This window comes from Emydura macquarii, unplaced genomic scaffold (genome assembly GCF_026122565.2).
Source record: "Emydura macquarii macquarii isolate MOO-44397 ecotype Brisbane River unplaced genomic scaffold, CSIRO-AGI_Emac_v2 contig_480, whole genome shotgun sequence".
Lineage (NCBI taxonomy): Eukaryota > Metazoa > Chordata > Testudines > Chelidae > Emydura > Emydura macquarii.
This window is the reverse complement of record NW_027130617.1, coordinates 10549017-10603669: the sequence shown is the minus strand read 5'-3', so window position 1 is coordinate 10603669 and position 54653 is coordinate 10549017. Positions and strand designations below refer to the sequence as shown.

The 54653-nt window shown below is 38.4% G+C and overlaps 1 protein-coding gene across 2 annotated transcripts; it reads left to right on the top strand.

Moving 5' to 3' along the window:
• Window positions 1-21555: 21555 nt before the first annotated feature.
• CDC7 (cell division cycle 7) lies at window positions 21556-49921 on the top strand. 2 transcript variants are annotated; one of them, XM_067538493.1, is made up of 12 exons: window positions 21556-21659; window positions 25362-25459; window positions 31070-31153; window positions 32586-32721; window positions 33536-33629; window positions 33736-33878; window positions 36221-36467; window positions 37132-37227; window positions 38183-38361; window positions 42162-42244; window positions 45719-45868; window positions 47974-49921. In XM_067538493.1, exons 2-12 carry the CDS (start codon window positions 25369-25371, stop codon window positions 48369-48371), a joined length of 1701 nt encoding a protein of 566 aa, XP_067394594.1. In that variant the 5' UTR covers window positions 21556-21659; window positions 25362-25368; the 3' UTR covers window positions 48372-49921. The 2 variants fall into 2 exon arrangements, with proteins under 2 accessions (XP_067394594.1, XP_067394595.1); XM_067538494.1 differs by having other exon boundaries at window positions 21584-21655.
• Window positions 49922-54653: the final 4732 nt, after the last annotated feature.

Sequence of the window (54653 nt, the reverse complement as noted above, 5' to 3'; positions counted from 1 at the left end):
GGACCTCAGAGGTCATCTAGTCCAACCCCCTGCTCAAAGCAGGACTAACCTCAGCTATATCATCCCAGCCAGGGCTTTGTCAAGCCTCATCTTAAAAACCTCTAAAGATGGAGATTCCACCACCTCCCTAGGTAACCCATTCCAGTGCTTCACCACCCTCCTAGTGAAAAACTTTTTCCTAATGTTCAACCTAGACCGCCCCAACTGCAACTTGAGACTGTTGCTCCTTGTTCTGTCATCTGCCACCACCGAGAACAGCCTAGCTCCATCCTCCCTGGAACCCCCTTTCAGGTAGTTAAAGGCTGCTATCAAATCCCCCCTCATTCTTCTCTTTTGCAAACTAAACAAGCCCAGTTTCCTTAGCATCTCCTCATAAGTCTTGTGCTCCAGCCCCCTAATCATTTTTGTTGCCCTCCGCTGTACTCTCTCCAACTTGTCTACATCCTTTTTGTAGTGGGGGGCCTAAAACTGGACACAGTACTCCAAATGCGGCCTTACCAATGCCTTCATCAAATTTGATAAGTTGCCCATATCAGCATGCACAAAGTTAAGCAATTCTATTGTGCAAATCATAGAAGCAGTCATGCAAAATATTTCTTTCTGCCTTAGCCAAGCCTACATCAGTGTACATCTAATGTCTGCTTGTATTTCAGGCCTGAAAACCCTTATGAAACAAGTGTAACTGAAAACTGAAAATAGTCATTTGTTGCATCTTACATTGGCGGATGCAGCAATTTATACAGATGTTTGTTCAGATGTTAGATAGGACACTTGGGCACTATACAGATTCCTGACATGTAGACGTCTGCAAATGAATATAGAGAACTATATATTCTCTATAAAGAGCAGCAGAATAAATGGCATTAGAACTCATACATTTAAGAAATTGTCTGTCACCAAATGGACAAGTTCCAAGCAAACAGTGCATTCGTTCTGAACATGTTCTGGGAAAATTCCAGATTAAAGGACAAAGGCAGTAACTGAGGTTTAGGGACTTCTCACTATATAAAAATATCTGAGTTCAAATTCCAGCTATGTTTTTAGCACAAAATGCTGAAGATAGTTTACACATACTCAACTTATCCTCAAAGTAACACAACTGTCTTGGTGACAGCAAAGAACCTGAGATATCAATATGTTGCAAGGAAAGAGAGAAACTTCTGTCATACTAAATTTTTGATAAAAATGGAAGAAGCGGCAAGAAACACAGCTAAAGAATGTGGTACGTCGACACACTACCAAACGAAACAGAGTTGGAAACGAAGCACTTTTATAACAAGCTGACTACTGACAACCCTACAGAAAGTAGGTGACAGCATTTCAAAGTCAAGACATTCTACATACTTGTTGATCTGTTTACAACACAGATGAAAGAGCAGTTTCAAGATTTCACAGAGAAATGCTGGCTGACACCTTTGACGTTGATAAAATTATGAAAACATTTTTTGTATGAAACCATGAAGAAAAACTTTGTAATCTACATACTCAATCCAGTACAGCTATTCACTAATCAACTCTTCAACTCCTTCACTCAGTGAGCATTCACATCAGTCTGTATTGCTTAGTAAATAAGGATACTAAATAGAAGCCTTTACATAATATTTTCCAAATATATTAAGAGAAACTATGTGGTCCAGTGGACTGAGTAACCTCTGGAATTCTAATCGTGCAGCTGACCATGTAGTCTTGGCCAGATCACTTAATTCATCTGGATTAAATCCAGGCACAACAGAAGACAATGGCAAAACTCCTATTGACTTCAACGAAGCCACAATTTCACTATGCATCTCTATTTCTCTATTCACTATGTGTCTCTATTATATGTTAAATGGGCATAACATTACATTCAATATATGCACACATTTCAGGGATGTTATGGGTAATGTTTGTATAGCACTTTGAAAATGTAAATGCTGTACAAGTACTGATTATTATTATTATTATTAAATCCACTATATAAATAGTACCTCAGATTTGAAACTGCACATCCCAAATGTGAAAAGAATATACCATTTATGTAAATATATATAATATTTATGTAAATTAGGACACTATGAATAATATGCAACTGATCAGTGCCACTTCTGAATATGTGCCAAATTGAAAGACTTCTGGTCTGATATTAGAAAATGTATTCTTTGTTATACAGGGAAGTATATCCCAAATGCCTTTTGTGATCATGTTAGCAAAATGTCTTGCCTTTTTAAAATCCTTGTGACTACAGCCAATAAATGTATTCAGTCAATCTGGGTCCCAATCCAGCTCTCAAGCAAATCAATAGAAGTTGTGCTATTAACGCCAATGAGAGCAGGATCTAGTTGTTTGGCAACAAAAATAAATACCCTCTATAGAAATGTGTTTGGAAATAATAAGAAAAATAAATAAGAAAAATTGAGACACCTATTGTCTTTGTTAGATTGAAAAAAGTAGAAGAAAAATCATTGAGATAACTTTTGAAGTGTTGATAGTAGGCTTATTGTAACCCATAGATTATACTACTACAGGTTAACTGTATTATTTTAGATATATTATTTCTTCCTTGTTGTTACTTAAGTAATAAAATATTATCTTTATATTTAATGTAAAAGGGCCCAATCCTCCATCCCTCATTTACATAAGCAATCCCATTGAAGTCAGCAGGCAAAATCAGACCTGCTATGTGCAGTGACAACTAAGTTGATTTAGTCTATGGGTCCAATCATACTCCCACTATGGTCAATAGAAGTCTTTCCCTTGACTTCAGTGAGATTTGGATTAGACCCTGATTGAGAGCCAAAAAGGCCAAAGCAATGTTTTAAAGTGAAAAACATATTTTATTCATGCTCAAACAACTCAAATTTGGACTTTATTTAACTTTTAAAAAATATTCACCTTTGACATGAAACTGAGCATGAAACATTACTGCTGTAAATGAATCTTTCTGTGAATGGTATTAAAAATGTAAAATAGGAAGTTAAAAAAGTATTGTCAGCTCAACCTTGATTATACCATCACTGCAAGCACTATGTGTTACACAGAAAATGCATTTATTTATAAACATTTATATGCATCTGAATGTGTTTATTAGAATTCTTTACTAGTTATTCCAATTAATTTAAATGGTTTTCTACATGTTCATGTAAATCACTTTCTAATCCTAGAATTTCAGTGTCTAGTCCAGTGGCTCCACCTCTGCTCCTCTTGAAGTGACAACAAAATATATAACCTGTAAACATAATTGATTGATGACTGCTCTGTTGAAGGTGCTTGCTGATGGATAAACAATATTCTCTGCATTATCTCTGCTATTGAGACAGACTTTTCTGTGGATATATAAATCTCCTTCATACATTTTTTCTCTTTGTCTCCTGTCATCTATTTCCCCCTCTTGCTTTGTATTATTCTTTCCCTTCATAGAGTCACAGAGTGACCTTTAGCCTATATTCTAAGTATGTGAAGAGACTTCAGTAGCAGATGGATTTAAGACAGCAACATTTCCTTGGGCAACAGAAGTGGCAACAGCAGGAGAATCAGGGAAAACACAGGGTTTGGATAAATTTCTTCAGAGAAATCACGATGCCAAATTGTTCCACCTAGCTTCTACATGAATATGGAAAATATTTATTAATTAGTGAATGAGGTACAGCATAAAGTTCACATTACAACTTGAGCATCAATGTTGTAGATGGGGTTTTGACATTCATTTGTAAGGAATAAGGGAGTGAGCAAGAGAAATTCAGGAAATAAATGTCAAGCCATAAACCCAATGTTCATGCACTTTTATAGCACTTATTTATGCTTCTCTCAATCTGTGCATCTCATCTGGCAGCTTTGCTCTTCAGCTTGGGACCTACAATACCATTTTAAAATAAAGAACAAAAAGAGGCATGGCAATAGGTGAGATGAAGCTGTGTGACCTATCATCACAGCTGTGGCCATGCTATTCAACAAGGGTTATCAGTTCAGGGAGGAGGAGATTCCCCAGAAAAAGAGCAGAAACATCACAGGGAAGGTAGAAATTATGAACACAGTTGCATAGGCTGTCAGGGAGCGCAATCCAGAAATGGTCATGCCAGACAACTCTGCCCGCCCTTCCTGAAACAACACCCACATATATCAACACCCACGGATCCTGACTCCAAGACCCATGTTAGGTCAGAGATATTACAGATGTCAAAAGTGGAAAATATACCATTCCCCAGACTGGCTCACTACTGTTGAGTTTGGGGAGAGAATTAGTATATTAGCTAACATGTTCCACAAAGGCTTATGGGGAAGCCACAATGCTATTTGATAGAGCATTATATTAGCACTAACTTATGAAGCAGTTTTTTTGTTATCTTACTTGGAAGTTGAAGGTCTAGCAAACATTGTGCCCTCTGACTCTTCCTATCTGACAGAGAGATCAGGAAACATGCCCCGGGCAATACAGACACAAAAGTATAGAGGACTATAGAGTGGAGACATGGAAATGTAAATAATATTTTTTTCTGCATAAATAGATTTATAAAGTTAGTCAAAATTAATTTGCAGTGGTTATTTTTAGGAATATTTTTAGGAAATGGCAACACAGCTACAGCAACCAGATGGAAGCATGACATTAATTTAATGCAAATTTGTAGCCACCCACTTTTTCATTAAATAAGTAGTCACTAAGATAAACAGCTGTACAGTACATCATAGAAATACAAGGAACTTCAAGGCCTGGGCTAATTTCTTGATGATTGGTTACTCAGTTCTCTGATAATGTAGTTGTTTTATAGATAATTTTTTGTATACGTATTCAATTTGAAACGGGATTCTAGCTAATAGTTGTATTGCTGTTTTGCCAACAGGCCCAGAGACATCAGGATCCATGGTAGAAGAATTACCAAAGGAACAAGATTAAAAATAAAAGGAACCTAACATGGTAGAGGAACAGAAACATGTGCACCAGTGCAGGTTTTTATCGTGGGCCCTCTCCCACAGCATTGCAACCCTAATCCTAGCATAGAGTAGAAAGAAGGCTGGGGTAGGGGATAGGGCTGGGGATGGAGAGCTCCATCAGCTCCAGTGTCCCATGGAGTTGAGATCTGGATTGCCCAACCCTTCATCATGATGGTCAGTCAGGCCAAACATGAGCGGCATTGTGACCCAGTGCTCCAGGTTGAAAAACCACCTGCTGAAGTTTGCTTGTGTCATGATGGAGGGTCAGGTGGGCCAAATCAGAGCGCTGTGACTATGCGTGCCAGGTTGGAATGCCCAGTGCAAGTCTCTGGGCTCAGTCTTGCAGGATACAGGAGCTGCTGGAGCCACTGCTGCAGGATGAGTCACAGACACTGAAAAAAGTCACAGACAAATGAGAAAAAACACACTGACTTTTTTCATGCAGTGACAAATCTGCAGCCTTAATAATGATACATGCTTTCAAACCACCCGGACGCCTCAAAGTTCTGTGGGTCCCTGTGCACCTGCACCAGCTGCATTGGCTAGTCCTCTACAAGTGGATCCTAAAGTAGGTTCTTAAGTCCATATTTAGGCAACTCTTGGATTTTCAAAAGTGCTGAGAACCAAACACAGTCCTTATGAACTTCATTGTTTAGGTTCCTAAAGTCCATATTTAGGCATCTCTTGGATTTTCAAGTGCAGAGAACTGAACACAGTTCTTATGCACCGCATTGTGAGATGTTAAGCGTTCAGCATTTTTGAAAATCAGACAGGTGGCTAACTATGACCACAAGAACTCATCTTAGGATCCTATTTTTGCACATCTTGGCCTACCTGCCAATGAGGATAGAAACTTGAATTTCACTTTGATGACATCTTGCATTAATTTAGTGATACTGTCATCTTCCCTCACTCTGAAAAAAGCATTTTAAATGATGGAGAGGGAAAACGAAGGACAGAACAAGGCTCATCCTCCATCCCAATATAAAATCTCTTCCATTGTTTGAGGGTGAGGGCAAAGCTGGTGACACACCATGACCACCATCAACACCTACATTGAAGCATTGGTACTTCTGAAACTGGAGAAAACTGGGTATTGTATAAAACTAAAACTGATTGTTAGAGGGAGGAAGTTTAGATCTACTTTCAGTTATATCTTGTCAGATAACAGAATTTCCATCCCATAGGAAATTCAGACCATTCCAAAACTAGTTTTTTGAAATAGGAAAGTTGAAATTTCTAAATGACTTGCAGAACAGAATTATTTTTAAAAAATGGTTTTGGAAATATCAAAACATAAAATAATATAAGATATATACAAATGTTAAATATAACATTTAATATATCCTAAAGTAAAAACAAAATTAAACAAAATGAGAAAGTCTAAATGAAACATTTTTACTTTGTTGAAAGGAAATATTTTGACATTATCAAAACAAAATGAGGAAGTAAAAATATTAATTTCAAGGGTTTTTTTTTTTTTGTCAAAAATGTCATTGAAATCAACACTTTCCCAGGAAATGTACAAGTTTGACAAAAACTGCATTTTTTGACAGAAAACTCTTCCGTTAAAAATTTTTCAACCAGCCTCTCAAGTGCTGCAATTCCTTTTGTAATTTCAGTTGTATTTTTGCATTACCTACATTTTTTCTAAAGTTTTATTTTTATTAATAGATTTTTTGGCAATATTATTTGTTTCTGTCCTAAAAATGAACAATTTTTTCCATGATGATTTTGTTATATAGATGGTATAGAGCAGTGTTTCTCAATTAAATCTGGCCACGGAACCCTTTTGAACTCCATAAATAGTTGCGAAACCCCACAAACTCTTAGCAGTCTTCAAATGTCGAACTAAGCAAAGGTCAGCATTTCTCACTTAAATTACACTTACACTGGATACCCTCCACCGGAAAATCCGAGACATCTTCCCTTTCTCGGCGGCGCAGAGAACAGCTGCTCTCGGCGGCGCAGAGAGCAGCTGCTCGCGGAACCCTAACAGGGTTCCGCGGAACATCAATTGAGAAACACTGGTATAGAGCATATATTCATAGACTCATATGTAGTTGAAATTTGCCCTAGCTTGTATTTGCATACTACATTGTGAAAATTATATCAGGACTCATTATCCATATTTTTTGGAAGGCATCAGGAGAGCAAGTAAATTTATAAACCTTCACTGAAATTGGGTTATTTTTGTTCACATCCAATCTGTATCAGGTATTCATCACATCCCTAGTTATAGTTATTTTAATTAACAAAAATCATATACAACAAATAACAATATAACAAATGAGAACTAGGCCAGCAGAAAATAGATACTATGTAGGAAGAGGAAAAAAAAATAATATAATAATTACATTCAGACAGGTATTTAGTTTAAATAATCTACCAGTTTTTAGCAAAAAAGGGCAATATATTTTAATTAAATGTGTCCAATTTCTCTAGTTTAAAATGAAACTATTTCAAAGCAGGGAACCATTAATACTTCAGAGGCTGCTTTTTTGTGTTTGTGTGCAATGCTATATAGTTCTGAAACATTTGCTGGAATAGGACTTCAGGAGAGTGGAGGGGGCATAAGCAGGGTTCAGGAGCTTTCTGTGATTCTTCAGCCACTGAATTATTAGTACTTCTGAAACTGGAGAAATCTGGGTATTGTACAAAATAGCTTCAGGAAGCAGCTTCTGAACACTAAAATATAGTCCACAGGCAATTTTCTAAAAGAAACCCCCGTTCTGTGGTGCTGTCTTCTTTTTTAATATTTTAAGCCAGATGCCTTAAGTGATATATGTATTACTTTCCTTTCAATACAAAATTTCTCTCTTTGATGGACTGCTTTTGTCTCAGGGCCCCAACACTGCTGTCTGCTGGGGGCACCATAACCGCTTCACTCTGCCTGCTGGGACATCAGCGCACCTCAGTCAGGCCTGTTGGAGTTGGGAGTAAGACACAGTTTTCTTTGTATATATTTCTTTGTTCTTTTGTACAGGGGTATAAAACAGTTTTCTTATGAACTGCAATCTTTGTTCTTTTGTTGGTAGCTCTTTAGAAGTGAAAATATGGCAGACAAACTGAAAACAGACATCATGTCAGTGTTGCTCTCTGCTGTGTCTGTCTGTTCAGTGAACAGAGGGCCTGATTCTGCTTTCAGTTACACTGGTATAAATCAGGAATAACTTGAAGTCAATGCAGTTAAACCAATGTAAAATTCACGTAAACGAGAGGTGAATCAAACCCAGTGTTTCTACAAAAGGTTTAAGTGGAATACCACAGTTTTTTTTAGCTGATCATAATTGAGGAGCATAGTTTCAGGGAAGAACATATTGTAATCACCCCAGTCATTACAGTGAGCTTTAATGTTTTACAGAATGAACAATATGTTAAGGAATGTTTATTATTATAGTAATTTATTTATAAAATGGTTTGTGGGTAATTTTTCGTCTTGGTGCTATATGCCAAATGACAAGGGAAAAACAGTTAGATGTTTAAATCATAGTTTTGCACTTACAATATGCTATGATAGTAATGTGTGCACACTTTGCTTATGTGTAGAACCTGCTATACAATAATTCAGATTTTAAAAAATCATTTAATCATTGCAATGACCAATTTTAAAGAAAACAATGTGGAACCTGAAAGTTTAGGAGATACTATAAGAGACAGCTTTCAAGCAAAGTCAGTTTTGCTGCTTATTGAATCACTGGCCTGATTCTCCACTTTGTTACTTTGTATGCCATTGAAGTCAAACTATGGAAATACAGAAACATTATGTTGAAAAACACCTAGGCATTTAAAATGAGCAGTGAAAGGAAGGTAGTAAATATTCAAATACAGTCAGAGTTTATACAATCCTTTGCACAAATATATTTGTAAAATATCACAATGTTCAAATAATATTGTGTAAAATATCACATTCCATAACTTTAACTTGGAGAATAACTTTAATTTGGAGCAGGGAATGTATTTAACTGAGCTATATTGTAGAAATGAAAATAGGTAAAAAAGCAGACACCGATGATATATAAGAGAAGAAAGATTAAGGGTCAAGGAGGATTAACAGTAACAAACAATAGAATTACAATTGCCTAGAAATGGTGTAACAGAATGAAGAATCAGGCCCTGTGCCTTTAAATAAAAAATTGACAGCGATGTTATGTCAAATGGATAAAGTCAATGAGGTTGCGTTGGTATAAATAAAGAGGCAGAATTTGGTCCATACTATATAATTTATTTTATGTGTCCTACTGATTATTAACATAGCTCCATGTCTCTGCTCAACTCAAACCTATCTATCATATGCCTCCATTGTCCATAGTCTTGACTTCGTCATTGACCCTGAACTTCCTTCTCATCCCATATTCCTGTGACCATAAATCTACCTCTCACTACCTCCATAGCTTTGCCCATGTATGACACAACCTTGACTCCACCCAGCATAAGTGATATGATATTTTACACATGGACATTTGTTTAAGAGATTGTTTGAACTGTGATTGTATTTGTATGTACCTTCCTTCAATGCCACACTTACAAATTTTAAAATGCCTAGAGATTTGCTGACATTAATGTTCCTTAAAATGAACATGCAACAGCAAACTTAACTTAAAGTTAACTAATATTTTTGTTTAATCTGCAGTTAGGTATATAAAAAAGTGGCCATATTAACTTCATCTTCAAACATCCCTGCTAGCTCTCTATTTATTTCAGGATCTAGTTCAAAATGGCCCTCCTTGCTTTTAAAAACCTTCATGGATTTTCTCAATCATTCTTTGTAGTTCTAGGACCTGAGTTTCCATTGCCCTGCACCTTTTGTAGTCATTTACAAGAGTGCAGAATGAGTGTAAAATGCAACCTAGTGAGAGTGCATTTTACACTCTGCACGGGTGTAAATGATTGCACAAGGTTCAAGACAGTGGAGAATTTGGCCCCTTGGCTGTTCTGAGGCAAAGCAGTCACAGGGAAGGCATAAGCCCCACACCCTAGGGAATGCCAGTGGAAAGCAGGGGGCATGTCAGGGTAGACAGGAAATGGCTGAGGTGTTCTGTCCTGGCACTCCTGAAGTGGCCCACAGAGGCCCTTGCATCAGGGTCATAATTTAAGGTAATCCAGAAGGCTTCCCTAACTTGTGTCAGCAGCTCCAGCATTAGGAAAGTACAAGTTGTCTCCCTTCTGCCCTTTTCTTGGTGCTGAATCTGGTCCCTTGTCTCTCTGCTGCTTTGTCTAGCACCAGTCCCCTTTCTCTCTTAACACAGTTTCACTATAGTTGGGACTTGTCACAGGGTACATTCACCACTCAGGTGCCTTCTTGTGGCCACATCTGGGGATTTGCTCCATGCTGGTCCAACACCCCTTTCCCTTCTCTGTGGTTTGTCTTTCTCTGGGACTCAGAGTGCTCTTTTTCTTCATGATTTTGCCCTCTGGCCAGGTCACTGTTGTCCTCCCCTTTCAGGGTACCAAAGTTGCACTGGACAACCGTCTGTGTTCTGTGCCACTTTCCTATGGGTTGGTAGAAGAACCCAGGCCCACCCACTATTCTGGGTTCCAGTCCAGGGACCCTATATCTGGGATCTGTGGTCTGCTTCCTCTCAGATCCTGTTGCTCTTTCCTTGGACTCCTTCCTACTGCTTCTGGCTCCCCCTCCCGTGTGTGTACCAACTCAAACTCTCTCCTCACAGGGAATAACTGCAGACTACTTCCTCTGAAGCCCCTTTCTACTGCCAACTTCCTGGCTTTATACCAACCCCTTCTGTCCCTTCTCAGCTGGGCTCCATCATGCATCGACCTTTCAAACCGGAGGCTCCTCTGCAGGTCAGTCTGTCAGGTTAATTAACTTAATATAACCATTCTACTTTGTGTGGAATGAACATTCCATCACAGGGTAAGAACCTTCTTCTCTGCTGCTTCTGCCATCTGAAACTGCCTTCCTGTATCTCCCTATCTGCTTCCAAATCTCATGAGAAAATATCTTTTTTCTCCCATGTCCTTTCTTTCTTACTTTATCTTACAAAATACAGTAAATAGAGAGATGAAGGGAGGGAGGAATGGTTGTAATAGGTCACCATGTAATAAAGGTGCCATGGACTAACACTGCCCCATATGTATATCAATTTCACAGCCAAAATAACTAGTAAAAATTTAGCATCTCTGTTTAAGAAAATATATCTATTTAACACTAGATGGCCTACTATCCTCATGAACTAAATACAAACAAATAAAGTCCAAGAACCAGATTTATTCAGCTCTCAGTTACATTTGGAAATGGATTTTCACCATCAGGCAGAACAATAAGAGTACCTTCCCCATATTATTTATGAAATATAATAATTTCCTTTATCGTTGTCATTTTAAAATGAGATATCTTGGAAATATATTGGACAGAAACATTTACATTTTCACAGATAATTGCCTGATGTTTGTTGCTTTCTTGAACAGCTACAGTATTCCTAACCCCAGCCTCTATCATCTCAGTTTACTTACCAGGTTTATATTTTATATGTATAATGAGAAGCAGTTGCAAAAGAGTTCATACATTTATATAGTTTGGACCATATGCTTCCGTGGTTTGTAAACCATGGAGTGAAGAAAGCATCAGAACTTAATACAAATCCTGCCTGAAAAACCCATGTGCAAGCCAAAACTTTCTACTTGGAATGCTGCTATACCAAATCAGAGCACTAAAATGGTTTTCCACAGAGGATATGAAAGAGACCCACAAATTCCAAAAAAAGGCTTGCGGTCTGAAGAAATGTGGGAGAAATCAGGCAAAAGCCAATATAATACATGCTATCCTGAAAAAAAAAAGCAACCCATAAATGACTACAGCAAATAGATAGCAAGTTCCTGTGGCTCAGAGCAGAAATTGGCATCTCAGTCATTCCTAGAGGGACATTAAATTATGGGGATTGAGGGCTCAACGTTCACTTCACATTTATAAATGCCCTTGCCCTTTACCCTAGATGCTCTTCATGTGCCTGAGGGTATGTCTACACTGAAGCTGCTGTCAGATTGATTTATCCGGATTGATTGAGCAAACATGAAGACCTGCTCAATCGATCCGGAAATCGATCTATTAAAACCACCTCCAAAAAAAGTATAGCACTGCGTTGACGGGTACGCATTTCCCATTGGTGCAGCACAGTGGAGATGGCGCACTAAACAGAAGGTACGAAGTCGACAGGAATATAGACCACGCCTGAGTAAGAGGGCAGATGTTCTTGTCTGCCAGTGCAGGTAGTAGGGAGCAAAAGCTAGCAGAATTGGGAAGGGCAGCATGGAAGCAAGAGGTGCAGTATCTCTACTTATGCTCTCCCCTCCTTGCCAAGTCATGGCAGCCCCTTTGCAGGCATACTTTGTGATTGACCTTTGTGGGTTGGCAAAGCAAGTAATGAAGGGAGAAGTCAACTGTCCACACTAGTTACTTGGGATCAGTGTGTTTGCAGCCTGATTTCTAGTGTCTCTGCAACAGACTGAGGTTGAAAACTCTAATTCTCTTCAGGGGAGAATGGGAAGGAACAAAACAATGCCAGGTAAACCTGGAGTTGCTTGCAGGCCTAGTTTTACTACAGGCTACATAAAAAGCACTAGCAAAGTCAGCACAAACTAAAATTTCATACAGACAACTTGTTTAGACTGCTCTATATACTGTACACTGAAATGTAAGTACAATAGTTATATTCCAATTGATTTATTTTATAATTATATATTTTAAGTGAGATGAAACTTGGAGGTGTGCAACACAAATCAGACTCCTGAAAGAGGTACAGTAGGCTGAAAAGGTTGAGAGCCACTGTCTTATAGGAGCAGTGATTGAGCTCACGGGAATCTGAAGTTTTGAGCTCTATTTAATCTTTGTTTTCTAGTCCTATTGACTATTACTTCAGTTTTTTACTCCTGACATGGTATGCCATGTATGATTAAAAGTTTATATGGTGCCTTAAATATAACTTGTGCATCCCATTTTTGTAGTAGATTTCTGTGGTTTGTGGCACTTACTCACATTTTGACTATAAATGGAAGCATGGCCCTAATTTAATTTATAAAGTCACAGTGATCTAGAAACCGAATGTTCCTTATCACAGAAGGAAAGAAGTTACAAAGAAAAGCCTTCCACCTAGTATTGCATTCCTTGTGAAAGGTCCAGATACTGCCAAACCACCCCCCAAAGAACAAAAACTGCTTCTTGCCACTGAGAGCAGGGCAGGCAGGGAAGAGCCAGAAGCATGCCCCTGCATCCCTCTGCACCAGCATAAGCCTTGCAAAATCCAGGATGGATTGTGTGTCCTGAGATACAATCAACCAGGACTCCCTCCGAGGTGATATGGTTCTGCACAGGCACAACTTTGTGTGAGAACAATCTGGTATGATCTGGCACATAAATGCTTACAGTATTGTCCTATACCAATTCAAAATGATATGCTATCTTTTATACCATTAGGTAATTAGAATATTCCTTTAACTATCATTTCATACTATTACCAACATAGTGAATCCATTTTTCATTTTAATTCCTGCAAAAAGATGAGGATAGAGAAATAGAATCAAACAATTTCCTTTGCCAACCCTTCCCCCCCCCCCCCCAAAAAAAAAAAACAAAAAAAACCAAAAAACAAAAACAAAACACAAACCCAGAAAATACCCAACCACCTCCTCTATGAAAATGCACCACAACTACTAACAGGAGAAAGTCGTCCTCTGAATTTATTAAACACTTCAGATTGTGCTTTTCCAGTGTACATTATCCACTGCTTTTCATAAATGCAAAAATGTAAACAAACGTGTCCAAACTCAAGAATTATTTCTGCAAAACAAGATCATGATTAAGCAGAACTACTGGCTTAACTGAGATACCATAAAAGAGACCCGAATTCAAAAGAGTCTTTATAATTCCTGCTCTCTGAAAGAGAAGACTGAAAGTGCTTCAGCAAATATCTCCATTTTTAGGGCCAATGGATAGTTAGTACTTCCCTGAGAAAAAGCCTTACTGGTGATAGAAGAGTGCTACATGTGTGAGTGTATGAAGAACAACATTTTCAATTTTGGCTGCCTAATTAGGCATGGAAACTCATGCTGAGGTACCCAAATAAACAGTCTGATTTTCTATTGTCTTCAGCACCTCTAAATATCAAGCAATGTATTTAGTTACCTACATTTTGGTAGAGGTCCCTAATTTAGACAGAGTTTGCTAATTTTGGCCGGAGTGTTTTGGAGAGTGAATAGGAGTACCCATGAGATTAAGTATGAGGAAAATTGGCTCATTCATGAATCTGTGGAACAGAAGTACTTCTTTACCTATATACCATAATACCAGGGTCTCTTTTACACAAAGAAACCATCATACTTGTCCTAAGAGTTAAAATTTTAGTCCATTTGCAAACAGAAATGTCATGCCATATTAAATATTCTTTAGAATTTAAAAGATGGCCATTCTGTAGTATGATGCTGTCAAAAGGCATCTTAGATAAGTGTTATAGTTGCTCCATTTTATGCTTGATCATAGTTTATGAATAGGCCATATAATAGTTACTCTGAGAATATTGATAGCAGTATTCTATTTTTGTCAAAGGATTTCAGCTAATAGAACTCAAGCATAAGGTTAGAGAGAGTCTTTCCAGAAACAAGTTAGCATCACCAAACTTTTTTTTTTTTTAATTAAATTTTAGAAGTGAAAGTTAGACTAGTAAAACAAGGTTTGTTCTCCAAAAAGGAGTGTGGTGACTAGACCTACTTTAAAATTAGCATTTTAAACATTCACTAAATTCAAAACAAGTAGTTGTACAAGAAAACAGAAGTCACTGTTTTTGAAGGACTTCATAGTTCTAAACATCTGATGATGAACTTTGCATTACCTTATGCATATTCAGGACTAAATCCTGCTCTGACCAACATTAGGTGTTTGTGTTTAATTGTAGCACATTTGTGTAGCTAACACTTTCCAGAACATGCTCTGCTACAGTAATTCAGCCAGTGCAGGATTCTTCAAAATGGGTTCAGGGACATCACAGAGTGTTTTTTGCTGCTCCTCTAAGCCGATGTAGCATGTGCCCCAGCTAGTTCTTGCTGCTAACACTAGCACACAGGATAGTTCAATGCCTTCAGCAAGGCTACTCACTTATTTAAAGTTAAGCACATGCTTACATGCTTTGCTGGAGTAGGGCCAGAGTACTCAGCACTTTATAGAATCAATCCTTTATTTCACTTTAAAAATCAGAATTTGTTTTTTTATACCAATAATTTATACAAATCATAATACCTATATCCTAGAACTGAATTTCTTATTCTATGCAGACTGCTGAGAGGTTAAATAAAATTATTTCATCACATACTGTTGTGGCTGACATTTAAATGGTCATATTTTTCACAAGCATTTTGTATAACTTTGTTAATTTTTGTAGTCCATTTTCCAAAAATACCTCTACCGTTGAGAAAAGTGTAAAGAAAAGAGTATTTCATCTAGATGATCCACTATTTCCATTACAATCACAGGACATCTAATTATCTACTCAATAAATCTTCATATTTGTTATGAAGCTCATAAAAACAAGTCTGATTTATAGTTTCTCTCCCTGACCACTACCAACTGAATGGAAAAATATGTATTTATGAAGCTTTATTAATAAAATGTGAATAATTCAAACAGTTTCTGCAATGGAGAAACAGCAGTAGAATATATTCTTATTTGCATATAAATGAAATGATGCTTCAGTGTCAGAGTGGAGAATTAAATAATATGAATTTTTACAGTGCAATCCCGACAGTCTCATAAATATTAAGGTCATATGTTGCAGTTTCCTAAAATCTCATTTTAGCTTTTATTACAAAAGTACAACTGAGGCACCAAATCCTGTTCTGTGTACACGTGCAAGTATTCCCATTGATAATGAAATTACTCAAGTGAATAAGGTTACCAGATTCAGCCCTATATCAGATATTGAAGCAAGAGCTAGGTGCTATCCACAAATCTATTAGGGCAACAGAAACAGAAGTTTGGCAATGAGAAAAGCAATAGCTTTATTGGAAAAATCTGGAGAATAAATAACAAAGAAAATTGCAACTCTGTGGGCTCAAACAAATGCCTCAAGAAAAGAAAAAATATAGTTGGGGAAAAAAGGAGAAATACTTAGAGAATGTGCACAAGTGGCCAATTTTTGCTTTCAGTTACATGTATACAACCCTATTTGGTTCAAGCACAGAACACTCAGTAAACTTTCTAAGAGTGTTAGAAAATGTTGCAGCAATATTTAAAAGAAGTGTTCAAATTACTGAAGATGGATTGCTGCCTGCTGAGAAGGCTTTAATTGCACCTTCTCTACAACCTCTCAAACATCTTCCTCCCAAACATTTTCTCTCTCCCTCCATGCATAGTCATCATCACATCTGGGTATGTTTTATACAAGGGCTGATATAGTATTGCCAACTTTGGTAATTTTATCATGAGTCTTGCGACATTTAGTGTTTTTCTTACACACCCTTGAATTCCAGTGATTACTTAAAATCTCAGTTTATATTTAAATTAAAAAGTAAGTTTCTAGCCTTCATGGTTATTGGAAAAAGCATGAAAATGTGATCTGAATGTAACTTAACGGTGCAAAAATCAGAATGCAAATAAGAGCATCCCAACATCTATTATTTTTTAAAGTCTATTATTATTATTATTTTTTAAACTATTATTTTATTTTATTTTAAAGTATTTTAAAGTATTATTTTTTAAAGTAAATCTCATGATTTTGGGAGTGGGCCTGACTCATGAGTTTTGAATGCTTAGGGTAGACAGTACTGCTGATGGGTGAGGAAACATGAAGAGATTTGCCTCAACATAATCGTAAAGAGGGACAACACTTACCAAAGAACAATTTTTTTAAAAGGGAAATTAAGACCAAATGGTACTTTACTTATTACATTTGAATTTCAGGCTGATAGAAACTGAACAATGTCTCTTACCGGACAATGAAGTGCCGTGCATTTTTATAGACATAAAATCGTAATTTTGCATATACTGCCAGGGTAAGGACAGCTCACAAAAAGACAGTTCTAACTTATGGACAGGAGCTCTTGGCAGAGGGATGACAAACTCTTGTACCTGTCAGTATAAGATAAATTCATCAGTTACCTCCTGACTATAACCCTCCCTTTTCAAGGAAAATCTGTTCAGAAGATTTTAGGCCTGAATACAGTAAGGAGGGTGCACCAGTTTAACTGGTAGATTACCACTTCCCAGGCATGGTGCATTGTCAGTGTTGATTCTTTTAGCTCTGTCAGAAGCCAGGAGATGTTGTTAACTCACCTGCAGACTCTGCCATGGTGGACAAAATCACATTTAAGTAACTTCATTCTTTCCTCCTGGAAAGATCCCAGAGGTTGGTTTTGGCAATTGCTCACCTGCCTCAAGGGCTCTTTTAAGCAAGGTTCCATATGGCTCTGACTTGTCACCTTTCATGTTCATTATGTATGTGAGGCCACTGGAGCAGACAGTGGAGCAGTTTGGGCTGCAGAGCATTCAACATGCTGCCTTCTTCATCAGATCTGAACAGTGCAATTTCTTTTATTTGTAGTCCTCAAATAGATTAGATTAGATTAGATTGATAGAATGAGGGAGCTGGCTGAAGTTCAGTAGTTAAAGTAGATTGAAATAGAAGTGGAGCTCTTACTGCATCAGCTAAGGAGAAGAGGTAGCTCTGGGGGCTGTAGGGTGTGTCTACACAGCCACTAGACACCCACAGCTGGCCCATGACAGCTGACTTGGGCTCATGGGGCTCGGGCTACAGGGGTGTTTCACTGCTGTGAAAACGTCTTGGCTCGAGCTGGAGCCCAGGTGCTAGGTGAGATGTCCCAGAGCTCAGGCTCCAGACTGAGTCCAGAAGTCTACACAGCTATGAAACAGCCCTGTAGCCTGAGCCCCATGAGCTGGAGTCAGCTGGCACAGGCCAGCTGTGGCTTTTTCTTTGCTGTGTAGACATACTTTTACCTACCCAACCCTGTGTGAGGAGGGAACTTCCCTCTAGTTTTAGCACAGGAGGGAGAGCTGTGCTTCTCTCTGCTTCCCCTTTCTAACTCCTGGGTTCCATCCAGATAAGTCAGGTGTAAAGCTGGAGGCTGAGAAGATGTGCTGGGAGTGGTCTATACTATGTATATCTATCTAGCTACATGGAAGATAAAGAAATAAATTAATATAACTGACTCACTTATTAGAAGTATTGCAGAAGAGGTGCATTTTCAGGAAGTATTCAAAATGACTAGAGAGTGCTGGCTAAGTACAGAGGGAGGTCCACGCATAGGAGACAGCAAGCAAAAAGATAGACATTTGTTAGAGAAAGAGATGAAGGGGACATCAAGTCTGGCAGCCTTAGCAGAGTAAAACAAGGGGGTGTCAACATGATAAGAGACAATGTCAGAAAAGTAGAGAGATGCAGTTATCAAGGGTCTTGGAGGTGTTGTGTCATTGGCCTCTAGGGGAGCCACACTGAGATTGCTTAATTAGGGCAAAACTGCAAAGAAAGGGGCAGGCAAACCCCCACATACTGGTAGCTATTTCTAAAAATTAGATTTGCTCAGCCAGCAACCAACAGCTTCTAATCACTTTATTAGTTATCCAGAAGCCAAAACACAGTTCCCTCAAAGCCATTCAGCCCTCTGGCTTCCACCCAGACAACCAAATCAAATATGATGGAGGTTACTGAAAATCTTTGTCCATCATATGTAAAAAAAGTTTTACCAATCCCAAAGGATCAGGCACATTACCAACCAGGTCAATGAATATTTCAGATCTTACTCAAATACATGCCTATAGCCAACATTTATTAACTAAACTATAATCTATGTACCGAGTCTGTTCAAATTCTCCCATGAGAATTAGCAGGGCAAATCCAGACTTGGTGCTAGGATCTTAGATTTGCGACCCAGATCTCCCCTGTTAAAGGTTTAAGCAGTAATTATTCATTAAACAGTTAAAAGATAGTTTACTTAAACCTCAAAGAGAAATACAGACAATGATATTATTACACACAAGGTTCATCTAAATGTTAATATTCCATTTTGATCTCTGAATCAATAGAACAATAGTAATAGACAGGAAAACAGTTTATCTACATTGTTTACCTCTAACAAGATATAGGTAAACAACATCACAGAACTTCTAACAATACACACTTGCATTTCAAACACTTAGTTCTATTAACATGGGTGGGCTAATTATCTACAAGGAATGGCTCTAATTACCATTTTTTATCTGTTCCTAAAGGTTGAGTTTGGGTCATTCCAGCCTGTTAAGTCTTAACCCTTTCTGGCCCAGTGTCACAGGTGGGTACAAGAAATTTAAATTTGATGTGATGGAGAAGGAGTCAAGGGGAAGTTAGTGGCGAGATTCTAAGAGGGAGAGTGACATGGGTGAGATCAATGAGCAAGGGAGAAAATTTCAGCAGCTGAATTCAGGAGGCACCCAGAGGGATGATGTGAGTGTCAGGACCGATGGAGAGGAACAGGTTACAGTAATCAGGATGGAAGGTGATCAGGGCATGGAGGAGAGTTTTAGGTATTGGGACAGAGAGGAATGGTCAGATCTTTGAGATATGGTGGAAGAAAAAACAGTAACATTTGGATGCAACCTAGAGGGTAGATAGCATGAGCGGGAGGAATTCAAGATGACCCTCAGATTATGAGACTGAGTGATAAGGAAAAAGGTAGCCTTAATGTCAATGACAGAGAAAATGGAGAGTGGAGAGGATTTATGAGAGAAAATAAGGAGCTTAATTTTGACCATGGTAATTTAAATTGTTGGCAAGCCATCCAGAAAAGGATATCAGAGATACAGGTCATACAGGCTGAGATTCTGGATTGGACAGAGGGAGACAAGTCTGGAGTAGAGTGATTTGCAAATCATCAGATAGAGAGGATAAGGGAAGTATTGTTTTTGACAAATATTACTTTTGAAAAATAAACGTGTGTGATACTACATCCCTCAGAAACAAGTATAGGTGGATTCTCTAAATAAGCAACATGTTTCTAAATTAATGTCATATTTAATCTATTAAAATTAAAGCACTTAAACATTGGGACAAACCCTAGTTTCACTCACACTTGTTCAACACCACTAACTTCTATGGGTTACACATGGATGTTAACAAGAACAGAATTTGGCTTGTCAATTTTTCTCATGTTTTTCCTCATTTTATTAACTTTTCCTGTAATCTGCTCTTGAATACTTTCATCCTTAACGCAGATTGGATTTAATACTTTTTACTCTGTACTTCTTACATTGATATCTGTCTGTTATAATAGCCCCCAGAGGCTGCTGGCAGCTTGCGCAGGTTAAAGCAACTAGTTCAAAACTGAGGAGTGCAAAAGTGGTTTAAAGCCACTTTTACATCCTCTCACTCCCTGAACTGCAAAGAGATTACCTATGGAGAAAAATACTACTCAACAAGAATAAAGGTGGTAAAATTTGGCCCTGACCTCACCTAGTATCTTCCTTCTTAATTTCAGTAAAAGCTTAATATACTGTAATAGCCATGCTACAGGGTTCCCTTCGGAACATTGGACACTTCAATCTTTGCACAAGTTTACAAAGGATAAAGTTAACATTCTCAACATGAAATATTTAATAAACAGAATCTTATATTTCACTATCTGGGGAATAGGAGATTTATGTGAACTAAACTGCTGGAGAGCTAATTCTCAGCAAGAACAATGTTTTTTATTACAAGTACGGGAAAGAAAAAGATTATGATGGAAACATTTATTAATAAAAAAAATCTAAGGGACATGTTGCTTTCACTTAGGGCTTGTCTACATGGGGAATTATAGGGAAGTTAGTTGGAAATAGCTAGGGTAAGCACAATAGCTATTCTGTACTAAGACCCTATGTGTACACTCTTATTCTGCATCAAGAGCCCGTTTTATGATTTAGGTTAATCCACTTCCAAAGTGTGCAAAATAAAAACATCCACTCAGGGAGGTACTGTCCACACTTGATAGTCTGAGTTTCTTCCTTGTGTAAAAAAGTTCTTACAAGAGTGCAATTCCATTGACTTCAGGGGGATTACACAGTGTAAATGAGCACAGAAGTTGATCCAAAGAGAAGAGTTAAAATGAGAAACATTTTCACTTCAGCATGTTGCACTTAAGTAATAAAAAATGTCCAGTTTATTTAGTAACCCAATCAGTGCAGAAACAGTTTAACACACCCACATCATGCATTGTAACCCCAGACTAAAAACTGTGTTGAGTGTTATTACATCATGCACTGCTGGTGGTAGTTTCTACCAAGAGAGCTGCTCTGCTGAGGGTACCTCATCTCCTCCCTAAAACACAACAGCATTCCTATAGGGACTGTGCTTCTGGAATGATAAACTAGGGGAGGCTTAGGCACTACAGTCCCAAGTGCTTTAGTTACACACAAGTTGTGGTTTCTAAAGTCATCCACAACACCCCCCCCCCTCCCTCCCGTCTCTTCTCTTCCCTTCCCTTCCCTAGCGCGTTTGTTTGTAGCCTGGCTAATAGCTGGGGACTGGAAGAGAAGAGAACACTTACTTTATTCCCAATAAGCACTGAGGGCTGGCCAGGGGTGACTCGCTCTCCGCCCGTTGGCCAATGGAAGCACTGTTTTCTTGGAAGGGTTGCTATTGGTCAATCCTATCGCTTCTAACGAACGCTAGGATTGGCCGCCCTGGGACTGTCTGCAAAAGGCGGCATCGGGCAAACAAGCCGCGCTCTTGGCGCCCTGGGAGCGGCTCAGGCTGCTGCCGCCGCCGCCGTTCTGCTTGTGCGTGAGTGGAAGAGAGTCTCCCCTCCCCCCCGTGTATCCCTCCGAGGCGGTCCCCACCCCACGTACACCGGCCGGGTGGTTGGTTCTCTCGCCTCGGGGGAGCAGCTCTTCAGGGCAGCAGGGGCCAGGCTTTCCTCTGTTCGGGCCGGGGCCGGGGCCGCCCGCCCATGATCTTCCTGCGAGTCCCCGCCCGTGCCGCTGAAGGGAGGCGAGCGGGGCTGCTGTGTGTCTCCTGGGCTTTGCCGCCAAGGGGCCCGTTCGGGCGCTGGGGCCGGCCGCTCCCAGTCGGTGCCTGGCCTGCTGGGCCGGCCCTGAGCTTGGTTTCAAAGTACCGACCTGCGTGGCTTCCGCCTGCCCGTACCGTACCGTACCGTACTGTACAGGGCCCGGCCGTCCTCGCCGAGGGGCTGAACTTGAAGCCTGGGCCCAGCCGGTGGGTCGGTGTCACGTGCGCCTTTGTAGAGTTGCGTGGGGGTGAAACGCCGGCCCGGCAGGCGCGAGCGCGGGCGGGTCACCGCCGGCTTGACACCCGCTTCGCTCAGGGAGCCGGGCTGCGGCGGTGACGTGCGGAGGCTGCTGGTGGCCGAATTTCTGGGGAGCCCTCGCTGTAATTGACACCCCGAGTCGTCTGCACACGCACCCCACGGACGCTTGACCCTCCCTTGTTCTCTCAAGAGCCCCTTCCTTGTTCCCAGAGTCACTAATGTGCAACTTATCCCCTTCTTCCACCTAACTCAGCACTTGGGTTCTCTGCTTTGGCCCTGTGACCCACACTGATAAGTATTTTGGGGGGGTGTTTCCTGTGGTCCACCCGTGGATGATCATTTTCTTTGGGCAAGATCTCGTTGGTAGCAGAAACCTTTTGAAAACGAGTTCTGGCAAACTAACCTCACTTTCTTTGTTGTTCTAAACATACATCAATATTAAGAAATGTTTGCCTAAAGAGCCTCTTCTGCTTTATTAATACCTTTAACAGATCTCAGAAAATATGACTTTTATTTCTTCAGGAAAAAGGTAGCATTCTCTTTCCTTCTATTGGCAGCAGTTCTGCTCACTCATTTGAGAAATAGTTTGCACATCATGTACAAACTAAATGACAAAGTTTAAGGTAGCTTATGCTCAGTTTTTAATATTTATGCATTCAGGCTGCAGTTTAAATGCAGTGGAAAGCATGTATTTGACCAGGAGTCTTGCTACAAGGGAGCTACCTTGTAAAGTTAACCTGCTTTGACAAGTCCCAGATGTTTTTCTTCTGTCCAGAAGTACTAACATACTGTTGCTCAAACACTGATTAAGGAGGTATGATTTCTACTCTTTGTACTGTAGGAGAAGGCTTATTTGCTTAGCAATGGAAAATGTGAAATTATATCAACTTAATGCATTAGAAGAATTGTGCAAAAATTAACAGAATTGTAAGTGCATATCTTGTTTGTGATATGCCAAGCACTAAAAAGATCATATCCTGTTTATTGTAGGTTGGTATAGGGCAAAGCAGTATCAATAGAATTTTATGGCATTTCAGTGCTGTTTCTTGTAATGATTATTCCTCAGTTCTGTGCCAGAGATCAGTTGACCCTTCAAAAGGGGCTATCACTACTCCAAGGATTCTCTTAGTTTCCACATACTTTATTTCTTAGGATATGATCATGTAATCAAAGAAATATATATTGCATTTGCACAACAGGACTGAATTAAGGTAGCACCTGTAATCTTCATTTAGGTGTTTCCTAATTTTTGAGTGCTTAACTTTGCAACCTTAGATCTACATGTAAAGAACATTACTATGTGTAATTTCCCAGGCTGTTAAATAAGGAAATTACCTTTTGAGTTAATGGAGTACTGATAGCAGCGATAATAGGTTGTCCTCCTCTCGATGGAGCAGTTCTAGACAGGGATGGGAAACTCTGCCATTTCAGTTCACAGATATTTGTTGACAGCAGAGGAATGATGGCACTCAGGAATTCCGGATTCCATTCCAGGCTCTGGAGGGCACTGTACTCGAGTGAGCACTGGGCCCAGACTCTTCTGCCCATTCTCGCCAAACGTGACGCCTTCTGACCCATCTCCTTCAGCTTCTCCCCTCTTCATGCCCCACCCCAGCACCTTGTCTCAGTTCTTCTCTCGCTCATCAACTCTGTCCCTACTACCCCACCCCTGGAGCATGTCTGGTGCAGATGAAAGCTTCAGGGAAGTAAGGTGCTGTAATCTAAGATGTCTTTACTGATCATGTGCAAGTTGCAATTTTTTTCAAATGCTTATACCTTGGCCAAATTTGGACAGACTTTCACTGAGACAGCAAAAGGCACATCACTGATACAAAGGCTGCTCCCTCCCAAATTTCTAGTCCTGCTCCAAAGCATGGGGCATTTAGAAATTTTTAAAGAAAAGGCCACCAAAGTTTTTAAACATGGAGAAAATGTTTCCCCCACCCCAGCAGTACTGTCCCTAGGGTATGGCAAATCAGGGTGTGACCACCTCAGGCCCCATGCTTTGGGGGGGGCCCTGCCAGTGGCATGCCAAGAGAGGGAGGGGGTCATGCCCCCAGGTGCCAGCCTGGAGGGGGCACTGCTTGGGCCCAGGTGGGAGAGGGGTGGGGCTGGGAGAGGGGGTGGTCACGGTACTCCTTGGGGCAGGAGCAGCTACTGGCTAGGGCACTGGGCCCCCATGGGAGAGGAGTGGGAGGAAGAGGCGGAGTTGGGGCAGCTGCCATGCTGCTTGGGGTCAGGGACCATGGCCAGACCCACAGGGATGTGGGGGCCTTGGCTGCTGGTGCCAGGAGCAAGTCTAGGTTTGGGCCGCCAGAAGACACAGTGTGATTTGCCCTGGGCCCTGCACCCCCCTAGGGACGGCCCTGTCCCCTAGCTTTGTTCTTAGCCAACACAGTTCAGAAATTTCTGTCTGACATTTTTCAGAAAACTTCAGCCTGAGGCAAACACCTGGCAGGGAAATTTTTAACCTAAACAGCTAAAATTTGGCAAAGATATAAACAACTGAAAACAGGAAGCATCAGGCAACCTTAATAATAGGTGGGACTGATAGCAGGATTTGTAATATTAGTAGCAATATATCTGTTTTCCTGATCCAGTAATCTGTCTGTCTTGTTTTTACTTTACCTAAGTAGGCCCACCAGTTTCTCAGTTACGTAACATAATATGCCACAGCTTTTCATAGTCTCTCCAAAATCTAGAAGGAGGTGTATTAAAACAGTTTGTGTTGTTTCTCCTTTTTTGGAGATGGAGAATTTTGTGTTTTAGGTCACTTATTTCCTCCTGTATTTTTACTCTGTTATGTTCTGTCTCCCCTCATAGGATTTTTGTTGATGAATGTGTTCATTGCTTGCCCTTTCTGTGGATCATGGAGTACATATGGATTTTTGGGTGTTTGTGTTTTCTTTTCCCTCTAAGAAAGGATTTGGGAGAAGAATAACCCTATGTTAGTGAAGAAAAATTCTGGGGATGGAAGGGAATGATTTGTATGTTCGTGTTCAGCCTCCCCCCTTGCTATTGATGAAGAAGATTTGATTTGTATTAGTCTCTCTCCCTCGCTAGAGATGTTGGAGGGGTTTCAACTATCAGTAAGGGATGCTCCAAACCTAAGGTCCTCCCCCTAAATCTTGTTAGTGGGGAGGGAGAATGGAAGCAAGCATGCCTTGGGCATTCTCTCCTAGATCATTGTCCTCACAGTCATTGTATTTTACTTTTAGTTTTAGGATGGAAACAGCCTTGAAGGCTCATCAGGATGAACAGCCCCCTCTGCAGGCTGAAAATTTCTGTAGGAAACATGAAAAGAACAAGTTGTCAGGTATGTATTTTAGAGCAGAAGCTGTTGATTAAATTTTTATTGCTACTAATGTTTCTCTTACCCTTCTCCTATACATTCCATTCCAGCTCTATAATACTATGTATTATTGGATAAGATCATGTTACACAAAGAATACATGTAACAGGATACCACAGAGAAGAAACCTTTAACAAAAAAGCTCAATGTTCTGGGGTTTGATTGAAATTTCCAGGCTTGTTTCCACACAGTATGCAGCTGCTATATTCCAATAGGATCAGTGAATTGTAAAAGGCTAGTGCTACGTAATTATTTATTAATTTTAGAATATATTATTATAAAAGAATGTCCTGAGCTAGCTATTTTCCTTGTGAATATAATGTTTATGAAGACTTCCATATTGATAGCCCTTGTGATCAAAGTCCTGTAGCCAAAGGCCATAGACACAGTGCTGCTTTTCCATTGTGCCTCAGGATATCTCAGCCTTGTCCTTCAGATCCCTTTAGAGGTGAGAGAGTGGCTGAATTCTCATTCCCATTCTAGCTTCTCTGTTGAGAATGTCATTTGTGATGGTGTTTGGAGGTTTTTTGTGAAGGCTACTAAAAAGGAACTTAAACCCTCAATTTATTTCCTATAAACTGGCTGCCCACCTGTAATGATGGTGACTTTGGGTCATTATTGTCTTGGGCAGGATTTGAACACATGAACTAGAAGTAATAGGCATTGTTAATCCCCGGGACAATCATGTAATTTGCATCCCATTGCAACAACTGGGGAAGTTCCCTCCCACCCTTAGAAGAGGACAGGTGGTCTTTGCACCCACTAGGGCAGTCATTATATATTTTCAAGGCTCTGCAGGATCCCCAGCGGAGGAGGCTGTGTTGAATTAGTGCATTCTCTAGGCACTCTGGCCACACAGCCTCCCTGGCCCATGCCACCCACTTTGGTGTCTGCCTGTAGCTGCAGGTTTTCTGGACAGACTTCTGCCAGTGGGAGCTGACGCAGACTCTGGATGAAATCAAGGCAATTGAGTGGATTTTCTGTCTAGCATTTGTTTAGAAGGGCACTGGCACCCAAAGAAGGGCTGCATTGGGACATTAAAATGGTAGCAAAAAGTAAACCAAAGCCTGAGATTGTAGGGAGGGTCCAGGCCTACTGTTTTTGGGACTTTACAGACACGTTCTCACCTGAGACCAACTTTTTTTTTGTTTAAGGCATGGGTCTCCAGTCTGTGCTGTCTAAGAACGCTTTCTGCCAGGGTTGGGGAGACCTTTCTTTTAAGCTATGATTTTTCTGTAGAAATCCTGTGGCCAGTCCCTATTTCCTGGTGGGAAATTACCCCTTAGTACTACTATTAGTAAAGATCTGAAAGATAGGAGATACTTCACCAGCACAAACAAGATGCAGGGCTCAGAACAAAACTTTAGACTTCAGCTGAAGCTGGATACGTAGCAACCTTGTACAAAAAGCTGTTTTATTTCAATAGAACTTACCACATCAGTGACAGGGACAGCTGAGGAGGGATATGATAGAGGGACTCTAAAAAATCATGTGGTGTGGAGAAAGTGAATAAGGAAGTGTTATTTACCCCTTCACACAACATAAGAGCAAGGTGTCATCCAAAGAAATTAATAGGCAGAAGGTTTAAAGCAAACATAAGGAAGTACTTCCTCATGCAACGCACAGTCACCTTGTGGATCTCCTTGCCAGGGACTGTTGTAAAGCCAAAAGTATAACTGGGTTCAAAAAGACAGGTAAGTGCATGGAGGATAGGCCCATGGATTGGTGGCTATTAGCCAAGATGGTGAGGGATGCAAACCCATGCTCTGGATGTCCCTAAACTTCTGACTGCCAGAAGCTGGGACTGAATGAAGGGATGAATCACTCACTAATTGCCCTGCCCTGTTCATTCCTTCTGAAGCATATGGCACCAGCCACTAACCCATAATGGGCTAGATAGTATCTTGTCTTCCAGAATTGTCATTCTTACATTTTCAGAAGTCAGGAAATATCTGACTCTTTATTCCAGAGGTCTCCAAACTGTGGAGGGCACGGAAGAATGTTCAGGGTGGGATGTTGCAGGCCCTGTGCCAGCTCCTACGGGGGGCAGGGAGGGAACGCTGCTCTACGCTGAGCTCGGTGCCCAGCCCCTGATGTCTTTGTACTTTTTCTTTGTGTGCTATTTTTATGCATTTGAATTGATTTCGAAATTTTTCTTTCAAATATGGCATGACACAAATCACAAGCAAAAAAAATCATCTAATAAATCAGAAATGCATCATTTGCTGTCTTCAAACATCAAAAATGTAAAAATTAAGAATATGAATAAATGTTTATTAAGCTATATAATTGCTTATATACATGTAGTATAGATATAGTGTATCTTCCTGATAGCAAAAATAAGCATCAAAGTTAGGAGAAAGGATATATTTTGTTGCAAATCAACATCTTTTAATAGTTACCAACCAATGAGAATCAAACTTTTTTTAAGAAAAATAACTGAAAAGTACAAAAGCAGAACACTATTAAAATAGATAAAGATTAAATCAAGGTTCCATGCTTCATGATTAAAGTGAGTGATTTAAATCAATCCACCCTGATTTTTGACCACTCCTGGGAAAAGCGAACATCCTTTAAAATGGACAGCATCACATCAAAATTTTTCTTATTCTGTATATCTCATTGTATTTATCTGGGAAACGATATTAATTTGAAGACTGTTCAACTCATATGGTCTTCTGAGTTGATAATTTGTCATTGCTGGCCAAAATGTTCTGATTATATGTAACTGATTGGCATTTGATATTATTTCTTAATCCTACACCAACCACCATCTTAAACATTTGCTTTGTGTTAAAGAGAGGTGGGGGGGGAAAGGATTGGGGTGAATTAGATGACTTTTCATCATTTGTAGCCAAAAACAGTCACTGGGCCGTGGATGTGCATTTTAACTAAGCTAGGAAGCCGCACATACATTAAGAAAATATCCACACTTATTCTGTTAAGCATCTCTGAAAATATTTGTGTAGTGCCATAACTTATTTTTAAAATCAAACTTCTAAAGACTTCCCAAGATTCTCATAATGCAAGTTTTCATTTTCACAAAATGACAAAAATATGAATAACTTTGCCATAATGATTTTATATTACTGTACAAATAAAGCAAAATTAAGAAATGAAACACTTAGTGGAAAAACATTTAATGTGTGTAATTCTCATATTGTTTAATATACTGTAAAACTGCTTACTAAAAGCTTTTGAAGCGTTTTGAAGCATTAAGTGTAAATTTCTGAATTCTTTTTTTTGTTAGTAAAAGCAAAAAATTTGACATGAATGTTAAGATCTTAATGGGGAGGATGTGGGTATTTCTCATCAGTTCTAAATATACCTACCCTATAAAGTTCCCGGTTTACCATGTCTTTCGTGGCTAGGGTGCTGAGCTGCTTAACTCAGCTTCTTGTGCTGTTAGGCCTTCTTTACTCTACAGTCTAGTCGCTGAAACACTTCAAAACAAGTACTATAAGGTAAAAATGATAACGTCTTTGTCTTCTAAAATAGATCTGATTCACCTTTACCTGCCCGACACTGACCAGTGGTAGTGTCTTAAATGAATATTAGTATTTTTAAAAAACTAATTCAGTTTAACATGAATCTTATTTTTGCAGTGCGGATACAAGCTTGGAAAGGTTGGATGGGTAACAATTATTAATGAGCATATTTTAAAAGAAGGGGGAATAGACTTGGCATGGGAGAAAGACAGATGAGGAAGAATAACGGTGAAATACATCGTGTGGAGGCAGTAGCCTTCAGCAGTTTAAAAGCAGTTTATGTATAGTTTAAAAAAACAAACAAAGCAAACAACTTTTAACTAAATTTATTTTTAAACTGTAACAGGGACTTCTGACCTCTCAGTTTTCAGGTTCTTGAAAGGAGAGAGAGGATTAAAGAGTGGCAGTGAAATTTGTTCATTTGGGCTAATGTGTTGGTTTGGGAATACATATTAGTACATGCTTATTGTAGTCTTTCTGGTATTATGACTGTGTGTGTTTATAAATTGACTTTCATTGTTTGTTACACCAGAGCTTACTATACTTTGTATACTATATAATCCTAGTTCAAACGTTTTGCTATTGTATGTGTTAGTTTAATTTGGTAATGATTTTCCCCCTTCCTTTTTAGTATGTATAATACATGTGTGAGTTTGGCTTCTACCAAATACATTATGATTATTTTTATTATGTGAAAACAATATCGTAGAAACATCTTACTCTTGCCATGGTAATTAGCCACAAACTCCATAAAAGTATGGGCTGGTGACTTTGTGGTTCTCAGCACTTTTTAAATATCAGGCCATTTGTCTAGGTGTCTAAATATGGACTTTGGAGCCTAACACTGGTGTTACAAAAGTTGATAAAGGGTAACACTAATTGATCCCAAGCACTGTAAAATATGTTTCAACTTTAAATGTAACTTGCCTTGTGTATATTTCCATATGCTTTGTCTTCTAAGGCTTTATAGTATTTTAGCAGCAGCATAATGGTTTGGTGTTGCATGACAGTAGTTAAAACATCTAATAAGTCAATGTAACAAATTAGAATTTCTCTGTAAACTTCAAAAGAAATGTGCTCTTATAGAAGGCATCCATGAGTCCTCTAATAAATACTTTTCTCAAATAACAAGGGCCAATCCTTTGAGTGAAATTCCTTAATTTTCCAGGAAGAATGCAGTATCCTTGATATGCCATCTAGTGATTGGAGTATAAAATGCAACTTAAATATAACCAGCAAGGCCTTTTTTGAATACTTTTACAGCCTCCAATGATAACATATGAGTTTTTGTCTTCCTCATACACTCCTTTTTAAACCCTTTTATTTCTGTCTTTTATTCTTTGACATTTACCTCTTACACATCCATTTCTATGAAATGGTGACATTACTAACTCTATGTGTATGTTAGTCTCTGAACTGTAATTGGAAATCCTACTAATTTGAGGGTTGGCCACTCTTTTGAATGGCAGCAATGTAATAGCTCTAAACAAAACCTTGTAGCAGCATATAAATTATAGAGCACGATAGAGAGGGCAATACTGTTTGCATTCAGTTGGCATTCAATTAGCAGTTATGTCAGGAGGGGCAAAGTTTAATGTCCCTCTTAGTTGTGATACATGAAAGTTGATCACATCCACCAAATTTAACCAACAGACAGAGGTTTGAACCCTCCAAAAAAAAAAAAAAAAGCAGAGGTGGATATTCATGGATCATGAATCTCAAGCCGAAAAAGCTAAACACTTTGCAGATTACCTTTCAAACTTCTCTTTGTAGTACATATTTTTTATGGGAATGTCTCAGGTGCCTTGCACCATGCTGGTTGGAATAGTCTTTACCACTCTATTGCAATCTTGGGCACCAAACCTGCAAGCGTGCTCATGTTTAACTTTATGCACATGAGTGTTCTCCAAATCTATTTGCATGTGTTTTTGCAGGACCTGAAGAGCCTTGGTTTGTTTTGTACTACTTTTATATAATTTCACTCTCATTTATATGAATTAAAGTATAATACATGTCCTGAAATTTAACTACTAAACTGAGTCCAAGCAAAATATTTTCTAACTGTTTTCCTTTATTTCCTCAACAGGAGTAAAAAAAGATATTGAAAAAATTTATGAAGCAGTGCCACAGCTTGTAAATGTGTTCAAAATTAAGGAAAAAATTGGAGAAGGTAAACATGTATTTGCTTAAAATTTGTATATCTCAGGTACATCAAAATTAACTTCAAGATTATAAAGCTATCTAATGAAGTTCAATATTTGCAAATTCTAGTATGACTGCATTTTATTGTTTTGCTTTTTAGTATTTTAGAAATAAATGGGTGTTCTAATATTTAATTGCAAGTACCACTCCTGAAGGAATTCTGCACTCAAAAAAAAATTTCTGCAAATTTTATTTCAATAAATAAATTAGAGGCTCCAGCATGGCAGGGGGGAGCACAGGCTGTTGGCTGTATGGAGGTCCTGCAGTCCCCTTCTTCCTCCCTCCACTATCCCTTCCATGACATGGGCTCAGTGGTGAGAGTGCACCTGACCCTGACACAGCGTAAGGGCTGGGCCTGCCCCTCCACATCAGGTATTGGCAGGCAGGCTCAGCCCATCAGGATCCAAATGTGGAGGGACTTAGCGGGGCGAGGGGGAATCCAGGTGTGAGCTGAGAGGGTTCTGGGTGGGGCAGCTTGGGTGCAGGCAGCTCAGTGGGGGATCTAGGTACGGAGAGGGGGATCTGGAAGCCCGGGGGCTTGTTGGGGGTTCTGGGTATAGGGGCAATGGCACTCTGCAGGGGGGTTCAGTTGAAGGTGGTTGGAGCTCACTTGTCACACTGGCACTATTGAAGACTTGTATAAGGATATGTTTCCACTTGTGCTAGCTTAGGGTGCAAGCTTATCCTTCTTCAGTTTCTCTCAACAACAAGACAAAGGTCTTGCTCCTTTATTAATAGTTATTAGTGTTATTCCTTTAGCTCAAGTGGAGGGGCCTTTTTGTTGCTGATGGTATTGAGGTTGATTCCCTACTGGGGACTGATCTGTATATGCAACTACAGATTTGCTATGCTTGCATACTGGTCTAACATTTACAATTGTAATTACTTTCAATTATATTTTATGGTCTATTAATAAGAAAAGTTACTTACTTTATACTTCCCAATTTCTGGACTCGCCTGGGTAATTTTATTAAGCACTTCAGGGTTATTGATAAACACATTTTTAAGTGGCTATTGTCTGTTCTAAATCCACTTTTTAAAGATTTTCCTAATACTTTACGTACATGCCCAAGTGCCATATTAACACAATAGATTAGATATCCAATCTCTAATAATTTGCATTTTTAATGACTGCCTATGAATGTTACATTCAAAATGTAAGCACTGTCTTAAACAATACCTACTTTTCTCTAATGTGCGTACCACCTCCATAGTAATACCAGTTCATGATGGAAGTTTAGACTTGGCCTATTTAAAGCCTATTATTTTTTGTCACAACCTTAACTTGACTCAAATAGATTATTTCTCACAAGTACAGCAGTCAGATCAGTAACATGAAATAAATACTCTAACGTAGCTAATCCAAAGGTTTTAAAAATATAGGTTTCATACTTTTACAGGTACTTTCAGTTCTGTTTACTTGGCCACAGCCCAACTACAAGCAGGATGTGAGGAAAAAATGGCTTTGAAACACTTAATTCCAACTAGTCATCCTCTACGAATTGCTGCTGAACTTCAGTGCCTTACAGTAGCAGGGTAGGTAAACAAAAGACACACACAATCTTTGTTTTAGGAAAAGGAATTAAAGATGTCATAACTGAATTTAAGTATCATCTAAAACTAAATTTGTGTCTACTTACTTTTTAGCTTCGGCACTTTTTGCACTTTGCTGGAGTTTTGACCACAGCAAAAAAACCCAAAAACCTGTAACTCTTTATATCAAGGGCATACCCAACATGGATCATGTTAGCTATAATGCTCATGTTACTTTATGCTAGTCTCAATTTGCAGCTGACTTTGTGTTTGCTAGTAAAGAGTTCTAAGAGTTCCACAGTGTGCCTGTGCAATCACAAACCTGTTTTAGATAGGAAATGGCTGTGATATAATCCTCTCTAATACATCTGAAAATACTGGCCAATGACACTGAATTCTCTTCACTGGTTTAGGAATGGAGGTTAATTGTTGATATCAGCTGGTTGCAAGACAGATGGTTCAAATAGCTCTTTCCTGACTTCATTTTAAACCAGGTGCTCTCCAAATGCTCAATCCTGGATCATGCAAATCCATGAGAGCAGGCTCAAGTCCTTACAGTGGCCATGAAGCACCAATGGTCTGTGGAGCCCTTCATTGCAAAACACAGAATGAAACACTTTGAGAAAAGTAATGAGGGGATTGTGTGTTTGGAGTACATACTGGTCGTTTGTATGGCTGTTCATTGGTGTTAGGTTGCTGGCAATGTGGAATTTGTGTATTAATAGAAAGAGCATTGCTGAAGTTTTCTGTGGGAACAAGGGAAAACAAACACATTTTCTATTTGTTGTTTCAAGATAGTATTATATTTTTCCTTTAGGGGGCAGGATAACGTTATGGGAGTTAAATATTGCTTTAGAAAAAACGATCATGTAGTTATCGTTATGCCATATCTGGAACATGAATCCTTTTTGGTGAGTCCCAGCCTCTCTCTCTTTTTTTTTTTTTTTTTTTAAAATAAGCAGTAAAATACTTAATTACAAACAGTTGCACAATTACGATATTCAAATAATCTTTCAGGACATTTTGAACTCTCTCTCTTTTGAAGAAGTACGAGAATATATGTTTAATCTGTTTAAAGCATTGAGGCGCATTCATCACTTTGGTATTGTTCACCGTGATGTCAAGCCCAGTAACTTCCTGTACAACAGGCAACTGAAAAAGTAAGTCTACTCAGATGACTGTAATGCAATCTCATTTGGGAATGTGTGCCTTGGCAGAACATAGTAAATTAAGTTTTGGGTTTTTTTCCCCCTTCCAGCTGTACAATATGTGCTTAAACAGTAGAACTAAATACATATATAATTTTTCTTATTTAGAGATAAGGGACTTGATCAGGGTGAGAAAAAGAAGAACAATCCAGTAAGCATGAAAAATGTTTGGATCACAGAATGGCAAATACCTTTTTAAAATTAACTAAATTTAAGCTCAATGAGTAAAACTAGTAAAATTGTTGCATGTTGAATGGTGAGATTAAACTGAATACAATCACTGTTCATTGTTTACTTTAATATAATTATTACTGACCTCGATTTGTGCATAGGTCTTCAAAGAATGCATGTATTAACCTGTGTGTCTTGCAGCACATCTCAGTTGTGCATAGCAAGAAAGTTGATGTTTGTATTGGGGTTTGTGGGGTTTTTTGTTGTTGTTTTGCACTAGATAGCTTTACTACAAATTAGCTAGTCCTAAAACTAGGTCAGGTTTTCTTAATTATCTTTTGTCTGTAAGTAACTAAATTAAGGTAGTTAGTGTGATAGTCCACCTTTCATGAGGAGCTAAGTTAAGAAAAGCTAATACTTGCCTTCCTGTTAGTAGTGAGTAGCTAAATTCTAATGGCTTGGTAAATATTTCACTATGCTCCATACAAGAGGAAAGTAAAACTTTATAGGGAAAACTGACTGTCTTACATCAAGCTACCCATCTAGAAGTAATTCTCTCAACTCTTGGAAGATAAATTCCTTCTATAATGCTTGTTTACTCTGCTAGAATTATTTTAGAAAATTTTCTATTGTTTCTGAAGTGTGTCTCATTAGATCTGAAGTTGAGTCAACTTTGCATGCGTGGAACAAAATAGTGACTCAGAATGACTTGCCTATGGCAAGTAATAAGCATGTTTGTGTGTGCATGCCACTAACTTTTATGGAACCAAAGTTTTCGATTTAAAAAAGTTGTACTCATCATTTCAAAGAAAAACTTTCAAATGTGAATCAAATGTAAAGTAATGCAGTTGTATCTTCCGAAGTCGGCAGCCACTCTCCAATGAGAGTTTTGCCAGACTTCAGTATTGTGAAAACTGATAGGTCTTGTTTGTTTTCACTGCTACTATTGGGATCCCTTTGGAAAACAGTGAAATTGATAAGAATCAAGTCAGATTCTCTCAGTTGTCAGGTAGTTCTGAAGAGTGGCGGAGGTAGGCACTGGACTTAACATTGACAAGGGAAAAGGACCCTAAAAGTGAGACTGGGGGGAGGGGTTGTAAACGCCTCTTTAGTAGCAGCCAGAAAGCTGAAGGAAGGATAAAGTAGCAAAGACACTTCACTCAGATCATTCTGAAGGCTGGGGAAAGGTTAATGTAGCAGACACACACCCAGTCTCATGGTAGCCAATGGAACATGGGGGAATAGAGAGAATGTTCAGTCTCCTTTCCAACACCCAGTGTGGGACAGATTCTGGCTTTAAACGTATCAGACCTATACTAGATAGAGACTGATATGGAAAATGGAGTCCCCAAGCAGCACCCTGGTAGGAATCCTAGCACCTTTCACTTTTCTAGAAGCTTGGTGGGGGTACAAGGTGAGGATTGGCTTCTTGCTTGGGCATTACTTCTAGTCAGTGATGTCCAGTATCTTTCATAAGTCTGGGGCTACTAGGTTTACTGCTGGCTGTTAAGTGCCTAGTAAAATTTCCAAGCCAGTGGGCATATATGTGAATGAGTACTTGGGAGAGAATGTGGATGTTTGTGAGAGATTTCAGAGGGAGAAATGACAAAATATAGGGAGGAGGTAAATGTAAGATAAAAGGATAGAGGAATTAAAAAGGAATCTGACACTAAAAACAGCTCAGGGAAACTATACATCATGACATGAACAGAAAATGGAAGGAGAAAGTAAATGTAACAAAATAGTAGTAAGTAGGACTTATTGATTAGTATTCAGTGAAAATTATTCACTTTTGACTGATTATCAGTGTATTGGATAATCTTTTTTTATATTTGACCAGCCCTAATGAGGTACACTTTTAAAACATTTATTAGATAGAAAATTGATTGTGTTAGCTACAGCATATAACTGTTCTTTAAATTGCAATGGGTATGGGAGAACAATTATATTTCACCTGGCTAATAGCTTTAAATCATCTAGGTAAGAGGGGTCAGCTAAATTTTCAAACCTTGCTTCTTGTGTGTGTTGAATGCTGAGGTATATCTTAGCTTCTGTTCGAACAAAAGGTTTTTTTGGTATAGTATACATTTCTTAAATTGTCTTTTTAAATTTGTGTCTTTTAGGTATGCCCTAGTAGATTTTGGTTTGGCACAAGGAACCCCTGATACAAAAATAGAACTTCTCAGAGTTGTCCAGTCTGAAAGCCAACAGGAAAGTTGCTCACAAAATAAGCCTCACCTAACCTTGGGAAACAGGGCTCCTGTCAGCGTCACAGCACCTAGACAAATAGCTCAACAGTCAGCCTCAAAAACATCTGATAACATCGGCTCGCTTTCACAAATGCAGATTAAACAAGGAAAAGAAGGAAAGGTTCTGAGTCTTTTTCACTAATATTGCTGCATGAATTTATTTAATGTATTACTTCATCCAGTAGGGGGAGATGTAATACTAAAACAAAATTTGTCAGTCTCCAATTCCAAATCTTACTGTGTGCGCACTTACGCAACAGGTTAAAGTTTTGTAGAAGTTAAACTGTTCATAAAAATGGAATTAGTTTCTGTATAACTGTTGGCCTTGCACACTACTTCATGTTCAATGCCTGATATATCTAACAATGAAAATAATGAATTATCATGTAATGTTGCATGCTGTGTAGAATGCTAAAATGGGGTAATATTTGGTGACCCCTCAATCACCTTATGTAAAAAGGAGTTAACATTTTGGCAATATATACCATAGCTTCCCTACCCACAGAAAGTTTCTCATCTCTATTTTAGTTTCACACCAAAATACAACTGCTGTACATGTGAACTTCAGGGTGTCTTAGGGATATTTATGAAATGTGATGTTTTGTAAGCATGTTTGTTTTGTTTACACTAAGTTCTCCTTATCCACAGTAAGCTGGTGCCTGAAAATGACTTGCATGCAGCTGTTTTTGCCTTATGTCACATTACACTTTTAAATGCTGTCAGATTACATCTGATAGCATTACAGATGGAATTCTTATTCTCCTTTTTTGTTGTTGTTGTTGTAGGAGGGGTCTGTGCACCATTCTGTCCAGCGCTCTGTCTTTGGAGAAAGAAATTTTAATATCCACAGTTCCACATACCCAGAGAGCCCCACAGTAAAAGTAAGCAATACTGCTCACCAGGAGCACAACCAATTGCATATTTAAGTAATTGTGGAACTTAGTTGTGTTTCCTAAATGTTAGATATCCCTCAGTACTATCTGTGATTGGTTGTGGCACTAACAATTATTGAACAGAATTGGCATTTTAGCAAAGTCTTACACTTACTAAAGACTTGTTAATGATTTTTCAAAATGTTTGGGGGACACTGTTGTTACTGTTATGGTCTAGCTGTTGCCCCAGCTGATTTTATTTATGTAGTAATTAATCTTTATCTGTGTAGTTTAGAAATTATGCCAAAAAACTTGCTTTTGTATTCCAAAGTTGATAAGGCTACAGAGAAAACAGACTAGTTTGTAAAAACATTTTACTATATTATTATTATTATTATTATTATTATTAATATTATTATTGGGGCATGATGTCTAGTGGAAAATCGACATTAGCAAGAAAAAACTCTAACTATAAACTAAACCAGAGGGTTTGGCCAACAGTGATATTTTAACTGAGCAGTTTAGGCTTTGAAATAATGCTGCCAAATACTAACATCTAACTCTACTTCTTTTAGTATTTTTCTATTTCAGTTTTGCATTGTCTCTTTTAAAAAGAACAAAATAAAAAAACTAGACAATAATTAAATTACATTATCCTGGTTAATTCTATTTTTACTGTAATTTCAAATACTTATATTGTGGATATTAATTAGGGGTAGTCACTGAAAAAATATCTAATTTCCCAGGAAAATCACGAACTCCAAAAATTTTAAATCCTTGCTACTAATATTAGCCATTGGGATATCAGTAAACAAGACTGGTGGTCTCCTCTTTTTAAAACTGGCAACGTATTTTTGTTAGTGTTTTCAACACTCTAGTGGTAGGAGAAGGGGAATAGTGAAGTAAAATGGAAACAACGTTTAAATGTTTAAGACCTTTAGAAAATATAACATCTATATTACAGCTCATAAAGCAATCAAAGGTGATGGATGTTGCATCTAGAAAGTTAGCAACAAAGAAGATGATTATTTCTACAAAAGCAGTGAACAATGGTGTAGCCAGGAAAGCTGCCAACAGTTGCCCAGCTATTCTGACCTGTGACTGTTATGCAACAGATAGAGTTTGCAGTGTTTGCCTTTCAAGGTAATTTGCTTTGATGTTGTAAAATCAACTTCTGTGCTGTCAAGCAAGGTTAGAAACTTAGATTTACTGGACAGTTAATTTAGTAAGTGAAAGATAGCATTAGACCTATGCAAGTTACAAGCGTTAGAACACACTGTTTACTTGACAAAGATCATGGATTTCATATGGTACTCACTTCCAGTGCTAACTTCCTCATTGCAGATAAATGCAATTATATATAATTAAAATAGTTTGACATTGCGTTTTCTCCATTACAGAAAATTCTTCATTACAGAAAATCACTCGAGTTGTCTGACATAACTATTGTAGTTTAACCTCATCAATTTGTCCATCTCCCAGTAAACCAGTAGCCCTGCCCTATATCCTGTACATATAAAAAACTTTGGATGTTAGTGTATAAAGGCTGTTTCTTTAAGGTGTGAGGTTTTTTAATTTCAATATAGTAAAATAGCTTAACAATTCTCTGCATTAAAATCCTGAAATGGGTTTGTGGCAGGACTTATTTCCACCTAGATGGGTTAGCCAACGTACATATACCCACACCGCTATAGTGGTAAACCTTCCAGTAAGAGACCGTTTATAAGGAAAGTGTGGGTTCACTACTTAGCAGGGAAGGAGAGTTAATAACTGATGACATCAAGAAGACTGAGGTGTTCGATGTCTATTTTGCTTCAGTCTTCAGTAAAAAGGTTAATGGTGACCAGATGCTCAACACAATTAATATAACAAGAAGGGGGAAGGAACACAAGCCAGTGCAAGGAAAGAACAAGTTAAATAACATTTAGGTAAGTTAGATGTATTCAAGTCAGCAGGGCCTGATGAAGTTCATCCTAGGGTGCTTTGGTAAATAGCTGAAGCAGACTCAGAAACATTAGCAATTATCATTGAGAACTCCTGGATAATTGGTGTGGTTCCAGAGGACTGGAAAATGGCAAACACTATACTGATCTTAAAAAAGGGGAACAAAAAGGATACAGGGAATTATAAACCAGTCAGCTTAACTTCGATACCTAGAAAGATATTGAAACAAATAATTAAACAATCAATTTGTAAGCACCTAGAGGATAACAGGGTTATAAGGAATAGCCAGCATGGATTTGTCAAAAACAGATCATGCCAAACCAACCTCATTTCCTTTTGAGTGGGTTACCGGGGGGGACGGACGACACGACAGTAAATGTGATATCTTGATTTTAGTAAGGCTTTTGAGACAGTCCAAACTTGACATTCTTACATGCAAGCTATAAAAATGTGGTCGAGATGAAATAACTATAAAGTGGGTGCACAACTGATTGACACTCTGTACTCAAAGAGTAGTTATCAATGGCTTGGTGTCATACTGGGAGGGCGTATCTAATAGGGTCCCACAGGAGTCAGTCCTGGGTCTGGTACTAATCTGAAATCAACAAGATGAAATTCAATAGGGGCAAATGCAAAGTACTTCACTTAAGGAAAACTCAAGTGCATCCACTGCAAAATAGGGGATAAGGTGGTATTGACTAGGTGATAATACAGCTGAAAAGGATCTTGGGGTTATAGAAGGTCACAAATTGTTCCAGCTGTTGAGCCAGCAGTGTGATGCAGTTGTGAAAAATGCTAATATTCTGGGGTGTATTAAGAGTATTATTTGTAAGACATGGGAGGTAATTGTGTACACTGCTCTGTACCTCAGCTGGAGTACTGTGTCCAGTTCTGGGTGCCACATCTTAAGAAAGAAGTGAACGAATTGGAGAAAGTCCAGAGGAGAGCAACAAAAATGATAAATGGTTTGGAAAACCTGACCTATGAGGAAAGGTTAAAAGGTCTTGAGAAAAGACTGAGTTGGAGAGACTCAAATATGACTTCAGATATGGGAAGGCCAGTTGTAAAGAGGCCTGTGATCAATAGTTCTCAATGTCCACCAAAGTAGGACAAGTAGTAAGTCATGGGCTTAATCTGAAGCAAGGGAGATTTAGGTTAGATAGTAGGAAACCCTTTCTAACTCTTAAGGATAGTTAAATTCTGGAATAGACTTCCAAGGGAGGTTGTGGAATCCCCATCATTGGATGTTTTTAAGAACAAGTTGGATAAACACCTGTCAGGGATGGGCTGTGTTTACTTGGTCCTGCCTCAGTGCAGGAATCTGGATTTGATGACTTCTCAAAGGCCCTTCCAGCTCTACATTTGTATGATTCTATGATTATACCAGCAAAAGAGTTCTTTTGGCAGTATAGCTTAAACTAGTTCCCCAAATGAAATAAACTAAACCAGGAAGATTTTTTTTTTCTTGGAATAGCTGCCTCTGCACTAGGGCTTCGCTGGAATAGCTATGTCTGTTAGCCCTGTCACTTTTCACATCCTTAACAGACATAGTTATGGCAGCAAAACTTAAGGGCAGACCAAGCCACATGGTTTGATTCTTCCAGGAAATTTTATTTATTTAAAAGTGAATTGAAATACTGTTTTAAAAAAACAAAAACAAAGCTTTATTAAAATGTAGAATCATTTCACTTCTCTATTCATTTATAAAAACCTCACATCTTAAAACCTAACATTTGAAAAATGTATGCACTACTTAGCTTAGCTGTCAAGACTTCAGCTCAGGATTCCATATTTCTCTTACAGGAGTCATAGTCATGTCTTCCATTTAGTGTAGATCTTTCTAGGCACCTATAACACTACTACTGAGTAGTCTAAGTGCTGTGCAAGAGAAATATAGAACCATGAACTCAGGTCTTGGTAAGTAAATAAGAGGAAACATTTTTGTTAAATATGTTTTTTAAATTGTTTCTGGAAACGTAGGCTGTGTGAACTGTTTCAAAATAGCAGTACTGCATCTGAAATAGTCACTTTTCATCTGAAATTTCAACAAGTTCTATTTAAGGCATTTGGGTTCCCCTTTAACATACGGTTTTCTGCGTATTTGGAGATTCATCACTAAAAGGAAAACTATAAATTTGTCTTGTAGCATAAGACGGAAGGAAGTTAGGTTTTACCTTTTTTTCCCTCTAGAATGTCCCTACAATTTACTTAAACATATCATCATGTACACGCCTTAATAGTCAGACAATTTGGCATTTCAATTCAAATCCATCCCATATGTGGAGTTAACTTCCATTCATGTGAGCCATTCCTCCATCAGGGATGTGAGTTATTCCAACAATTCTTTGCATTAATGAGAAAGTTCTGTTTACTGGGTGTAGCTTCCAAAATACTATGTGGTCTCTTACTTCCTGGCCTGATGTCACTATGCTTTGACAATCATTATATCTTGTTAGTCAAATGTGCTGTTTTTACAGAATGTGGAATTTGAAGGGGTTGATGTTACTAATTTAAAAAACAAACCTGACCCCTGCAAGCTGGACACGTAGGGCTACATGAGGACACTCAGAAAGGTTAAGGTTAATGAACTGAAGGTTTAATATGCTTTAACTTCACACCCGTGTGGATGCTCTCATTCAAAAGTAAAGCAGCCTTAAGCCATGTGTTTTAACTTCACACCTTTCATTAATTCATCTTAACTTTTGAGTGTCCCTGTGTAAGCTAGCCCTTAATGGAAATCATGCTGCAGCTGATGAAAACTGAAAACATCATCATGATTGAAGCATGCAACTTATTTTTGTGTATTATCTCATTCTAAATATTATATTCCACATATTTAATGTTGCCTGATTAAAATGCTAATATATGCAACATGTGACAATGTGGACATGTCTCATAGAAGCATGTTAAAAATGGTTTCTGTCTTCTGTAGTAACCAGGAGCATTATGAATTATGTATCCCATTGCACTCTAAATGTGGTTTTCTTCTTTATTACAAGACGTCAACAAGTTGCTCCTAGGGCAGGGACACCAGGATTCAGAGCACCAGAGGTATTAACTAAGTGCCCTACTCAGACTACAGGTAATATACATCAGACTAAAATTAGTGACTCTTCTACATTTGGATTTTCCCATTTGTGCATAGTACTTTATTTTTGATTCTATGAATGCCTTTTCTGTTTACATTATGGAATTCATTTTATTGTCCTTTCTAACATTGTTCAAGCATTTCCTGTTTTTTATTAAAGTGTTCATTACTCAGAATGAAGAACAAGTTAGGAATTTTTTAAAATGTTTGAAACGTGAATGCATCTTAATTGGTTTAAGGTACAGTGTCATATGCAGCAGTTAGTAGAATTTTTCTTTTAAAAAGATAGAACTTTCAGCTTTTTCCAATTTTTTGGCTTTGTTTCAATTAAAGTTCTGAGTTGCCCTCCTCCCGGCCCTGTTTATACTTCAGATGCTTTTAAAGAGCAATCATAATTAACACAATATGTTTGCAAACAGATTAATAGACAACAGAAAAAGCTGATAGACTTCTTGATCTGTTCAGGCATCCAGAAATCCATGGATGTGAGATAAACAGCCTTACTATAATTAGTATTTAGGTAATCAAAATTGCTTCTGAACAGGTTCCTCCCAGCCCCAAAACTCTTACTGCTGGGTAGAAGATAGATCCAGACTTCATAAAGCTTTCATTTTTCTTATTCAAATGTGTATTTGTATTAGGTTCCCACTTAAAACACCCTCTTTTTGAGTTAAAAAAGTCTAAAGATAAAGGACCTCTATAGCTTAGACTAACCATCTTTTTCACTTTGAACTACTATCAGTCAGATAGCTGATGTAAATACTATGGAAGGGAGTGTTTATGTGAAAAGGTGAGAGACTAATAAAAGTCAGTGGAGTAATTGAAAGTTATGGTAGATGAGAAATGTGAAGAAATGCAAACACTCAAATCATAGATTAAACTATTGAGATAAATGAGTTTTAAGGTTAAAGCACATGGTTTGGAGATCTGTATCCTAATCCCAGTTCTCCCAGACTTGTGTGTGGCCTAAGTCATTTACGGCTGGATCCACAAAGATATTACGTGTTGCAGTGCTCAATGTTCCAACACCTAACCCCTACATGCCCTGCTGTCTCATGGAATCCTCAGCTCCAGGTTAGGCAGTCAAGGGAGATATCATCAGAAGCCAGCAACCTGAGTGAGGAGCCACCTAAACTAACCAGGAGTAAAATGCAGAGATAAGTGGTGGGCCTTAGGCCCAGGTCCTCAGTGGTATTTAGGCACCTAACTCCCATTGATCTGAGCCTTTAATACCTGACTGACAGGCCCACAGATAGGCATTTCCCTCCACTGGTATCCTTAGCCATGAACCTTCTCCAGGTGAGCTACCTGATGCCCTAGCAGATCTTTCATGCCTCCCCCTCCAAAAAAGACTGGAATACCCAATTGCCTGGTGGTTAGGGCACTCAGCTGGGATGTAGGTTCAAGTCCCGGCTTCAAATCAGGCACTGCAGGGACTTGTACCTATATCCCAGTTGAGTGCCCTAACCACCAGGTTATTGGGTATTGTGGGGTGGTCTCTCTGAAGCTCTCCTGTACCCTGTTGGAACTGTTCCACTTTCTATTAAATAATTAAATATTCATTGGAGCAAGGACATGAACTTGGAGCTCCCACATCCCAGGTGAATGCCCAAACCATTTACTTATAGTCGAGCTCTCTCTCAATATTTATTTATACAAAGAGTAACAACTTCAACAGGAGATATTCCCACCCCTGTATACCCAATTACCTGGTGGTTAGGGCACTCATGTGGGATGTGGAAAACCAGGGTTCAAGTCCCTGCTTCAAATCAGACAGAACAAGGACTTGAACTAGGTCACCCACATCCCACAAGTGCTGTAAGCACACAGACAAATGTGCCAACCTGTGGGGGAATACCTAGTTTGAGAATGCTGTTTCAGGGCTTTGGCTTGAGTTAGGGCTTTGATTAGCTCATTAACTTAGTGGTGGCATCAGCACTTAGATGACTTTGCAAATGCTGAGCTGTGGAAATGTAGTCATCTACAGGAACAGGCAGCAGCTGAGCAGCAGTTTTGAGAATGTCAAGAGGCACCCAAGTCATGGACATATATGCCTAAATAGGCAGTTAGGCACCTAAAAACCTTTGTAGATCTAGTCTTATGTCTATGGCTCCGCTTCCCCATCCATAAAGTGAGGCTAATATTTAAACTATCCCACAAGGGTCTGAGGCTAACTTCATCAGTGATTATAATATAATTTTGAGATCTTCTGTTAGATCCTGCAGCAGTTCAAAGTACCACTTTGCAACTATGTGCCCATAATTACACCTGTTTAGCAATTGAATCATTCTTCATTAAAAAGTTGAACTATTAAGTTATCTGCAATTGTCAAACTATCACTTTACATATTCAGAGCACAGTAGAGGCTGTGTTTGTAAGTGGAAATAATTAAACTCAGATCCATGTGATTCTACAAAAACATCAACTTTTTTCTAAAGAGTTAATTACTTTGACCTTAAAAAAAAAAAAAAAAAAAAAAAAAGACAAAAGCTGTTTTTTCCCTCAGTCCTGGAGAACTCTTCAGCCTCTCTGTTTTCCTTTCCCCACCAGCCTTCAAACAAATTAGTGAGCCAAATAAATGATGGCAGACAGATATTCTCATAACTGTAATGCTGAAAATTATCGTGTTTGGGAAAGGAACCCAATGCACTCTTTGTACTCTTCATAAAATTATGAAAATGATGAACAACCTCTAACTGCTACAATTCTTAAGATGGTTACCTTGTCAAGTCATTTTATGTTAGGGGTAAACAGTCTTCAGCATAAATCCATTTAGAATTGCCAGGTCATCTTCCACTGTTACAGGAAATTACTTCAGATATTTAATTATTTGAAGTTAGTGCTGGCTTTATATTTTAACCTCCTTTTTCCCTAGGCAAATTTTTAGATAATCTCTAGAGCATGGCTTGACAAAGCCCTGGTTGGGATGGTTTAGTTGGGGTTGGTCCTGCTTTGACTAGGGGCTTGGACTAGATGACCACCTGAGGTCCCTTCCAACCCTACTCTTTTATGATTCTATGCATTATTATTAAAACACTTTTAGTTAATGGCTATTGGCAAGCATTGTAATTAACCAGCCTAATTTTTCCACCCTACCTGAAAGACTTAATGTTGGCTAGAGCTAAATCTGCATACTGTGCATGCTTAAAACTAGCATCAGACTAAGGCCTTGATCCTGCAAACACTGAAGTATATTCATAACTGTACAGAGTGGTTCCATAAGAGTCAGTGGGACTATTCATGTGGGTAAAGTTAGGTACATGCTTAAGAGCTTGCAGGATTGGAGCTTACAACTGTGTTGTATGTTGAAATGTTCAACTATGTTGAAATGTAATCTATATGGCTAAAATCAATAGGTTATTAATTAAATTATTTCTTTTGAAACTTTGCTGGTTATGAGGGTTTTTCTAAACTCCAGATGATAAAGTTGTGGGTTCCTTGTTACTAAAAGCTTGCCTTCAATTGCAGCAATTGACATGTGGTCTGCAGGAATCATATTCCTTTCTTTGCTCAGTGGACGGTATCCATTTTACAAAGCAAGTGATGATTTAACTGCTTTGGCACAGATCATGACTATTCGTGGATCCAGAGAAACTATTCAGGCTGCTAAAACATTTGGTATGCAAGTTTTTAATTACCGAAAAAAATCGTATCTTTAGTCTGTTATACATCACTTAGGTAATAAAGTAATATTTACATGTTTGTATGCCCAAATTCACTAAAACCTATGGAATTTTATAATAAGTACATTCCCATTTGCTAGTGTGGAATAAGTTGTAACAAAATACTAATATTAAAACAGCTTAAACAAAAAAAAAAAACCCACTCTTTTCTAGTTGATCTTTATAATTTGCATTTATATAGTGCTGTTCATCCTAAAGAATTCTCAAACTGCTTACAAACTATATATTGCCCTTCACTGAAATGCCGCAATTTCAGAAACGGAATATAGCAGCTATGTAATGACTCCAATAGGAATTTGGTTAGAATGTTTGAACTAGCATCCATATTCCCGCAGAAAATGCCCTGGAGCTTTAAATGAATGTAGTCCAAAATTTGGATATTGTAACCATTAGCTTTTATTTTTTAAAAAGCCATTAGAAATATTTGGGATTAAAAATATTTCAGTGGAAATAGGGTTGTTTATACAAGTAAACATTTCCCTTCATTGTTTACAAATCAAACATTGCAACATTTAATACCTGAAAGTGAAACTGACATTAATTTTCATTTTCCAAACCAATGCATAAATAAAGAAAAATTGTTTTTTAATGTTTCTTTATTTCTACTAATCTAAGGTAGTGGTTGTAAAATAGACAAAATTGATGATGTGTCTCACCAGAAGTGGTAAAGACTTTAGTTTTAATTATTTTATGTCCTTTGGGATAAAACTAAAAAAACCAAAAACTTTCCACAAGTACCCAGTGGGCCAATTCCTGAGCCACACCTTTCACGAAGTGCATCTCTGGATAGTGTGAAATGTTGCTACTGGTGGCTTTGCCATCTGCCTTGTCTCCGATTAAGTAAGAGCACTCCAGCCTCACCTTCTACAACTCCGGAATGCCCCTCCGCTTTTTTCTATGGGGCCAATAGCTGTGCAAGGCCCAAGCATAATTTTTTAAGGCCCACTAACACAGGCCCCCCTCCAAGATTTGCAAATCTCACAAGATCTGGACAATAGATACAGAGAAATAAGTTTCTATAAATATCTTCAGGCATGATCTACAATTTAGTCTCAATTTTTTCCTCATGGTAATGGGGGTTGCAGCCTGGCCTGGGCCCCCACAGGGCTTCCGGGCTCCAGTAAAGTGTACCCTTTTTCCCTCCCATGTGGGGGCCCTCTAGCTGTGTACCCTGCTGTGAAAGGATAACAAAGTTTTCATAACTACCAAGACTACAAGGGAGGCATTAAACATAGGAAAATTGCAAAAGCTAAAAAAAAAAAAAAGTAAAATGTTCCTAGTTTCTCTCAAATTATATGAAATGCTAATTTTTTGCCACTTCACAAGTAACTAATCCAAAAAACAGGTATGAGAGAGATTTATAGTTCTTTTCTTCAAATGTACTTAGTTTAGTATGTTATCTAACATAGAGTATGCAGAAACAGAGGTCAAAACACTTCCAGTGATTCCATGCCTGAATGGAGTTTTGCACTTAAACCAGGGATTTACCCACTTTATGTATGAATAATACTGCATATCCTCTCCAAAATTACAGCACTTACTTGAGTACACAATGAATTTTGAGAATTTTCAGAGTTGCAATTAAGTCCCGTCCGTCCCGTCCCCCTCCCAAAAAAAAAATTATCTTAATAATGGAATAATAGATATTTCAAACTACCCTATAGTTAAAACTTACTGAGGTCTTTTGTAGAGGTTACATTTGACTTTTTGTAGGATTAGTGGTACTCCCCCCCCATTCTTCTTCTTAACTGAAGATTTCTTGAGCAGAGGATAAGAATAATGTATTACAGAGAATTCCATGTAGGACTACCCTCTTTCAAAATGGCTGCCATCTCTCATTGTCACAGCTTGACTTAGCTTTCTGGAAACCATGGGAGATGGTGATCATTTCTTTTTTAAAAGAGCATTTTTCAACGAAAATACCTGAACCAAGAATGGTCTTAGTACCATTGAGATGTTTCAAACAAATCTGAAATTGTTTGCAATTGTATATTATGTGTAGTAAAACAGTGCTTACTATAAACACTATTTTCCTCATAGGCAAATCAATACTGTGTACCAAAGAAGTCCCAGCACAGGATTTAAGAACACTCTGTGAAAGGCTTAGAGGAACAAATAGCAGCTGTACTAAATCGACAAGTGATGTGCTCACCAATCCTTTACATGAACCTGCTTTGGCAACTGATACAGATAAAAAGGTAGAGTTTGCTTCCCAAACACCTGGGGAAAATATCCAGCAGCTGAGGAACAGCTGTCATGAAGATGTCAATGGCTTGGAAATTAAAATAACAGAAAAGGCAACAGATTTGAAAGGATGGGATAGAGTTCCTGATGAGGCTTATGACCTACTTGATAAGCTACTAGATCTAAACCCGGCTACAAGAATAACTGCAAAAGAGGCTTTGCTGCATCGTTTTTTTAAAGATGTCAGAATGTGAGAAGACAACTGATTTCATTATTTTCTTGATATTTACTTCCTATGAAAATAGTATACAGTAGTAGTTGAATTTCACATGCTGTTTTTAACATCTACAAATCTTTGTGAAATCCAACTGCTGACAGACGCTCACTTTGAGTTTATTTAGCTTCATAGCATGTACTGATCTTTTTTTGTACTGTGTGGAAGAGGTTTCTGAAGAAAAAAATGTCAGAAATACATTTCTGGTGGAGGACAGTTGGCATCATGGATTTGGAAGTAGAATATGGAGCATTTCACATTTTAAATCACCATTTCAAATCCATTTCTTATTATTAGGGATGGAAACTTATCTTCTGATGGCTGTTCAGTGGCCTGTGTGAAGAGAATTTATGGTTATTGTCCAACTGTAGAAGACAAGTGTTCGCATTACCGAAGAACCTTTCCTTGCTGATTATTCAATCTTTGGTATCAGAGACTATGGATGAGAAGTGACATACATTCTCTCACACACAGACCCACCCAGGTTATTGCTGAAGCTAATTGGTGAGGTGTTGTGGGAAAGATAGCTGTCTGTGCTGCAGATGTTCTGTGAGGAAATGAAGGACTTAGTCTAAGGCTGTTAATAACAAGTTTTACAAGCATTAAGTTCACTTATTTGTTTTAAAAGCTTCTAGTAAAATTAAACTAACTTTTCCTACAAAAAACATACATTAGCGTGCTTCTAAGTGTGGTGTAATATGAGGAAATGTTGTAGACACACTTTTGGTCAACATATGTTTAGTATTCTGTCCACATGCATACAACCCTTTCTTTTATCCTTGTGGGCCACTTACATTCCAGATTATCCTTTTTGTATTGGACAGCCTGGGTACATTGCTACTGGCCACAGATAGTAAGTCTATCCAAGTCATCCCCAGAGAATACTTTGTTTGTATAAACTGCTACTCTAGCGGTCAGGCATTGTTTGTTTGACTGTGTGACCTCCGTAAGGGCAAGTGTTCCAAGAAGTGTATCCTTCCCTCTCCCCCACTTGGGCAGTAGGAATTAGCACAACTGCTTGCATTATACATAGCCTGTACTTTCTCAGCTAAAGTAACATGAGTAACTCACTGCACACCGACCACCAACTCACTGATTAGCTCATGTGGCCTGTATGGATATCAATAAAACTGTTTTGGAAACTTATATTTTCAAACTATCCATTAAATAAGTTTTGCTTTTATAACTTGGGAAGACTGTAGAGTGGTAATAGCAATATTTTGGCAGTTTTAAACTAAGGAAGGGGCATCCTGCGGGATGACTTTGTACAGGAAATAATATATTCTAATGTAGTTTTTTCTTGTTTTCCTGCATAAATCCCTCAATGATGGAAAACTGGAAAACAAAGTTTTCCAGACCTTTAAGAAATAAGTCTCAAGAATGCTTTTTGGAATTGTATTGAAAGGTTTTGTGGCTTTTTTATGGTTTTAAAAAAAAAAAAAAAAAAAACTTCCCAGGGTGTGTGTGTGGGGTGACCCTATTGTTGGCAACCATTATTAAATGGGTTTTTTAGCTCCCACTGCCTCAAAAGCAGTTAATGACCTGATTTCTTATTGATCCAGGCGATGTTTATAGCTTTACTCTAGTAGTAGCAGCAGCAGCATTGTGGTAAGCTCATGGGGCCCCAGTCATGGATCAGGACTGCACTGTGGTATTCACTGTACAAACACCTAACAGAAAGATGGCCCCTGCTCCAGAAAGCTTACAATCCAAGAAAAGAAATACACCAGACAGAGACTGATAACAATTAGACAATTCTAGTCATTATGATCAGAAGTGACCTCATTGGTGAAGTTTCTGTAGAGTGGGCATCATGACAGGAGAGTTTTAAAGAAAGATTTGAAGGTTGACAATATGTTCTGCAGATGTTTACAGGGAGCTCCTCCCATGTGTGAGCAAAAACATGGGGGATAGTACAAAAGTGCTTGTTGAAAAATGCAACAAATAGGCAACAAAAGCTGGCATTGGCAGAGCAGAGCCAGAATTCAGCATCTCAATAGCATGAGATGGTAGGTAGGTGAGCTTTAAAAGTGAAGACAAGTAGTTTGTGTGTGGCACAGTGTGAGATAGTGGAGGGATGCAAAGGGGTGATGTGGTTAAATTGATAAGCCAGAAAAGTGTGTGCAGCAGCATTTTGAATGGATATAAATGAGACTATGAGATTTGTCAGAACAGGTGAGAAGGATGTTATAGTAGTTAAGACAAGATGACATTCTGTCTTTTAGTATCTCTTTTTAAAAAAAAAAACAAAACAGATTACGGTGCTGTGACTGGCTAAAATCTTTGGGGATCTTGATACAAGGGTATACAAGACAAAGTATTAATGAGACAAATACAGGGCTATCTAAATCAAAACAGAAATAAGTGTGTGAGTGGTATAAACTATCCCATGTGTCTAAATGAAGTGTTTGTGCTGAAGCCTGTGGACAACTTGAATCACAACACTGAAAGGACAGAGTCATATTTAAGATATTTTTAATTTTTTGAAAATAGTCAGTTTTAACTTCTGATAGGCCACTGTAGTGGCCTGAATTTTTTTAACTTTAAAAAATGTATTAAGTTTCATATACTCCTACAGAAAAAAATCATAGTGAGGAAATATCCTCAGGCCCACTCTCTATGTACACCCAGGCCTATGGAAAAAGTTTTGCGCAGAAGAGGGAAAAGTGTCTGTCTGTTATACAACATAAATCTAAATACCTTCAAGCTGTAAATAAATGTCACATGTATCTTCTCTGTGGCTACAAAGTCATTGGGTAAGCTGAGAGAACTATTTCCCAAAGTGATGCAACTTTTGCACCTGGCATTGCGTTTTGGCTATCTGGTCATAGTCACAGATGTGGCTACATTGGATATATAGGGTTTTCCTCATCGCATATAGTTTGATATAAATTAAGGGTTTGACTGCAAAAACTTATTACGAGGCATAGTTCTGACTATCATGAGTTGGCCTGTTGAAGTCAGAGTAATACTAGGCATAATACTTACTAAAATCTTGCAGGATTGGGGCCTAAGCAACAACTATCTTCTGAATTCTGAAGAAATGTGGAGTTTTTATTGAAAGTGGTTGAGTGAAACCATAAAATTAATAGATGTTCCAGAACTCCCAGTAGTTTCATCATGCAAAGTGACGGTCAGTTTTTAGCAGTTTTAAAAAAAAACTATTCATGCTTTCTATCGAAAGTTTAATACAATGTCTTTCCATATACATTTCTTGAAATACTAATGGAGTTGCTACTATAAAAGGTTATGAGTAAGAGTCTTTGAAAAAGTTACTGCTCTCACATTTTTATGAAACCTTTCCATATAAGGTGGTGATTATGATAGTGTAAATGTCCTAACCAGGGCTATGGATGAAAAACAATTATTTCAATATAATCAAACTTATAAAGATCTTGAATTGAATAAGAATTACTAAATGGTGGTAATCTAATACTGTTTCTGGCATCAGCTATTAGAGAAAAATGTTTGCAGATGTCAGAATATTGATTGCAGAAAATCTTGAAACCCACAAAACCCTGGGGGCCCAGATCTTAGAAATTTCTGCTGTTTATGTAATTTCAGTACAGCACATCACTGAGAAGTTATTTATCTAAAGGAACTGTGGCCAAATCTGGCAGGCGGTGCTGTCTGCCAGTGTCTGCAGATGTATTATTTCCTCCTACGTTCACTCGTGCTATCTGTGGTCTTATTACTAGAATACTAGCTGACACCAAAGCAAAAAATGTCAACGATCAACGACAAACTCTCTGAACTGCTTGAGGTTTTTTTTAAGCTACTTCCTGCTTTTTGTTAGCCATAGCATGGAATATCCTTCTGTGCTAGGTGGTAGAAGTATTATCCACCATATTGGTTGAATAACCACAATGGGGAGTCATTAGTAATGGTATTATGTCAAATTGTTAGGTTTTGAGTAAAGTGGGGTAAGAGACAGTGCTAAGTCCATTATTCAATATATTCACTAACAAACTAGACAGTAGTTGCAATTTGTTACTCTAAGTTAGCCAGTGATTTGAAACTTGGAGGATAAAGTGAAAATAGAACATACATATGTAAAGCACGAAGGATTCTTTTTTCAAGAATCAGGCACCCCAGACAATACTGAAGAGGTTTATTCACGATACCGTGAAGTCTGATAAATCAGCTTCAACTTCATGTTGTTACAGGAGATGTTTATATACAGTTTTTATCACTTAAACAATCTTTTTACATTTTTTCTATCAATTCACTTTCGAATACAGACATTGTTTCACCCAGAAAGAACAGGAGTAATAATGACATATACAGAACATAACATGCAGAGACACTCTAATTACATCAAAGGATCTCTGACTACACTTAGGGGGTGGGAAATGGGTGGAGAGGGAGAATCCTTACAGATAAGAGGGGACATGACGGGGGGGGGGGTTGTAAGAAATGTGCTGTTCTCATTGTGAGGCTGAATCACTGAGTGGACATCTGGCCTTCCAAGTTATTCGGTATTTACTCAAGCCCTTGAGTTTCAACTTAAACTTGTTAGTTGAAAACAAGTTCAACCCTTACGCACACAAAAGATAGCTACAATTTAGAAGTGCTTAAAAAGACCATATCAAAGCACCTTACAAAGGAAGGTGTAAAAGGAAGAGAACAAGAATTGATAACATGAAATTCAATAAGGATAAATGCAAGGACATTCAGGTAGTGAAAAAAGAAAACTAAGATGAGTATAGAATAGGGAGAAAATATTAGTACTACAGATTTGGAGCAATGATTTGCCATCAGTATTTTAATGGCTGCCACACATCTTTCTCCCCTACACCCAAGCATAGTCTCTGATAATCCCTGGATCCAGAGAGCCCCTCTCTTGTACCATAGATGAGCCCCCAGGATTCCTCATCAGCACATCACTGATTTGGGTGATATATAATTGATCCAGAGTCTGCAAGGCAATGCTGTTGAAATAAAAACCATTGTATATTGAGTTGTCTCAATATAAGTATTAAAAGAGCAAGAGGGTAATTGTTGCTGCAGCAGATGTAAAGCAGTGACAAACAGCTGGAATACTGACTTTAGACACCATGCTATGAATAGGATATTAATAAACTGGACAGAAACCAAAGGGCAGCAAAAATGATGGTCTTGGGAAGCATGACATATGACGAAACTAAGAGAAATGAATGTGTAGACTTCTGAGAAAAGAAGGCTGGGGGCAGATATAACTATCTAAAAATACTCATGTGGATGTAATAGAGGGAAGAGGTGGGTTTTTCTCAGTACTGTACAAGCACAGACCAGGAATTAATGGTCTATAGTGGACTTCTGCCCCCCTCCCATCCCAATTCATGCTGTTTTTTCCTCATTGTAATGGCAGTTAAGCAATAGGGCAGAGTACTGAAGAGAAGCTGCAGAAGTGCCATTTCTAGAGAGATTCAAAGCAATATTAGAAAAGTAATCATACAGAATGTATGTAATTAGTAGCAGCAATGCCAGTGACATTAACCAATGTATTCAAAATCCCATCCAAATCTATTTTTTGGGGGGAGTTGGGGGATCTTAGAGGTTTGTGAAGGGATAACAAAGACAGCTTAGTTAAGGTAAATGCCACGTGAATTGGAATTTATCTGATATTTGAAAACTAGTTATAAAATGGCATAGTGCTTTTCTGCTGGAGAAAATATTTTGCCATATCTTTACAGTACCAGCACAAATGGAGTTCTTGATCCCTTGCTTTCTCACCAATGCAGTTCCGCTGTGCAGGGGAGGGTGAGTTATGATCTAGTGGAGATGTGGGTGCCCACAACATGCAGCTACAAGTAGGGGCAAGATGATGACATGTCTTACATATATCTAATTTTCTAACATGCAGCTCGATAGAGGCAAGGCTGCTGCAGCTAGAAGTTATGATATAGCATGGCAGGATGGATTCCTTTCCACTTGCCCTCTGCATACCTCTCGAACACTCAAACTAGCTCCTTGGGCTGGATTTGGGCTTTAATACAGGGCATCATAAAGCAGCCCTTCTGACAAATGTAATCTAGGAACTATTGCATCTGAGAGTCTACTGAACTGAAAACCACATCAAACATATGGTGATATTTGTACTCTGTTCTGTCTTTTATGAAGTTTACTGCAGAGAATTTTTGCTTAGCATTAATATTTCCTGTATGATTTCTTCTTAATTATTTTTGTTTGTATCTTTCTGGCCATTATGTTTTAACACTCAGTAAAAGTACTACCAAAAATACTATGTGAATGCACCATGCCTCTTACATGCCAAAAAATG

Excerpts from the sequence above, each read along its gene's own strand:
- CDC7 (XM_067538493.1), top strand. The coding sequence starts at position 25,369 with ATGGAAACAGCCTTGAAGGCTCATCAGGATGAACAGCCCCCTCTGCAG. Across the intron at positions 25,460-31,069 it reads TGAAAAGAACAAGTTGTCAG|GAGTAAAAAAAGATATTGAA; the intron begins GTATGTATTTTA and ends TTTCCTCAACAG. Across the intron at positions 31,154-32,585 it reads TAAGGAAAAAATTGGAGAAG|GTACTTTCAGTTCTGTTTAC; the intron begins GTAAACATGTAT and ends ATACTTTTACAG.